This window comes from Macrobrachium nipponense, chromosome 24, assembly GCF_015104395.2.
Source record: "Macrobrachium nipponense isolate FS-2020 chromosome 24, ASM1510439v2, whole genome shotgun sequence".
NCBI lineage: Eukaryota > Metazoa > Arthropoda > Malacostraca > Decapoda > Palaemonidae > Macrobrachium > Macrobrachium nipponense.
In genome coordinates, this window is record NC_061091.1 from 548,979 (window position 1) to 621,067 (window position 72,089).

The 72,089-nt window shown below is 41.4% G+C and overlaps 1 protein-coding gene across 2 annotated transcripts; it reads right to left on the reverse strand.

Annotated features, from left to right (window-relative positions):
* Positions 1 to 24,078: 24,078 nt before the first annotated feature.
* LOC135204642 (eukaryotic translation initiation factor 2 subunit 2-like) lies at positions 24,079 to 49,898 on the reverse strand. 2 transcript variants are annotated; one of them, XM_064234793.1, is made up of 9 exons: positions 49,743 to 49,898; positions 43,627 to 43,786; positions 43,067 to 43,339; positions 29,634 to 29,663; positions 28,543 to 28,682; positions 27,890 to 28,019; positions 25,630 to 25,693; positions 25,353 to 25,491; positions 24,079 to 24,443 (listed from the first exon to the last, which is right to left on the reverse strand). In XM_064234793.1, the coding sequence occupies exons 1-9, from the start codon at positions 49,758 to 49,760 to the stop codon at positions 24,393 to 24,395; spliced, it is 1,005 nt and encodes a 334-aa protein (XP_064090863.1). In that variant the 5' UTR covers positions 49,761 to 49,898; the 3' UTR covers positions 24,079 to 24,392. The 2 variants fall into 2 exon arrangements, with proteins under 2 accessions (XP_064090863.1, XP_064090870.1); XM_064234800.1 differs by lacking the exon at positions 29,634 to 29,663.
* Between the last annotated feature and the right edge of the window lie 22,191 nt (positions 49,899 to 72,089).

Sequence of the window (72,089 nt, forward strand, 5' to 3'; positions counted from 1 at the left end):
GTATGTTCTACTTTATCATCATGGAATTTATTATCAAATGTGTTGATAGTTTGGTAGTGGTAGAAACACGTTATTGTAAAATCCAAAGACAAATTTTCTATTATCACTGTTGTTAAAAAAAAAAAAAAGGATAAATTTGCCCATATGTGCAAGGTTTGAGCTGAAAGACAGACACTGCAGGCATGAAAGCTGCCTTGATAGTGCTAGTTTCAGTCGTATGAGTATAGTATTCACTTTATATACCAGATATCAAAAGAATCTTTAGGTTGTGCTGTTGTAGGTGTTTAGTCTATTTTTTCAGAATTACCTGTTTGGGAATATATTTTATAAAGGCCCGGAAAAGTCATTCATACTTTAGTGAGAGGTCTTTATTTTGAGGAGAAACATTTCCAACGTATTTAGATGTTGCATCAATTTGGATTGTATCACTAATACCACAGAGAAATTTGAGAATAGTACAGTTGATCCCCGGTATTCATGGCGGATGTGTACCACAACCCTCCCCTGCGGATAGGTAAAATCCATGAATACTTAAAACGCCTCTGAAAACGTTTTGAACTGCCAATGTTGATAGTTTAGACAAAAAAGAAAACCTTTAAAAATAATTATACCCAAGTATTTTGATAGTTTTATCACAAAAAGTGCATTTAGGCATGAAAATATGAAAATATAATAATTACTAAATATTTCTCAGTGAAAAATACCACGAATAGGCGAGTTTCCCACAAGTAATGTGTATACATGCAGTCCCTGGTTATCTGCACTCGGTTAATGGCGACCCGGTTTTATGGGGCTTGTCCAGTGCCATAAAATCATCAATTTATGGCATCATAACATGCTGAGTTTCGGTTATCAGCGCCATAAGGTGGCGATAATAGTTATGGAGCCATAATATACCTAGTAGAGGCGCCATTAACTGAAACTCCGCGCCATAAGCGTCATATATCGCCAAGCTTCGTTAATGGCAGTTTTCGCTTATCAGCACCTTGCCAAAAATAAAACCCCTGCTGATAACCTGGGACTGCCTGTATGTGTTCCATAGAGAAATCCGCGAATAGGTGGGGGTCGACTGTAACTGAAGTTAGATGTACAGGCAGTCCCCAGATTACGACGGGGGTTCCGTTCTTGTGACGCGTCGTAAGCTGGAACAACGTGAAAAACCCTAAGAAAACCTAAGAAAACCTTACTTTTAATGCTTTCAAAACTATGTAAACTGCATTCTTATTGCATTTTTCATTAAAAAGAAACCCTTCGAATATTGATTATTTTGCAATTTTGGTGTCATATTTCTTCTGCCACGTGAGAGTTATAGGCATCGTAACCCTGGAAATAATTTTTTATGAATATAATTGAAAAGCGCCTTAACCTTGGAGCGTCGTAAGCCGAACCCATTGTAACCCGGGGACTGCCTGTAGTTGGAAGGAGAGAATGTAAAACCATGTAAAACCAGTGATAGAGGAAAGAGTAGATATTTTTCTGTTTTATATAGTGTGGATTTCCTCTGCTAAAAATTTTACAAGAAATAATGAACGAAAAAAAATAACAAAGAGTCTCTGCTTGATGATGTTAAACACTTACTTTCTCTGTGAAAAAAGTATTTCAGTGTTTTACTAATTTCTGGGTAAATTACAGGTTAGTAAATATTCAAGTGCAAAAACAGTGTTGAAATATGGTTATTTCATTTTATAAAGGGCTAACTTTTATGTGGACAAAAGCAAATGGTTTTTTGTATTTTTCTTAACCTTAGTTATTTCAGGTTATGTTAGATTACATTTTGATGAAGTACATTCAACTGATAGTGTATACGTAAAGTATTCTTACTTGTAAAGTCTCCAAGTGCATGATTAACAGACCTGTGCCATTGCTGTTGTCAAAGTGTGTAGCAGTAAAATGTCCAGATGTATTAAATTATCAAATACCATACTAATTGCTAGGAACTTTGGGGACAGTTGTTAAAATAATTGAAAATGTATTTTGCAGATATGTATATCCTTTTGGGCTGTTAAAAACAGGAATACTAAAAATAAATAAATAATAAGTTGACTTCGTAAAGCAGGAATACTAAAAAAAAAAATAATAATAATTGACTACGTAAAGACTATTTTAAGATTTGGAACCAGGTTATCCAGTGATGCAACATTTTATTGTGGTGTGTGATAGTACATCATCTAATGCATAGTCCGAGCATGTCAGACTGTTCAACAGCATCCCACATCTGAACCTCTTCCTTTTAAGGGGCAGAATTATACACAAAACTGTTGTATGACCTCCACCCTTCTAAAGCTGGTCAGTGCCTGGTTTTATTGTTGACTTTTATTCTTTCTTTTCTTCGCATCCTTCGTACCAGTTCAAGAGAGCAACAAGCTGTTTCCTCTCAAATGGTTGGGAAATAGGATGCTTGATAGAAGAGGGCTAGTGGTTGGATTTTATTAAAGAGTGGAAGATTTGAATTTGGTACACCAAATATTGGAAGAGTCTAGAGTTAGTTTCTCGAGTTTCCAAATGATTTTGTCTTATAGCCAGTTTATGAATTGCAGTGTGCTTGACTGAAACTTCAGCGATATTCTATAAATATGAGCTCTCTGCATGGGTTGAACTAGCTATTTAATTAGCTTGTCTGTCTACAAGAGGTGTCAGATGACAGTTTTTCTTGAGATTCAATGAGTTAAGATTTACAAGTGCTTTATTAAGCTTTTTTATGGCATGAGGGTAAGCATTAAATGCAACAGTACATTCCTCTAAATAGATTTCTGTGGCATGAGATTTAAAACTCTTTGTTTTAAAATGCCACTGGGAATGCTATAGTTCACTGACGTCCATCTGTATGGTGGTGTTTTCAGGCACATCACTACACTCAAAATATTGACCACAACTAGGGCATACGTAATTATCTGTCAGGACTTTGGATTAACTACGTAATCATAAATATAAATAGGTTCCTTAATTTTTGACAATCAGACAACAAAGAATTCCACAGATGACTTGCTGCACTGATCATTATATGTAAAAGATTCTGGTCAAAATCATAGAGTAATAAATAAAGAAGCGATTGATGCAAAATGGTCTCATCACACCCAAATTTTATGTAACAGAAGCCCAGATATTCATAATGTAAACCATTCTTGAATACAGTTTATACACTGAATTGATCATCTTGTGCATTACAGTGTCATTCAATAAAAATTGCTTTCCTTATTGTATTTAATTTATTGAATAACCAGAATGCATTTTGTAGTATAGAAATATGGTCAAAATGTATTTTGTTGTGATAGTTATTTAACATATTATACTTCTGTTTTAAGAGTAAAAGGCCGAGAGAGGGCAACCGCGACTCTCACCCAGCCGGTTAAGAAAAAGACTGAACGTGGGTGCGCGGTCTTTGACCAGTTTTCACCCGATATACGCATGTGTTGCCAGATCTCGCAAGATTCCTTGCTTTTTCATCTCCGATTTTTAACCGGCTCCAGCTAGGCACTATAAAATGATCCTAGCGTTAAGACCTCAGGTTTGTAGCTATGAAAAATACAAATTGTCTTAGAAAATTTGTCATTTTGTCCATACAACAAACATTTTGCACATTCCTTAACACCCAGGTGTTGTTGATAGTGCTAATTATATGTGTAGAGCTGATGCCTTTGTATAATAAGGCGCCCTGTGAGGTTATTTAGACCTGCGATAATTTACACTAAGGTCGGTTTGTTATGACCCTCCATCCTCATTGAAGTGTCTTGGATTTCGATGATAATTTCTAAGTCAGTATCTTCTTTGGGTATGAAGGTGGAGATGTTTCAAACTCATGATGATAATTTCTAAGTTCATTCAGTATCTTCTTTCTGATGCGAGGTTTTTAGTTGAAACACAAGAGTACAAAAATATCTGTATTCTCGAAGTCTACATGTTGAAGATCAGATAAAAATGTACAGGTCTGCCAATGATGATGGCTAATTGAAGTCTGACTACAATCTGGTTTACAAATCATAAAGTGAGCAGACAGTAGCTCGGAACATACACACAGATGACATAGATTACAAGTCATGTAGGCTGTCTAGGTTACAGGTCACTGTGGTTGTCTCAAGCAGGAGGCTTTGACAACTGTTTACAAAACAATAAGTTTAATGACCACAGATGACGGCAAACCAGACACTGACTGATACAACACGTCATCTTAGCCTACTTTATCTTATCTGGTCTGATCACATTCCTGCAAGCAAACTGGTTGACCTCATGGGTCACTGGTTTTAATTAATCATAGTTTAGTTTTTATATATGGAATAACATTCCATATTTTTATATTATGTAACACTTACATAAATGCTCGGTCGGCTACAAAACCAAACACTAAACATTACTCAAGCTTGACTTTCATTTGACATATAGGAGTGTGATACAGACACTATGGTGAATATATAGTTAACTCTAAATTACCAACAAGTGGTTAAGGCATGATATTTAATTAGTTATATATATAGAAAATACTTATAAAAAAAAAATTCATGGTGTACACAAATACAGATTCATGTAATAAGATATGACATTTGCATATGATAAAATTCGTAAATAATGATGATCAAGTGATATACGTATAATGGTAGTTTTACACTTCAACTCATGAAGATACATATGCTACTGAAAATACTAATGTACTCCTAATAATTGCATAACATAAAAATTTACATGATGAAAATCATATTTTAACTGATAAAAATCATATATGAAGTAATAAAAATCATAACTGATATACTAACTGACATACTAACTGATATTGTAACTTGATATATTAACTGATATAATAACTGATATATTAACTGATATACTAACTGATATATTAATTGCTATATTAACTGATATACTAACTGATGATATATTAATTGCTATATTAACTGATATACTAACTGCAGTTATTGGTAAGATACAAGGTAACAGATTGATTATAGGCTACCTGATTTATTTATACATATATATATTGATTCATATATTTATGATCAATATGTTACCCATTTACCGATACCTATTACCAGCAAAGGATATTTAACAGTTAGGTATGCATGAAACCCGAAGCGTTAAGGCAAATTGATACACACTCAATCTCTCTCTCTCTCTCTCTCTCTCTCTCTCCAAGCGATCACCAGCACAGCCTCCCCCCCCTCTCTCTCTCTCTCTCGACTCGCAACCTCTCTCCATTCTAACAGGTCATCAAATGAGAGTCAGAGATATAAAAAATATAAAATTTATTTAACAATGGAGAGATAATAATTCAAGTCTCACAGACTAACTAACTCAGTTAAACCCCCAGTATGTAAATGTCTTAATCAGTAATTAGTCTCACCAATCTCTCTCCACCCGGGACCCTCGGCCCCCTTGCCAGGTCACTTAGTTCCCTTGCTAGAATCGTCTGTTACAAAGATAGGAGAACACACAATTGAGTATACGCATTTGTAAAGACAAAATCAATAGCTTAAATGAAATATGACATTTTACAAGCAATCAACAAGCCACCCCTTTGGCTAAAGTAAGGTAACACTTACCCATCTCCAGCCTGGAAAACCACACTATGTTCACAGAAACTCTGGCACGCGCCATCGTGGCTCTGCCTTTCTCGCACAGACATCTCTGAAAGTCTCCCCATAGACTTGGCTAAAGATGCCATTAAGAACAGAAGAGGCGCACACGTACATATGAACTCGCACACAACTGGTAACAACCAGTTTCTAAAGGCACTTGAACAAGACCCATGAACTGACGAACGTTGACCTGCTTAAACAAACATCTTCATATCACGCCATCTCAGAAATGATTTATCAGCTTTCTCAGGTCGTTGCTTTGGACTGTTCTGCGCAAAGTCACAGCACATCACATTGGCATATTAAATATATTATTAATTATAACCCCTTTCATCTCACAGAGCTCGGCCACCCAAAATTGCTAGCTCCTGCCTAGCAACTGGTAAAAAAAAAAAAACAAAAAAAAAAGCTCATACATATAAGAAAACATTGGCCGGCTCAAAAAAAAAAATAGTAATAACTGCACGTCTCTGGCATTATAAAGTAAAGTCTTATCAGGCTTCATCTCAAATAACACTGTGAATTTTCTCTCATTTTGGATTCTTGAATATCCCTCTTTGTCTGCAACTGCCTGCACAGACTGTAGAAAGGCAAATGGCCTCCCTCCCTGTAGAAGACTTCTAACGGCTTCTGTAGATCAAAGAAAACGCTTTAGAACTCTGTAGACTCGTAAAAACACTCGTAATCACCCTGGATAAATGACAGCAACATCTCTGCACGGCTGGTGGATGTCTTGCTAGCGTCGGGGAACGACGATTATGGTGTGTTTAAGTATGTCAGTCAAGTCATCGGTCAATCAAAAAGAATTAACCCCAGACATACTACTTCTATCAAATTATGACCCCCCAAAAAAAAGTCAGAAATACTAACTGAACGTCTCCCAATTAACTCCATTCAATATGACTACCAAATCACAAGTCATTATGACAACTCGCATAGGAAAAAAAAAATATCAAGTTCTCCAACTCAATTCTCCAAACTCACACATCAGCGCACACAATCCAGAACTCACAGTAACTCCACGGACTTCTGCACTCACATTTCAAACTCGAATGTTCCCACAAGCAAAAAAAAGAAAAAAGGTAATGAGCCCAAGAAAAAAAAATCACATAACAAGCCCAGGCCAAAAATAAAAAATGTTCTCTCAAGCAACTCACAAAATCAGTAAAAAAAATCTCCAATGTTTAACAGTAAAAACCCCTTTACTGCTCATATAATTAATTACAATGAGACTTAATGTCAAACACCCTTTTACGTAAATCACAACCCCGATAAATTACATCACCCGTCCAAAAAGAAATGCCATTTAAAGCTCAATCCCAATTACATCTCTCGTAGGAAAAGGAAGAAAAACAAAAAAAAGTAATCATAAGTAAACTTCCCCATCACAAAACACATAATATATGCATAATATACATAACCCCACTTCTTCCCCATAAATGCCACATGTATAGTTACGGAATTTTTGACATCGCAACTTCCATGCGACTGGACAGTGTACTTTCATGAAATGTTAAGGTCAACATTTCCAGACATTGCAAAACTCAGAGCAATCACCACTAGAGGAAAGGAATCAATACACAGGACTCATCACAGCGCTTGTCAGCAGAAAAATCCTCCTGCGGACGTGTGCTCAAACAGCAGCACACATGTCTAGTCAGACTCGCAAGTTTGGAAACTCATGATTCTCAAAAAAATGTTCTATACTGACACAAAGTAAGCACATTTCACTAAATTAACTCCAGAATATGACTAATATGTTCAAAGATTGTCTCGAAGACGTAACTCTCACATGACACTGCCCAATTATATAACAAATTATCACCTATCCGGGATAAAAAAACTACATTATATGCCTCCAAAAATAACACACTTGTGAACATAAAAAATGCACAACATCTCCATAGGACCACAATGCAGTAATGCCACTCGCCTCCAAATAGTCACGAAACCAAAAAGAAAGAACCACAGAACTCTTCTCTTGGCTCGAAAAAAACTCCCAGAAAAAAAGTCATAACCACAAAAAAGGTCATCTGCCAAAGATTAATGCCACCTCCATATATTTCACCATATTAACAATAAAACCACTCTGGTGATAAAAATATGTCCTCCATTTGATTAATAACCACCACACCGTATTCCCTCTTATTTCTCCAATAACCACATGTTAATAAAAAAAAAAAACCACTCCAGGAATAAGAAAATATTCACCTCTGTTTTGGCAAATAAAAAATACCTCTATTTCACCAATAACTCCATGAGGAATAAAACAAGTCTCCAAGAAATATATCTCCAAGCAGGATAATCAAAAAATGAAATCCCATCTCCAAAAAAAATGTGCACTCAAAGCATCTAGCTGACCCACTCACAAATATTGCCCATATATCTCCTAAAAAATGTGTCTCCATTTGCAACAAAGATGGCTGCAAAGTAATTGAACTAAACATAGCTCTCACCACCATAGGCAAATATCAAATGGACAAAGTATACATTTCCAATATATTATATCTCAAATTATATCTCGAAAATAATATACCTCCAATCCTCCAGAGAATAACTCAATGTTATAGTCAAAAACTATAAACTCTCTCCTTAGCATAACTGCTGAAAAAGCCAAAAACTCGGCAAATAAAATTGTCTAGGAAATTCTAGAAAAAATCACCAATGTGCCACAACTCATTATAACAGAACTCCAAATTCAGTGTCTAAGCCAAGACTTCTCCATATGCACTATGACACATACCACTAGAAACTTAGCCAAGTTTCCTATCTCTGGCAAAGTTGTCACAAATACAACAAAGGTATTGTGCAAGAAACTCACAATTTCTGGAACATAAATATCCAGAGAAAAAAAATGTAGTGCCATTGCGTATGCATTTGAAAAAATGCAAAAATTCTCCCATATATCTCTCTGCAGCATCAAACAGTTGAAAACACAGACACGTTCCCGAACAATGACTCTAAGTCACGAACTGAGATATTAAAAAAAATATTCACACCTGGAGAGAAAAAATAAATTCAAATTCACCCATGATAAAAAAACTTGTGTCAGCGATGGCTAACTTCCAAAAAAGGAGAAAAGAAAAATCAACGGCACTTTTAACTATCCCCATGACTCACGTATATGTCAAGCAATTATATCTGCTGAACTCATAAAAAAAAAAAAAAATGTGTTGTTAGTTCCTCCCAAATAAAAAAAAAAACACCACCACCCTTGACAGCATTACAGCACCCACGTATTAGTATATATAAAAAAATCAGTATCAGAAGTATCATTATCAGTAGTATCACCAAAATTGCTATCATCAAAATTACTAGTATTAGTATAAAAAACATCACCAATGTTAATGCTTGTCCATTCACCAAAAGATCCAGCACAATTCACCAAGATTCAGCCAGATTCATCAAGATTCAGCCAGATTCATCACTCATGAACTACTGAAATATTCTCTAGAGTCATAAAAATTCAACAAATAATTAACCACAAAACTTCTCCCATAATTCATTGTAATAATTCTCCATAATATAATTATCTGTAATAATTATAAAATAATCTCCCATGAAATATCTCAAATCTCTTGTAAAATATGTCTCAAGTAATGATAATTCTACTTGAGTACTTCTCCCGTAAAATATCTCAAGTAATAATAACAATTATTAATAATAATAGTAATTCTCCACAGTAATAATTCTCTTGCAAATATCCCAAGTAAGGGTGCAATTCCCCTGTAAAAAAAATATTCATTGTAAAATATCTCCCATACAAAATATCTCCCATGTCACCAGTAAAAGCATTAATATTGCCATTTCCACGGTATTCATCACCATTCATCACCACTTCAAAGTAATCTCTCCAACACAATAAAAAAAAAAATAATCTCTGTTTCTCAATTATATTTGTGCCTTCCAAAGCATAAGGAAAACTTACACACGTCCAATGCATTTCATTTCCTTTTCTCTTCATTCAAGAGAAAGAAAATCTCTTTTCTAAAAAAAAAAAAAAAACAAAAAAAAAAAAAACCCTACGGGCATCTCACATCATAACCTCATCATTCTCAGCTGATGTCCTGTGGCATTCATTGTCAAGGGCAAATTCGTCCCTCAACACCCCGACACAAAGAGAGAGAGAGAGAAAAAAAAGGAGTTCACCCCCCACTGAGAAAAAAAAAAAGTTTCACCCTCCACTGAGCGATAGAACACCCTCCCGGTCAAGCGATACCCACTGAGGCAGACCAGTAGTACCCTCCCCTTGCAATGCCTCTCTGCGTCGGTTAGAAGAAATGTGCTGAGCCCGTAAAAATGACTGGGCGCTCTCTGTCTCCAAGCAAAAAATGCAATCCAAGCACAGATTCGCATGTATGAAAACATTTTATACACACTTATATGTTAAACAAAGACGAACGCGTCTCTTCTAAACACGCACCAATAAAGAAAACACGTCACTTTCTGCTACTATGGGGGAAAAAAATGTGGTATCCCAAACCAATCCCATAACACTGAATGATTCCAAAAAACCCTCCCAAAGACTAAAAAAAGGTTCTTTAACACTCACCACTTCATAATGAGAAAAAAAAAACTCGGAATTTGTGCAAGACACGCTAATAACACACGCACAGGAATGCACTCACAAACGTCTCAGTTCCAACTGAACTTCCCAGCTCTCTCGAGTCTCGAGGCATCTCGGATCTCGCCCTGGGCAAATTGCTGAGCCAGTTCAATTTCTCTCCCATCACTGCCACAGTCAACAGACGGATATTTTCTCATTATCTCTCACTTAGCAACTGAAATTCAACAATTTAACAACTTTCCACAATCCCACAAAAGGCTTTGTCATTCCAAAACCACCGCTAAGTATTATGTCTGTGACATGATCATAACCCCTGTCTAACTGGTCACCGGTCTCTTCATTAGCGTACCTAGGCTTACAAAATATATAAATAGACCCTTAAACCCGCTGCCACCACAATCTGTTACCCATCTGCCGATACCTATTACCAGCAAAGGATATTTAACAGTTAGGTATGCATGAAACCCGAAGCGTTAAGGCAAATTGATACACACTCAATCTCTCTCTACTCTCTCTCTCTCTCTCTCTCTCTCTCTCTCTCTCTCTCCAAGCAATCACCGGCACAGCCTCCCCTCTCTCTCTCTCTCTCGACTCGCAACCTCTCTCTCTCTCCACCTCTCTCCATTCTAACAGGTCATCAAATGAGAGTCAGAGATATAAAAAATATAATATTTATTTAACAATGGAAAGATAATAATTCAAGTCTCAAAGACTAACTAACTCAGTTAAACCCCCAGTATGTAAATGTCTTAATCAGTAATTAGTCACACCAATCTCTCCACCCGGGACCCTCGGCCCCCTTGCCAGGACACTTAGTTCCCTTGCTTGAATCGTCTGTTACAAAGATAGAACACACAATTGAGTATACGCATTTGTAAAGACAAAGTCAATAGCTTAAATGAAATATGACATTTTACAAGCAATCAACAAGCCACCCCTTTGGCTAAAGTAAGGTAACACTTGCCCATCTCCAGCTTGGAAAATCACACTATATTCACAGAAACTCTTTGGCACGCGCCATCGTGGCTCTGCCTTTCTCACACAGACCTCTCTGAAAGTCTCCCCATAGACTTGGCTAAAGATGCCATTAAGAACAAAGAGGTGCACACGTACATATGAACTCACACAGAACTGGTAACAACCAGTTTCTAAAGGCACTTGAACAAGACCCCATGAACTGACGAACGTTGACCCGCTTAAACAAACATCTTCATATCACGCCATCTCAGAAATGATTTATCAGCTTTCTCAGGTCGTTGCTTCGGACTGTTCTGCGCAAAGTCACAGCACATCACATTGGCATATTAAATATATTATTAATTATAACCCCTTTCATCTCACAAATATATGTGCACTTAATACAAATGATTAACATGAATGACTAATCTAAGAGATTAATCTAGGTGCACTCTAAATAGATTCCTAGTATGTACACACACAGATATATATTGATTCATTGATTAACTTTCTATATTCTTCAAATAAGCATGCTTAGATATATAATGATTGTGATACTGTTATTTACTGATACTTTAGCTATGATACTTATATAGATATTGATCCTTTACTGATACTTTATATATGGAATACATAGACAAGGATATACCCACTGCACATTTAACTAGCGTTTCGAACAACTTTTCGCCCATTACACAGTTTCAGACAATCACCTAGAGCCAAATGAAATGGCCAATTCCAAATGGTTAAAAACAAGGGGAAATTGCCTGGGCAGGGTCCGATGTTCTATTTGGGCCCATACTTGTTCTCTGCATCCTATGCCATACAAATACCTTCACGATGAATAAAATCATCCTCAGCACGAGTCCTATGCTGGCAAACGTAGAGTTGAATACCCTCCTTGGTCGTAATTGTCGGAAGTATGTCCCTTTGTAGTCAATTCCGACAGCCGCTGGACCATTCCGCATTAAAAACGAAATTAACACTGGGATACGGGTGATGGTCCAGGAAGTCCACGAAATAAGCTTGTCCGCTTATGATGGTGCTTATTCCCTTCACATTGTAGGTGGTCGTTACTCCACTGCAGTCGTCCGCAGCGACGAACGGGTTTTGAAGATGTAGACGATCTGTCCGGGCATGCAATGTGAAACTCTCGTACTGCAAGGTGTAACCAGGTTCCGTTAATCAGCCTGTAAGTGAAATTATACTTGTCACAAGGGCAACGTAAATTCTGACAACGTCTAAATATGGGAGGGAGAAAGCTGTTAAGGACTAGACTTAACCCACGTGAATTCGCTGATATATTATGGAATTCAAAAGAGTCAGCTGTACAAACTTCTTTATCCATGGCATTATAACAATGAGTGAACCTATCCAGGTCTCTGACGACCATAAAAATATCCATATTAACAGATATCAATACGAACCCCAAAGAAAATTCTATATTACTGGTAGTATTACTGGTAGTAAGTTACTAGACAAAGAAGTGGGAAACGGAGCTATTTGTAAGATTGCCTGGCAACATAAGAATCAAAGAGAATATTAATCATGATTCTGTAATTCGCTTTGCTAACTGAAATTAAGCTGTGATAAAATCCGATCCTATGTGCCCCTAACAAAAGGTTCATATTCAATTTTCTCGCGCCCATCCTCTGAGGTTAATTTTTAAAACTTTAATAGGCAGGAGATGCAACGAAAGAACCCACTATGTAACTAATTTCTATATAAACTTTGGGTTTTTCAAGAAATGTGACATTTTCCCATGAATGTGATCTAGTACTTGAATTGTAATATGCTAGTGTTGCAAGTAAATATTTCATATCCATGACCTGATACTTCTAAAATGCCCTTTTACCAATGCCATAAGCTGATTTATTGACTCTAATTGTCTATGAAGTTCAGAAAAAATAATTCATTTTGATGTTATAGAAATTCTATTTGCTTATTTTGTTAATTGATTTTAAAACGATTGCGATTCTTTAACTAAGCTTGCATTGATCACCGTGGATAAGAACACTTGTACCTAACGACCCGCGTTGCCCATGAGAAGTTCACGAGCAAAGCATTCCACTTCAGCTGGCTTGTTTTGCAAGCACAAGACAACACACAACTACAGATGAAGCCTGTGCAAGCGGATTATCGGGGTTAAAAGGAACAGTGATGCATGTGCGATTTATACGATGATTCAGCAAAATGCGCTAGGCACCTCATCGCCTGGCAGGAGACTGCGCGCAAGCCAGCTTTAAGAGTTACGTTACTCGCTTATATACATACGACTTTAGTACTTTCAAATGATGGCCATGTATGAATTGGATATTTTTTTGTTTTAATACTCCATCCACGCGAGAAGAATGTCTGAAAAAACGGTACCAAAATTGAACAATATAATATTAGTTTCATGTTGGAAACCTGCAAGATTGTAAAATATATGTACGTAATTACTTATGTTAAATTAGATATTACTTATTCAAAACTAATGAAAAAGGTTTCCATACAAATTTTATATATATTTATTTACCCTGTAAGATTCATATAGGATTTTCACTTCTAGACTTCCTGACTAATTTTTTTTTTCTTCATTGACTACGAATATAAACCATTGGAACAGACAGTATGCCAGTAGGTTTTGATATATGTTTGAACTTTTAGCCTATTTGTTGTTAATATCCCTAGAATACTGAATGGGCTACTAAACTTAGGTGTTAAGTTAGAGTTCAAACCTTTACGCATATATATTTGGATATTTTATAAACACCTACTGCATATGGTTACGTTTTGTTTATTGATTTTATCATGATTCCTTTTCATTATAATTGTAACCCTTCCAAATTCTTACGGAGTATATTATATATCGACTCATACCTGTATCCATACTTCTTTATATTTGATAAATTAATGGTTGGCCTGAATATGTGGAAAAGTGTTCTAGTGGGCCTACCGTATAAGGCTACTTGCGGTATCATTTCTATAGGTACATGATATGAATGATCAAGGTATTTAAAACTGCGAGAACTGCTATAATCCAGTCCGGATCCAATATCCCGAGTGTAACTTGTAGGACATTGACACTTTCTTATTTATCCGTTCTACCCAACCGATTGACTCTGGGTGATAAAATATGATATTGATTTTCTTAATGCAAAGGAATTCCCACAACGAGTTAAGGAAATTATTATTGATTTACACCACCCGAGTCAGAGATTATCATGTGTTGAATTCCGTGTTTACTGATGTAGCACTCATAAATATTCCTAGCGCACTCAATTGCGGTGTTTGTCTTTTAGTGCTATTAATTCTATATAACGTGTCAAGGCAACTATTAACACTGAGAGGTGTTTATTTCCTCTGTCAGACTCGTAAAACTCTGTTAATAAATCTACGTGTACTCTTTCAAAGGATTGATTTGGCACGGAATAGGCCCCTAAACTGACAGGTGTCTTAGTGTGTCCCTTGTTTTCATGACATGTGACAATTAGTTATGTGCTTTTTATATCCGTAAGCATTGTAGGCCAGTAAAATCGTGATTTGGCTCTCTGTGACATAATAGAGAACCCTGGATGACCATGTAATGGATTGGAATGCAACCAGTTTAGGAAGATTGGTATGAAAGAGATTATTACTACTACCTGGTCATTAGTCACCTGCTGTGTTCCTCAGGTTTTCCTCGTCACGGACCTACATATAATATTACCTTTGATTACATAATTCTGCTACACATACTTTAAATATACTTTTGCTTTAGGATTTCCGTTCGAAGTGTTTATTGTTTTGCTTAGCTGCCGACCCTTGCTTTGTTCAGTTTGTAACAGTTCAGCGCTCCAACCCAGGTCTTCAATGTTCATGATCTCTTGGGTTAATGAATTTTCTTGTTTAGATACGGTTTTAACAATAGGCACAGATGTTTCTATATCTTTTAGTCCAACTAATGGTTCCTTACAGGATGGTGCGGGATTGCGGGATAATGCGTCAGCTATGATATTTGCTTTTTCCCAGGTAGATATCTTAATTTGGCTCCAAAGACCTGAATGATCATATGCCACTGAGTTCCTTTGGGACTGTGATTAAAGCCTTGAAAAACTCGGTAAGGGACTTATGGTCAGTAAGGACTTTAATAGGATAGCCATAGATTATGAACTTAAAATGTACTAGTGAGTTAACGATACTTAGCCCTTCCTTGCCTATTACTGCATATTTATTTTCAGAGGGCTTTAGTTTACGTGAATGAAAAGCTATAGGAAAGAACTGTTTATCATATTGCTGAAGTAGTACCCCTCTTACCCTTGGTCTGAGGCGACTGTTACAATAAAAAAAAAATCCTTATTTAAATCAGGGAATTTTAAGATAGGTGTGCTGCATAATTCCAATTTTAAGATATCGAACGCCTGTTGATGCTTTTCAGACCATAGTAAATCTACACCCTTTTTCATAAGATCTGTTAAAAGAGCTGCTGTGATTAACGAGTTACATATTTACTTACGATAGTAATACCCACTACAGCGCAAAAGTGCTGTATCCCCCTTTGCGTGAATAGGTACCAGGAAGTTACGAATAGCCGACACCTTAGCATGGACCACTTTAAGACTAGACACATAAAACCTAAATAAACATGTTCGGTTTTTAAAACTCACATTAGATATTTTACACTGAGATTATTTGTCTTAGTCTCTGTACCACTAGCTCTAGTTTATGCGAATGTACTTCTAAGGTATTAAAATAGATTACAAGACCAACCATATAGGCATGTAGGGTATCCCCTAAAAAGTTTCAAACACTATATTAATCATTCTGGTGAATGTAATTGGGGCGCAATGTAAGCCGGAGGCATACGTAAAAATTGATAATGTCCCCTTAGTGTGCTGAAGGTGGTGTATGAGGTACACTCACTTAGCTAATGGTATCTGGTGAAAGCCTTTACGTAAGTCCAAGCTGGTGAAAAATTTATTCTGACCTAATAAAGATAAGATATCGTCGGTACATGACACTGGAAAACGATCGGGAATCGTTTCCTCGTTTAAGTGACAGAAATCTATGCAGATACGCCAAGTCCAATCTTTTTTAGGCATGATGTTTAAGGGAAGAATTATATGGGCTATTTGATTTCCTAATGATTCCTATTACTAACATTTTTTCAACTTCGTCATTTATCTCTATTTTTGAAATTTCATTGGGAGTCTATACGAAGGTACGTACTATATAGCTTTATGTTTGTTCTTCGACCGTATTTTGTGTTCAATGACATCCGTTTTCCCCCAGAGATCACTTGCTAGTGGAGAAACATCATGATATTCAGATAAAAGATAAAAAAATTTCTGCTGAATCACCTCTGCTGGAATGACTTTACTGACTTTACTTTAGATAGAGTTTAAGAGGGATTCATCTACTACTGGTTGGGCGAGATTAAATTTAGCAACAGTAAAAAATGCGATATTTATAACTTCCATATCCACAATATGTATATAGGTTTTGTGGATTACTAGATTGGTATTCGGATGGTTACAGACTTCAATATTAACTTGTTGCTGTGAGTCAACAGTGTATAGTGCTTTGTTCGTAGAAATCCATTATATTTCAGAGGGTTGGGAAGGGATTAAAATTTTCAGATCCCAGCAAAGTGTTTTTACATGCACTAAGACATTCGAGGGTCCATGCGTCTCGAGATTTTGTGTGCAAACTGCGACTGTGGGTGTGGGAGAATTCTGTTGGGTCGTTTGAACAATGTCACGATTTATGAGACAAGTGATTGGTTCCTCTATATAAGTTATTATTTGATTAACTGTCTCTTTTTGTCCAAAACGGATTTTAATGTGTTAGAAGGTTTATAGAATTTTCCTTTGATAAACATGCCTTATTTGGCAGGAGGTAAGATATTGTTTTGTATACCCATAGATGGATATCCTACAATTACACTAGATACAGATCAATGGTTTTTATAACTATAAAAGTATCTGTAAGCGTGCGCTAATCCGCCCTGTACTGAATCTGTGTTACGCTACGACAATTAACTCTTTATTGCCAATTACTGAAAGCCATACTCCGGACTTCTCAATAGGGAAGTTTGAACAACAACGGTGAGTCCATAAATACAGGATATTACGTGGACTAAAGGAATAAAAACAATGTAAATGGCTGATATTCTAATTTTACGGCACGTACAGTCGGGCGTAATCCACCACTACTTATAATGACTTATTACATTAAAACTACTGGAACCTGCTCTGATTACTTGATACGGTCGTGTGAATCATAGGAAAATTCCTTTTTAATTCAAACGGGTTGGCATGAATGATCCGACATCACTCTCCCCCCTCCACTAAAGTTGCTTATGTGGAATGTGCTTTGCTTTTAACACTCGGCAGATTTTGACTGACCCTGACCGTTTGACTAGATGGCACAGTAACCAAGTTTCCTGAAGCATGTTTTGTTTGTTTCTGATTTTTAGCAGATTTACTGTTTACCTATTTCTTATTATAATGATGAGGATTCTTCTCTTTAATATCATCGGCAACGTATTGTGTGTTTTTAGCATTATGTTGCTCTTGGTTACGTAAAAAGCAACAAACATAAGAATGGCTTGAACTATTATGAATTGAGCAATTACTATTAAAACAAGTTATCTCTACTGCGTTATTATTAACTATATGTACTTGCTGTGGTTTACTTTCATTCTTTGCTAAAATTTGAAATAGTGAGGGATCCAGGTCAACGCATATAGACAAGTGTTTCTTAATTTTAAGCATATAACTCAAAATACTTAAGGCTAAAACTGCCATCGGGACCTTGCAAAGGAGCCATTATTGTCCTGACCTGAATAGTGTTACCTTTAATTTAACCAGATTTGTACAGGTGTTCCACTTGTTTTTGTGTTTTCTTATCACTACGGTGCCTAACGACCCTATCCATGCATCTGTATAAATACAGACGTCCACTGCGTAAACGCATATTCAATGTTTAATATGATTTGTTACGTCAGAATTAATAGTCACCCAAAATGATAAGATTAACACAGTAATATGATTATAATATTTCAGGAGAACTTCTGGAAAAATAAAGTAGACAAAACTCAAAGATAAAAACTCGCAGTAGCGAAGTCCCAATGATGTAGATAATTTCTGTAAAAAAGTAAGATTAAGAATGTCTCGTAACTTCAACCACAGGAATAACGAAATTCGACCTGCAAAGGAAACACTCAAAGTTACTCCAAATGAATAAAAAAGGATTGTACTTCGCTTGATTTTGTGGGAAGTCACAGCGTTTCGATAACGACACGGCCTTGGCCCTCCTTCTCTGTTTAGCGGATGACCCTGGTTTTTAGCTTGAGTTTTCCCCGTGCGCGTTATTTGTTTGTTGATGATCAATGCTGCAGATGCGTCCGGTTTGTTTCTTGAAGTGCTGGAAATGCTCAATAAACGATGATGCCTTCTTGAATGATTTTAAATGAGAGACATCTCTTACAGTTAGGACGAAGCTTGCGTTGCCGTAGGAAGCAGACACGTCCGGTTTGTTTCTTGAAGATATGCACTGCTGAAGACGCTCACTAAACGATGATACGGTTTCTTGAATGATTCTTGATGTAAGACATATCTTACGTTGCCATAAGAGACACTAAGTTACTTGAAGAATCTCTTGCTTTCGCCGTCGTTGACTTCTGATATGATACATTATTCATTATTCTTTGGATGATGTGGAATAGTACGAGTCCGGGCTGCCAGCTATGTTGTCTTCCGATGGCGTCGACCCGGTAAAGCTGCCACCAATATGTAGGGCTGATGCCTTTGTATAATAAGGCACCCTGTGAGGTTATTTAGACCTGCGATAATTTACGCTAAGGTCGGTTTGTTATGACTCTCCATCCTCATTGGAGTGTCTTGGATTTCGATGATAATTTCTACAAGTCAGTATCTTCTTTGGGTATGAAGGCGGAGAAGTTTCAAACTCATGATGATAATTTCTAAGTTCATTCAGTATCTTCTTTCTGATGCAAGGTTTCTAGTTGAAACACAGAGTACAAAAATATCTGTATTCTCGAAGTCTACATGTTGAAGATCAGATAAAAATGTACAGGTCTGCCAATGATGATGGCTAATTGAAGTCTGACTACATTCTGGTTTACAAATCATAGAGTGAGCAGACAGTAGCTCGAACATACGAACATACACACAGATGACATAGATTACAAGTCATGTAGGCCGTCTAGGTTATAGGTCACTGTGGTTTTCTCAAGCAGGAAGCTTTGACAACCGTTTACAAAACAATAGGTTTGATGACCACAGATGACGGCAAACCAGACACTGACTGATACAACACGTCATCTTAGCCTACTTTATCTTATCTGGTCTGATCACATTCCTGCAAGCAAACTGGTTGACCTCTTGGGTCACTGGTTTTAATTAATCATAGTTTAGTTTTTATATATGGAATAACATTCCATATTTTTATATTATGTAACACTTACATATGCACAGCATAAAGGGAATAAATATAATTGGTTGACACTAAGTCCCTCTGATTGGAGTTCTCTTATTTTTCCCATTACTACTGAGCCACGATTTTCTGTGAAGTGTTGAGTAATGGTTCAGTTCTTACATAACCCTGATCTCCCGCCCAAGTGTTATGGAGTAATCTGAAGGAACATTTAACTCCCAAGTCTGGTCCGTCCAGATACTTCGCATTATGGATATTATTTCTTAATTGTCTTCATCATAGGGGTTCTATGGTAAGTGAATAACTTCAGTAACAGAGGCCTTTACCAGGTCTTAAAAAGAGCATCGTCAGCGTAATTAAATACTTTACTGAAAATAGCATCATCTTCAGCGTAATTTATTACTAGCCAAATCCTATGTGCTCTTCTTTGGTCTACTGGTGCAGCCTTAGGATCCTGTCTTAAGTCATGCAGCGTCTTGGTAATTGTGCCAACATGTCTACAGATGATATTGCATGCGCAGGTTAGTTTTGTTGTCGGACAAATTGCTAAACCTTGTGTGCAGTGATTGGATGTAAAGTAATTTGGATTTTTATCTGTGATCTGATGCATAACCAAGGTGTTTGTTGTATATGCCAAGATAATTAGTAAAGAAATTATTTTTTCACCAAATTATAGATATGCATCAGTTAAATCTGCAGTAGGTTAATCCATCTCAACCTCCCACTAAATCTGTTCTTATTACATTTTGTTGTGTTCTTAAACTCTCCCTTTTCAGTCTCGAGTTAAATTTATAGCCAAATTTTCATCAATCAATCAAAATCACCGAAGTATTGTTTCAAGGGGTAAAGCATACTACCCATTTTTATGGAAAGTAGTAGCTTACATAAGCCAGCTGTCTTTTTATGCAAGAAATGTTTGTATATTTAATTTTCTGTATCTCGGCTGCTTTATTTACTTAAATTATCTGTACCCAAATGTTTATGTGTCATTCTAATTTTTGATAATGCATTCAGGTATTTTAATTGCATTCTTAATTTTTGATATATCGATATTTATATAAAGAAGTATTTCTGGTGATAGAAGTTCACTCTTGACGTGGTTCGGAAGTCACGTAAAGCCATTGGTCTCGTTGCTGAATAACCACTGGTTCCATGCAACGTAAAATCACCATACAAACATAGAAGGAGCCGTTTACAATTCTCACCAAAATGTAAATAAGTGTGAAGACATCTATAGTAAGTATTATAATATCTGACCATATGCTAGAAATCATGAACTTTCATACAATGTACCCATCAGATTACAGTTAATGATTCTTTGTTTAACAAGTCCAACAATTTACAGTTGGCCATCCTTCGGTCAGCTGCTCTTAGGTGCACTCCAAAAGATCACCCTTCATCCAGCCATGTGTGCGTCTCAGACTGTTGGTGCCTTTTGTGGAATTTTCAAGTCATTCCATAATGCATTCATAGTTTCCCTTGTTGCCTTCTAACTAAAGATGTGAAAGAGAATTGTACATAATTTCTGTAACTATTTCCTTTGTGGGTATTTTTCCTTTACCAACTAGAAGTGCCTTGTTGCTGCTAGCAGCCATTGTAAGTAGTACACCTATTTTCAGAGCTGATGTTTTGTCAATATCATTGTTTCATAGTTTAGCTTATATCCTTTTGTGTAGTCTAATTTTAACATTAAAGGTCCATGCACTTTACTCTTTTTATATGAAGTGGCTTTAATTGTGCAAAGTTCAGTTACCTATTTCACTCTGCAAATGGAACATATTCCAAAGGTTTTTAACCCCCCCCCCCCCCACACCGAGTTTTAATTTTGCATTCTGTAACTTATTTTAGGATTCATTCCTCTGCTTCTGCAGGATAAGTAACACATTTATCTTTGCTATCCGTATGATTAACATAGGCATCCGCATTTTCCTTTAAATTCTGTCAGTTATTATATTTCGATTAATTTGCTTAATTATTTACAATCCATAACACTGGTCTAACAAATGCTGGAGATGAAAAGACCCTTCCTGTGCAAAATTCATTAGCTTTTGAGGGAAAGTCCAGGCTTCACAAGAAATGTAAAGCCCCCTTCCACACGGTCGACCTTTGCCTGAAGTGACGTCAATAGCGGAAAAGTCATGTCGAGCAAAGCAAGACTGTACGGACAGGCCTCAAGTAAAGATAAAGATTGGATACTATTATACATGTTCTTGCAGATCTCACCTGCCACCCATTTTTATATAGATTACAGCTATTAAGATTTTCCCTTGTTGGGGATCACATAAAATACTTCAGATACCTCCTCAAGGACATTTTTGTCTAATTGGTAAAATTTTTGTAAATTTCCTAAGAGACCATTACCTTGAAATCGTTTGATAGTCGGATATTTAATCCTTTATCATATGTATTTGGTACCTCACTAACCAGTACTGCAACCTTTGTATACACTAAGAACAGCATTTTACCAAAGCTCCATATCACATGCTTTTCTGATCTTAAGCTATGAGGTTTGATTCAAGTTAGTGTTACCAGCTATAAATTTTTGTCTCCTAGAGATTGTTCCCCACTTTTATGGGTGTCTTAGACTATTGTGTTCTTATTTGACTTGCAACTGGTATTCAGTACATCTGGAAAGCATTATCACCGAAGCTGTAGTCCGTCATAAAAGTGTTTTCAGTCTTTTTGACTTCTCTTGGGTCGAGTGCATGACAAGATTCATTGCACAATTACCTCGTTTAAGACAGTTCTGCTTATATGTGCATGCCATTGGACATTCCCATTCCTTGCCTGTGGTGTTTTGTAGAGATTCCATTTCGTAATGTGCATGTGCACATGACAATACTCAATGTGTGCAATCAACCACTTACTACACCTTTAATGTGGATGTGCTTGCCTTTGGATGTGACAATACTCATTGTGCTAGCATCCACTTACTACAACTTTCATGTGGATGTGCCTACCTTTAGATATTTGCTGTTAATTATTCATACCTAGCTCTCACCACCTCTGGGAATCTCACTATTACTATAGTCATACTGTAACTATGTTTATGTATGTTTTTTCAGGGAAAAATTACTTTTGTTTCAGTCTGGAACAGGTTAATGCAACCACCATTAATTGTATGGCATAAATTCTCCAAGTTAAAGGGTAGCCTTTTGGAACTTATTTAATCCATTAACTAAGGTAGGGATGTAGTTGTAGCTCCCTGTCAGCCAGAACAAGTTATACAGTTTTTCAGACAGCACATCAGGAAATGGCTTCTCATTTGTGTGGCATGCGTGCTTCCAAGTACATAGACTTTTTTGCTTCGAGGGGTTCGTCTTCCATACAGCATCCACAAGGGTATAGTCGTCTCGAATTTCAAACGAACAGAATTCACAAGTCTCTTGACTTTATTATTAGCCCAGCTGCAAGAATTGGTCACCAGTAAATGACCCTATGGTAGTCTTGAAGGCAAGTTACCGACTTCCTCCTTTACCAATGAACGTTGACTCTTAGCCAACACTGGATGAAGGAATCAGCACAAGTGTTAATATAGTGGATGTCATTAAACTGCATCCAAATTCCACACAGCATTGTGGAGATATAAGCCAGATCCAATGATGGCGATAACTTAATCCTCAGCATATCCTGACTATAGTTATGAAATTTTAGCTGCCCGGATTTAAACACTCCACTTTGCCTTTTGGCCCAGGTTTCCGATTGAGGGGTGGCATGAGGTGGGCATGTATGTAAAGGACATCAGGTTTGTATAGTTAGGCAAAATACAATTTACTTTGAAAAAATTGGTATTTGTTCCTACAAAATACGTATACAAACCCTCGGTCCTTTACATTGGGAAGACTGACAACTTGACTGAGTATAGGAGCTGCATGATCAAGAGTCAGACTTCTGGGCCTTTTCAAAATGAATGAGGAATCGTAACTCATCCAAAAAAGGGCTGGGACGAATATTTAGAGTTGGAAGCATTATTGCAGAGTTCTGGGAAAGGTTTGCATTATTGCTAGTCTCCTTCCTTCCCTTGCTAGAGGAAGTAGCGGGATTGCTTATATGGTTCTGATAAGAAAAATAGAAGTAGAAACGTCTAAACTCATGTGCAAACTTACTGCATCAAACACCAGACCAGCCAGTGGAAGGTGGAGTGGCCAGTGACTCGCATCCTCCTTGCGAGATGCAACTTGTCCTCTTGAAGGAGCCAAGTAAGCAAACAACTTGTGAGCATCCACCACCGGTCCAAGGACCTCTGGGTAGACCCGAAGGAAGGAGGATATAAATGTGGTCGTAATGAGACCGCATCTATCTTCCGGTCCAACATGTTCTTTGGAGTGATGAAGAATACTGAGCCACTGGCACTGCTCGCTCTCTCAGAGAGCGAACAACAGACATACAAGCACCCATTGCTCTTAGAAAAAAGTGCAAGGGGGCAGTCACACCAAGTAGTTAAATGAAAGTTAACTGTGGAATAACAGAATTTCATCTCAACTGGTGACAGTAGAAATACTACAAAAATGTATATGTAAAATCATCTGCAATTCACAAGGTTTATGTGGTAATTACCATTTAAGGAAAAGGTTACGGGAGATTTTTTTTATTAGAATTTTAGTACATTTTCATGAAAAACTGCAACTTTTTGAGGCTACAACAGAAGATGTCATGTATTTTTTTTTAAATAAGAAAACTTCAAAAGCCCTCTCAAAGCTATTGTGAACAGAATTTTTAAAAAAGATTACATAAACAGCATCAAAGGAACCTAGCAGGTGATTTACTCTTGTCAAAGTTATCAAACACTTCCACGATGTCATTTCAACAATATAAACTAAAACCACTTCCACGCACATAAAGATCTAGCAAAAAATTTATTTAATACACTAAAACTATACAAATTCCTAATTCTTGCTTGCTCTGATAGCTTGTCTCTGTTGTTTGTTGGCAACAGCCTGTAAAGAAGAAAAAAAAATCTTTAATATTGTACACTACATAAATTGGATGTGACATGTAAAAAAGTAATTAAATACAAAACAAATTATGCATTTTACTGAACTCACTAGGTAAACTTAAATAATTACAATACTAGATATCAACAGGATTAAAATGTTATTGTCATTAACTAACTGGATGATGAAATGGTAGCAAAACAGCTACCACCTGAGAGAGAGAGAGAGAGAGAGAGAGAGAGAGAGAGAGAGAGAGAGAGAGGAGAGAGAGAGAGAGAGAGAGAGAGAGAGAGAGAGAGAGGAGAGAGAGAGAGATAGAGAGAGAGAGAGAGAGAGAGAGAGAGAGAGAGAGAGAGATTATCTCAAAGACTTGTTAGTCCATCCGAGGATACATTGTGTCCTCACTTATCTCTAAGAGCAGGTTTTTACTGTTCATTCAGTGTCCAATGATTTTGTCTAGATTTCTTTTAAACATGTCCACAATGTTGTTGTTTACAACTTCTGGCGGCAGTTAATTCCAGATATCACATATCTTGTATGTGAAGAAGTTCCCACAGTGGGATGTGTTGTATCTCTTCAGTTATAGTTTCCATCCATTATTTCTTGTCTGGTTTTTGTTTAATGTGAAGAGGTTACTCTCTACTTTTGTTCTGCCTTTCAGTATTTTGAATGTCTATTAGTTGTCCACGCAATCATCGTGTTTCTAAGTTATACATGTTCAGGCTCTCTAGTCGTTTTTGGTAACCTATTTGCCTGATGGATGGAATTAGCTTTGTGGCTCTTGCTTGTACCCCTTCTAGAGAGAGAGACTGGCTCTCTTGGGAAGAAAGAGGATCCTTGCCAATATGAAAAGTAAATGAATAACCAAAGCTGCAAGGGATCGAAAAACATTAAACAAAAAGGATACCATACCTGGAAACCTGACTTGATAGGAGCTACAGAACATCTTGAATTACACTGCTCACACTGAAGAAAATAGAGACGAGCATCCTTTTGTAAAATTGTGTCAGGAGATCGACATGTATGACAAGTGACATATTCTTTAATGTACCTGAAAAGAGAACCAAGATGTTGCCAAATGAAACCATAACTTGTACAAAATATTTCTAACATATACATAATTTCTTATGATGATAATGAATGAACAAATAATATACAGAAGCAATGGTAAAACATAATGAGGACTAACCTTCTTAAAACGTTTTCTATTTGTTTTTGCTGGAACCTGCCTTTGATAATTAACTGATTATTACCTGTAATAGAACAATATCAAAATCAACATGGTTTACGAACTTTCATTCAGGCACTACATTAAACAGAGCTAGAAAATAAATAAGAAAATACCAAAAGATGGGAAACAAAACCTGCTACAAAAAGTACAAATCAAGCATCACCATAAACCAAGTCTCATTCAGGACACTTATAAGACCTGGCCTGGGGAATCTGTAATAATTAACTGATATTACCTAATACATAAAGCTTTGCAAATATTAATATATTTTTTAACACAATCATCACGTCAAGATTCTCAACTCTCATAGAGCTGCTCCTATGGTTTGTTTGTTTGTATGGTGTTTTTATGTTGCATGGAACCAGTGGTTATTCAGCAACGGGACCAACGGCTTTACGTGACCTCCGAACCACATCGGGAGTGAACTTCTACCACGCTGGTCCTATGGGTTTTCAATTTATTACAACCTATTTATTTCCTCAGACGAGTGGGTTACATACTCACCTACTGATTTAGTAGTCAGAGTTCACTTCCCCGCTCTGCCAACGCTGAACCAGGGGAAGTTATGTCTGGTGATTAGAAATTCATTCTTGATATAATGTGGTTCAGATCCCACAATAAGCTGTACATCCCATTGATAAGTAACCAATTGGTTCCTAGCCACGTAAAAATATCTAATCCTTTGGCCCAGCCCTATGAGAGCTGTTAATCAGCTCAGTGGTCTGGTTAAACTAAGATATACTTTATTTCAAAATTATATAGAGAAACTGAAAATGCTGAAGTTAATAAAATTTCATTCAAAGATTTGTTTCTGATACTTGATATACACTGGTAACTGAAAATGGGATAATCATCACTAAAGTTAATGTCTGATTGATTGAAAGTGTTGTTCCAAAACAGGATATGATTTCAACATAGCATTTTTTCTGAAATGAAGAACACTACAAACCAACACTTGATTTAAAGTTTTAATTTCTTACTGTTGGATTCATTACTCCACAATGACTGTCATTTACAGATGATGATGAATTTTAGATAAAACTACAATTCACTCACAGAAGGTATTAGCAACAGCATCTTCATTTCCTTATATGACTGTATGTGTGTAGACCATACATATTTCATACCACTTCATATGATTTGTGGAATAAAACTTTCCATATTTTAACAGAAAATAACGAGGGTTTACAAAGTTTTAATGATCTTTGCATAAAAACATAACACTTTTATCAAATAATTTTTGTACTGACTGTCATAATCTTACTGTAGGTTTCCACTGCTTCATATCTTTTATTTTATAGTTTTGCTTGTATGGTGCTTTTATGTTGCATGGAACCAGTGGTTATTCAGCAACGGGACCAACGACCTTAAGTGACTTCCAAACCACGTCGAGAGCGAACTTCTATCACCAGAAATACACATCTCTCGCACCAATGGAATGCCTGAGGATCGAACTGGCGGCCACTGAGGTGGCATGCAAACACCATACTGACAACGCCACTGGGGCGCTTTTTTATTTTATTATTATTCCATAAATTCTATTAGTAGTCATTACAAAGGAATTCATACATGCCTTAAAACTTTATGGGAACGTTTAGTTTGATCACTTCATATGCTGTGGAGGCTTGACTTCTTTCTCTGTGTCCTCACTACCATTATACACTTACATTAGAAAGAATCCTGTATAATTTGACATTTACGCCCGTTTTATGTAACTTAAGGAAAGTGATCTCCTTGCTGGGCTTGGGATTTTTTGGACACTAAATTTTTTATTGCTTTTATGGTATTTCTTGAATCACTGAAAGCTGCACACTAGTGGAGATGTATTTCTAATAATGTTAAGTAGCATAACTGGAAAATTCTACTTTAATAACAGAAAATGCCATACTAGGCAATAAAAACTGAATTTTGAGATAATCCAGCAACTATCCTTGCTGAGGGAGATATGGACCCAACTGTGGATACTGCATAATGCTCTGACATGTAACTTTTTGACGAGAATGAGTACATGTTCAAAATTCATACAGCACTTAACTTCTCCTGATATGTGCACAAGACTTAAACAATCTTAATGATTGATAAAATATTTTTTTTATACTAAATGCCTATTGAGGAAATGTACCTAAATGCGTATTGAGGAAATGTACCTAAGACTAAATTCTGACACTGTTAATAAACTAATGTACGAAACTCCTGAGCCAAATCCCAGATTTCTTACCATCAATACTTCCAGAAGTACCCAATTCAGCCAAAAGAAACTGAAGTACATGCTTCGGCAATCTGTGAAGAAGACGGCAAATTTCTGAAAAGTTGGCGAAGGCTGTCTTTTTGGAACCAATCCTCACAACCTATAATGAAGAAATATTGATATTAGTAAACTTGGGGTGTTTTTTCAACATGTTTAGTACCCTCATTGTATAAGATACCTGATTAAGGTCGTCAAAATTTTCTAATATGCAACAATACATACTATGCAAACATTGCTATAAATTACTTTTTCTAGTAGACCTCTTATTCGCGGGATGTGTACCAGACCTACCTCCCACAAATAGCTAACATCCGTGAATACTTAAAATGCTTAGAACTGCCTATTTTGACAGTCTGAACATAAAAAAAACCTCTAAAAATGCTTACATATATCTGTTGAATGCTTTTATGACAAAAAAGGCATTTAGTCATGAAAATTATATGAAAATACAGAAATTAGTGAATATTTCTCAGTAAAAAATACCACGAATAATATGTATGTATATGTGTTCCATAGAGAAATCTGCGAATAGGTCAGTCCGCAAACAGCAAGCTGCGAATAATGGAGGTTGATTGTACTATGTATATGAAAATAAGTTTAATTGGTCTTGATAATGCACTCACCTGAGGGGGCTTCATAACAAACTTTTTCTTTTCACCGGTGGCCATTTCAGGGTTCTTTTCACGTAGTTGGTTAAATGCGCGTTCCAGCAGCTCATCATAAGTGTAATCTCTCTCTGTGCCTGTCCAGCCATCGCCTGATTCTGTGGGTTATGAAGACTATACAGTTTGCATATCTTTGAAAAATACAAAGAACATAACTATTGTTAAAATTTTTTTTGAACATGCTAAAGTCTTTGCATCAAAATATTTTTTAAAATACCCCCTGTTATGACACTGCCTAAAATTTAGTCATGTGTGAAAGGCCTCTGATTAGTAACATACTGCATTAAAATAGAAGTTTCCTGCATAGTAATAACTTCAATGTTTTTGCATTAACAATATGACTGACAGTTTTTTTGTAATGTATACACTCTAGTGCATTTGATATTTCAATAAATGTACACATGCAGCAGATTATGAAAGTTCTTTAAATGCAACTTACAGATCCTAATACTTTTGTAGCTGTGATAATGTATGGAGTGGAAACATGGGCTCTAAGAAGACGAGGAAGTAAAGCTTGAGAGAACAGAGATGAAATGCTGAGGTGGATAATGGGAATATTGCTGCTCGAGACATTGGATAATGATGAAATAAGAAGAGCAGGCTTAGTAAAGATTTCAAAGGTGATAAGAGCGTCACGATTGAGGTGGGGCATGTGTTAAGGATGGATGACGTGGAGGGAGTGAAGAGGGCTTGCAACGAGCCTGTTAGAGGAAGAAGATCGAGAGGGAGACAGAGAATTAGATGGCGACATAAAGTGAAGGAAGATGTGGAAAGAAAAGGTTTGGTAGAGGATGATGCCTTTGACAGAAGGCAGTGTAGACGGCGCATCAGGCAACTGACCCTTTAATGTAAGGATAACAGTGGGAAAGAAGCTATTTATGTGGCTGTAACACACAGAATTATTAAAAGGGTACTCACTACCTACTAACTGTATTCAGGAGAACACTAACAAAAACTGCCATATTACATGGACCTCAATAACAGCGTTTTAAATATATCATGGGGGGAAATGAACTTGGAGTAGCAAGAATTCATTATCCAGAACTCACCTCTGATTTCCTCACATACAACAGTCTCCTCTGAGAGCATGAATGAAAGAGGTTCATTACATAAATACCATAAAAAACAAACCAAGGTTTCTCAATAATAAACAATAACTTTCAATTTGCAGTCACCTAAAACTAGAAAAATATTCTACACCAAACAACATGATGCCTTTTGCTTTCAAATCTATGGCTCCTTTCATATCTAAAACTCACTACTCACCTCTCTTGACCATGTCAACATCTTAAAAGGGTTCAGTGATGCAGTGAAAGAATCGGCTCAAAAATAGTAAAAAGACACTCACCCACTTAACCATCTGGGTTATGGCATGACCTGTAAATTCTGTGGGATGGTACCTAATTAAGAAAGACTGCTAAAAACGAGAGGCCTGTCCAAATTTAAATGAAAACCACTTGTCACAGCAAAAAATGAATTTTCACACAAGATGCTCGGACCTTAAAACTTGACTGATAATTTGGGAGTTACGGTGCTGTCACACTGGTGTCTTCGTCATGAATTTTGAAAACGGTACCGATCGAATTCAGCCCATCGCTACCGTCGACTTTATTGTTTGTTTATATCTCGGAGAGCGCGCATTTCCAGTCATCAGATGCAAGAGGGGTTGGGTTCTTGGTACAGTGGACAAGATTGCCAGAACAGTTTTTGGTCGAAGATATGGGGGAGAGACGATGCTTATGGGACTATAAGCATGATAGTTTTATGAAAAAGGGTCTTAAATGAAAAAATTACCAAGAAATCACCATGCAACTCAGGGTATACTTTCCTTTACTTGCTGATCTTTATATATATAAGCATGCTATATCGTGAATATCAGATTGTTATATAGCCTAGGTCTGCTGTCATTATGTTTTTTGTTTGTTTGTTTGCAATAGCAAATAATAAAAGTCTTTAAAATTTTTGCAGTGTTTCTCTAGCTTAATTTATAATAGTCTGACTGTGGTTGTGTAAACGAAGGTTACGAATAGCCTATCAAGGCTAGCCTTAGCTTATTTTTTAAAATGAAACGTTTCACGTCCTTTTAACCAGGACCGAACTCAATGACTTTTTTTAAAATTCTATGCAGCATCATTAAACACATGCAAGCACGACCCACTAATTGCTTTGTGTTATAAAGCATAGTTGTTTTATCATTCCGGGAAGCCACAGCTCAGATAGTTTGTTTACGTTTTGACGATGACAACCACAGTATGAAGAGGAACGTGTGTGACAATCAGAGTATGGAATGACGTCGACTTCTTTGGAAAGTAGACGACAAACTCAGAAAAATTCGACGGAAATTTCGCTAGTGTGACAGCGCCTTTAGACTACCAGTCTTCATTAGTTATCGGGAGGACTAAAGGCGCTGTCACGTTAGCGAAATTTCCATCTACTTTTTCTGAGTTTGTCGTCAACTTTCCAAAGAAGTCGACGTCATTCTGTACTCAGATTGTCACACACGTTCCTCTTCATACTGTGGTTGTCATCGTCAAAACGTAAACAAACTATCTGAGCTGTGGCTTCCCGGAATGATAAAACAACTATGCTTTATAACACAAAGCAATTACTGGGTCGTGCTTGCATGTGTTTAATGATGCGTAGAATTAAAAAAAAGTGTCTTTGGGTTCGGTCCTGGTTAAAAAGATGTGAAAAGTTTTGTTTAAAAAAATAAGCTAGGCCTAGCCTAGATAGGCTATTCATAACCTTTTTACACAACCACAGTCAGACTGTATTATAAATTAAGCTAGAGAAACACTGCAAAATTTTTAAAGATTTTTGTTTATATTAAAAAAAAAAAAAAAAAAAAAAAAAAAAAAAAAAAAAAAAAAAAAAAATTGAGAGCAGACCTAGGCTATATAACAATCTGATATTCACAATATAGCATGCTTATCTGTATAAAGATCAGCAAGTTCAGGAAAGTTTTCCCTGAGTCGCATAGTGATATCTTGGTAGTTTTTTCATTTAAGACCTAAGATGCTTATGGTGGCATAAGCATAATCTCTCCCCCATATCTTCGACCAAGAACTGTTCTGGCAATCTTGTCCCCTGTACCAAAAACTCCATCTTGCACCTATGACTTGAAATGCGCGCTCTCCGAGATATACACAAACAATAAAGTCGACGGTAGCGATGGGTTGAATTCGATCGGTACCGTTTTTAAAATTCGTGACGACGACCCGAAAAAGTCGTCGTCAAAACATGAAAAGTCGACGTCAAAATCAAAAGTCAACGGAAATTTCGCGAGTGTGACAGCGCCTTAAGCTACAGTTACACAATATCCTACTACCAATGAAGCAATCACAAGTAAATCAGTCTTATTCTTTCTGCCCCTCTCTTGCTATGAATTGTTTTACTTTCAGTCCTGAGGGATAATGTAAGATGTTAGGTAAACAAGTATGGATGCTATAATACAGGTGGATATAAAATATAATAATCCAAAGTACCATATCCATCTGATTTTGTACTGCATGTTGGTATCTCTCCAAAAAAATCTTAAAACATTTCATCAAAACCTGTGTATGCAGGGATTACTGAAGACATAATATTATAATCAAAGATAGAGTACATACACATTATTATGAAAATTTATGAAGTACTCACACTGTCTGAAACCCTTTGTAAGCTACTAGAACTTGCTACCATGTATCCCTGGTTGAAACTTTGGATAATATGTAATTCCTTATATTCAATGTTAAAACAATTACAGTATTTCCTTTCTGTCAAAGGATACAGTACTAACATCATCAACACCACACATATGATACTGTTATGGAGAACCAGCAGTTTAGATCTGCAGTCCACCCTGCTATAAAGAATGCCAGACACTGCTATTACACTGCTTCAGACCCCAAAGGAAACATTTTATTAAAAGGAAGGCATTCCATTCAACACTTTTTCTTGTAAACAATGGCACTGGGCATCAACAACACTAAAAACATCAGGACCCAAATACTATATAGTGCGCTATCCTGAATACGTACTATCTCTGTTCTCCAATCAGTGTACTCAATAAATGTTGATGAATTTGACTTGATGTTCTGGTTAAAATACCTTGCCAAAATATTTGTGTAAACTCTCATGCTACAGATTTTGACAGCTTCTATTTTTTTTTTTTTTCAACTATATAACAGTATTCAGTCTTACCAAAGGGCTTTAGTTTCACCTGCATTTGACTGGTGCAGTATTGCTAAAATGACAATTTGTCGAAAATTGCATTTTTCCTAACTATACAAACCTGAGGTCCTTTAACAATAGGAAGTAGCTAGCGGCAGCTGGAACGGTCGTAAGCTTCGAACAAGGGGAGAACGGTAGTTAACTGCTTGTCCGATCGTCGCGCGCCGCGCGACTGGGAGGTAAACAAATCACTTTTGCTTTTGGCCCATGCAAAATACGCAGAGTGAGGGGTGGCATGAGGAGGGACTTTATGTTAAAGGACCTCAGGTTTGTATAGTTAGGAAAAATGCAATTTTCGACAAATTGTCATTTGTTCCGATACGTAATACAAACCCTCGGTCCTTTAACAATAGGAAGACTCACTTCTTGGTGGGTGGAATCTGAGTCTTTTGATGAACAGACTGGTGTTCGTCCATCCCTGGAATGCCTCCCTGGTCGTAAGAGCGAGGGAGGGATCCAAGCCTCTGTCCGATTGATCGGGTGTGCACCGCAGGATCAATGGTCAGACCTCTGGGCCGAGTACTAAGAGAGAGGCAAGCGTATCTCTTCGTACCAGCATTGTAAGAACTTTCTTTTACATGAGCAAATGTAAAGTAATGGGTTTGTCTCATGTTGGCATCCACTTCTCCCCCTTGTTGGAGAAGTGGTGGATATTTACTCCTATCTCTAATTAAAGAGATAGGATGGAGCTCTGTTGAATAGCTTACCTGCATCGGACTCCTTTCCAGCAAGGTAACGACCGTATCCCTCTGCCCACAGGTAGAGGTAGAAAAGATGGTGAAGAGAAGCCAGTCACTCTCTCATTCACTCATTCATTCTCCCAGTCATACCAGGAATCGATGCTGTTCTGCCTGCTCGGGTGCTGGGTAAGCTTACACAACGTGTTGAGCAGCCACCACAGGTCCAAGGAAAAGTATCCAAGGACTTGTGGGCAATATCCCGAAGGTAGAAGGACGTGAAGGTGGTCTGGTTGGCCCAGACACCCGCCTTCAGGACCTGCGCCACGGAGAAGTTCTTACGGAACGCTAAGGAGGGTCCGATACCTCTGACTTCGTGGGCTCTCGGTCGGAGCGTACGGATGTCGTCGCTACCATCAGCTTCGTACGCTCTCCTGATCACCTCACGTAGCCAGAAAGAAAGCGTGTTCGGTTGGGACTTCTTTTCTTGGTGACCCCAGTGCTAACGAAGAGGCGTCGACACTCAGGCCTGAGATGTCGAGTTCTCTTCAGATAGCGCCGTAGCGCCCTCACAGGACAAAGCAGCATCTCATCCGCATCGTTATCTGTAAAGTCCAGCAGGAGGGGATCGTGAAAGACTCGAACCTTTTCGTCAGGGATCGACGGATTCTGAGTCTTAGCTACGAAGTTCGGGACGAAATCGAGCGTCACAGATCCCCAGCCTCTGGTATGTTTCACATCATAAGAAAGGCCATGTAGTTCCCCTACTCTCTTCGCCGATGCCAGGGCCAGCAAGAAGAGGGTCTTGAGGGTCAGATCCCTGTCTGACGACTCCTCGGAGTGGCTTCGAACGGTGTTCGAGTCAGACTCCTAAGGACGAGAGTCACGTCCACCAGCCGGGGGCCTGAGTTCCCTGGGTGGGCAAGACCTTTTCGAAGCTCCTCATTAGCAAGGATATCTCGAACGAATTCGTGATGTCCAGTCCCCTCAGTTTTAGGACGAGAGCCAGAGCGGCTCTATATCCCTTGACTGTGGGTACTGAGAGGAGCTTCTCTCGGCGAAGAAACACGAGGAAATCCGTACCTGCTGAAGAGTGGCTCTGAGAGGAGACAAACCCTGTCTACGACACCAACCACAGAAGACGGCCCACTTCCCCTGGTATACAGCTGCAGAGGACTGTCTGACGTGTCCAGCCATCTCTGTTGCTGCGCTACGAGAAAAGCCTCTCGTTCGCAAGAGATGGTGGATAACAGCCAGCCGTGAAGTTGAAGGGACTGGACTGCGCGGTGGTACCGTTCTACGTGTGGCTGGGCTAGAAGGTTGTGCCAGTTGGGTAGCTCTCTCGTGCGTCTGCAGAAGAGCCAGCAGGTCCGGATACCAAACGGCTTGCGGCCGTTTGGGAGCCACCAGGATCATTCTGAGATTGGGAGTGACCAGCCGCTCGACTGATCACTTTCCGAATCAGACAGAAGGGAGGAAAGGCGTAAGCGAAGAGGTTGTCCCAGGGGTGTTGGAGAGCGTCCTCTGCAGCTGCCCATGGGTCCGGCACGGCCGAGAAGAACACCTGTATCTTCCTGTTGTGCCGGGTGGCGAACAGGTCTACGACCGGTCGCCCCCACAGGTTTGGTTGAAGAGCCTTTCCGCCACCTCTTGGTGTAGAGACCATTCGGTCCCTATCACCTGATCCCGACGGCTGAGCTTGTCTGCTACTACATTCCTCTTGCCTGGAATGTAGCGTGCTGACAGCTCTATCGAGTGAGCCGTGGCCCACTCGTGCACCTGCACCGTCAACTGATGGAGCGGAAGAGACACTAGCCCCCCCTGCTTGTTGACATATGCCACTACTGTGGTGTTGTCGCACATCAACACCACTGAGTGTCCCACCAAGCGGTCCCGAAACTCTTGGAGAGCGTTGAACGCCGCCTTGAGTTCCAGGACATTGATGTGAAGGTGCTTCTCGTGATGGTCCCCACACACCTGCAGTCAGCAACTCCTCCAGGTGTGCGCCCCATCCCTCGGTCGATGCGTCTGAGAACAGAAGCATCTCCGGGGGGGAGTGCGTATGGGCACTCCTCTTAAGAGGTTCTTGTCGTCGAGCCACCAGGCTAGGTCCTGCCTCCCACCTTGTCCGTGATAGCCACGGAAAGTAAGGAGGATCCTTGGCCTGAGACCAACTCTCCCTTAGCCTCCACTGGAGAGACCGCAGGTGAAGACGCCCGTGAGGGACTAACTTCTCGAGTGACGACAGATGGCCGATCACGACTTGCCATTGCTGTGCTGCCTGTTCCTGCCGCGACAGGAACCGGCCGGCTGCCTCCCTGAATTTGCTGATACGCAAGTCTGCGGGAAAGACTTGCCCTGCTACCGTATCTATCAGCATACCAGGTACTTCATCTTCTGCTTGGGTTCGAGATCGGACTTCTCGTAGTTTATCACGATCCCCAGATCGCGACAAACTTTGAGGAGTCGATCTCTGTCCTGTAGCAACTGCGAGCGGGAGCTCGCCAGGACCAGCCAATCGTCGAGATACCTCAGAAGACGTATCCCGTTCGAATGGGCCCAAGCCGACACCAGAGTGAACACTCGCGTGAACACCTGTGGGGCGGTTGAGAGGACGAAACAAAGTGCCCTGAATTGGTACACCGTCCCGTCGAAGATGAAGCGGAAGTACTTTCTGGAGGACTGATGGATGGGTATTTGAAAATACGCGTCCCTTCAGGTCCACCGAAAGCATGAAATCGTTCCCCCTGATCGAGTCGAGCACTTGAGCGTGCCGAACTCCATCGTGAACCGCGCGTCGTGCGAACGAAGCGGTTCAGGGGAGAGAGGTCTATCACCGGGCGCCAGCCCCCCGATGCCTTCTCCACTAGGAAGAGGCGGCTGTAAAAGCCTGGTGACTGGTCCTCCACGATTTCTACAGCTCGTTTCGCCAGCATGGTCTTTGATCTCCTGTCGAAGAGCGTTGTCCTTTGCTGATCCCCGACATAGGTCTGTAGATGGACCGGTTTGGAGATGAGGGGGGGCCGAGACCTCGAAGGGTAGTAGATATCCCTCCCGAAGGACGTCTACTATCCAGTTCTCGGCGCCGTAGCGCTGCCAAGTCGCCCAATGGCTCGCCAGGCACCCCCCCACTTCGGCAGCAGGTGAGGGGAACGCCGTCCCTAGCGTTTCCCTCCTCGTTTCGACTTCTTTCCAGCACCTCCTCGGGGAAAGGAGGGTTGGGAGGAGGGCTGATTTGCGCGCTCCTCTCGCAGAAGTCGAAACAACTGGAGTCTTCACACGGGGTTTGGACGGTGCGACCGTCTTCGCCGCCGTGGAAGCGCTAGCCAAGCTCTTTGGTTTGGCCGCAGTTACTCGAGGTTGCCCAGAAACCTTCGAGACTGCCTGGTGGACTAAGCGGTCACTCTCGTCAGTGCGCCGCCGTTCCACCGCAGCGTCCACCATCTCTCCAGGAAAGAGAGCTGGGGAACTCCTAAGAGGTCCATTTCTTAGCCCGAGTGCCGCCTCACGCCCAGCCCCCTTGGTCACTCGGGTAAGGACTGCGTCCCTACGCCGAAGAACCAAGTTGGCCCACAGGTTAGCAGTCTGATGGGCGAGGTAAGAGATTGCTCTTCCTCCAGACTGGCACAGTCTCCTGAAGGAAGCGTCGTCTTCGAGAGCAGAACTCCCGGAGCCGGCCGCCACCTTGGATATTGTGAGGGACCACAAATCCAACCAGGAAACTGCCTGGAATGCTGCCATAGCGGTAGATTCCAGGGCAAGTGCCTCCTGCTGCGAGAACCATAGGTTCTCCGACAGGAGCTGCTGCAGGGTACACACCTGGAGTCAGCCTCGCTAACTCCGGGTTAACCTGTTTCGGCAGTATCGGGTCTTCTGATGGCACGTAGAAACGCCTCTGCCGCTGTAGAGGAGGAGGAAGCAGCTTAGAGGACTGTCCGGATTTTTAGCGAGTCCTCCCGTCCTGAGACGAGATACTCCACCTGATCCAGGACTGAGTCCGCAAGCTCTGATCGTGGCAACCCCATCATCATTTTGGGCTCCCTCTTGGGACCCCAAAATGACTCGAGCCGGGACGTGGGCTCTGATGGTGGTAGCGGCGATCCTTCCGCGAGGCCATTATGCAGACGCATCAGCTTAATGACTTCCGCGAAGTTCCTCTGTATCTCGGGCGTCACAGCGTCCTGTGGAGTAGGACCGTCCAGTCCCTCCAACAAGAGCATATCCCTCGATACTCTCCTCCTTCAGAAGGAGGAACAGCGACAGACCCCTGACGGTCGCCTCCAACTACTTGCGCGTACGTCCTGGTCGGTCCTATGACCGTGCCTGAGCCGTACGGCGTCATAGCTGGGTCACGAGCGGCGCACCTCTCGTGATCGCTCCTTGGTACCTCGCTCCTCCCGGTATAGCCCGAGGAGGTTGAAGGTACAGGAGAGGCAGACCTGACGCTCCCCCCGCGCTCGCTGGCAGGACCAGCGTGCGTAGAGGGCTGCTGCCGATCGTCAACCCGCGGTGACGGTCTAGCAGCAGGCCTAGCGTCGCCGCTCGCCTGGGGCGATTGGCTCGGCTGAGAACGTCGAGACCGCTCTCTAGCGTCAGGCGGAGCTGCCGCTGGTCACCGTCTCCGCCCGGTCCCATCGGGAGCGGCGGACGGGTGACCTGCTAGGCTCCCTTTCGCGTCGAGACCGGCCAGCGTCCTCTCGGCGCGTCAAACCGCTGGTACTAGCCGTGGCTGGTACCGGCGGCGGCCGTGGGACTCCTTCCTCGCCTCAACCCGTGGCCGGTCAGTGACCGTCACGTCAGCCCGAGCAGCCGGCTGGTCGCTGCGAGAGCGTCCAGTGGCCTGGCGAGAGTCGTGTGCACGACTCTCGCCAGTCTTCTGCTCCGTGCCGCTGTCTTGACGGCGAGCGAGCTCGGTCGTCGAAACTTTGGCTGGACGGTCCTCTTTAGAAGAGCGTCCACTCGGTGCTTCTCGCGAACGAGAAGCAGCCGAGACGGAACCTGGCTTAGCGGCAGAACCACTAGTACCAGGTGAGGACGCACCAGCCGAGCTGATGCACCTCTGGTCCCCGTCGACTTCTTCTTTGCAGAAGAAGCGACGGGCCCCGCACCCAAGAACAGGAGGACCAGCAGAAGAGCTCCCCACAGCTCGCCTGAGCGAGCCGGGCCCTTAGAAGATCCCGAAGGAGTCTTCTTAGGGGGGGAGGAGGCAACCTTCTTCTTCTTCGGCTGTTTGGCCTTAGAAGTCGAAGGGGAAGGAGAGGCAGCAGACGACGAAGAAGACGATGAAGACGATGACGACACCTTCTTCCTCTTCCTCTTCTTCTTCGCCAGGCTCCGCAGGACAGACGTCAGGTCTTCCATCCAGGAGGGAGCCGGGGCAGTTGCCGAAGCAACAGGGCCCGACTGCACCTGTCCGGAAGGACCTGAAACTGTTACAGCAACACCAGCAGCGGGAACGGCAGGAACAGGTCCGGGAACAGCAGGAACAGCAGGAACATCTGAAATTGAATGTGTACCTGAAATGGAAAGAGTCGCTGGAGCGGCCACAGGTACGGCAGGCACGGCAGGTACTAAGGGAGAGCCAGGCGTCCTGTCGACAGTCACCGACATCCGTGGCACTGGCGGCAGGTCCAGGGGGGTACTCTTGGGGCAGCGGAAGTCCGGGGTCGGCAAAGGAAAAAATCCAGGTGGTGGTGGCATCGTCCTCTTTGGAACGGCGGCAATTGGTTTTTGTACTGCCACCGTGGGTGTCACCGACATTATGAGGCGTATATACAAGATGTGGTGGCATCTCATACGCAGGGGTAGTTAATGTGGTCGTCGTGGTGGTCACCGCACCATGAGTGACCACGGCCGACCCCGCCAACCGCTGTATCAACCCCTGGACCTCGTGGGGGTCCACCTCCACAAAGGACCTGAACCCCCCACATTTACGTCCCTCCAGCCCGGGACACACTCTACGGGCGACTGGAGGGCGCGGTGAAATTTCAATTTCCTCTGATTCACTCATTGTAATCAATTGAAATAGAGAAAAAAGTACTTACTATCACTCCTGATACACAGAAATAGAAACCAAATACTCAAGAATTGAAGCAAACGACAAGCGGGCAGAGCGATGGCGAACACGTCCTACCCACACACGGCCGAAAGCAAAAGTGATTTGTTTACCTCCCAGTCGCGCGGCGCGCGACGATCGGACAAGCAGTTAACTACGTTCTCCCCTTGTTCGAAGCTTACGACCGTTCCAGCTGCCGCTAGCTACTTCCTATTTGTTAAAGGACCGAGGGTTTGTATTACGTATCGGAACAAATGGACATTAGTGTAGTTTTATAAACAATGTGGAACTTCAGAGAATAATTAGGTTTGAGATGCATACAATTTGTGGAGGAGCTATAATACAGGCGGCCCTCGGTTAGCGGCAGGGGTTCCGTTCCTGGCCACCGACGCCAAGCGATTTTTCGACGCTGAGCGATTTTAAAGCCTACGGCCGCCGCACACCTTCTTTCGAAACTCTAGACCAGTCAAAGGCGCCGTAATCCCACAACGGCGCAATAAGTAAAATTATATTTATGCAGTATAGTACTATAGAATTTACTGTACAGTACATGTGGGTGTCTAGAGTATGTAAAGATATAATAAAGTTTATACAGTGTACAGGTAGCTGTAGTGTTCAGGTTACGATCATTAGTCTTACGATAGTCCGATTTTATGAGGGATCCACAATGACCTAACTTTATCCATCTTCTAGTTACATAAGTTCAATAACAGCAAAAGAGAATGATGAAAGTAATGGTTTTTAACGTTATACTCGTGTGAACGTGTACAGCCATGAACAACCGAACGAGAAACGACTTTTTTTTTTTTTTTTTTTCTAAGTACAACCGAACTGGATAACATCTGTTTGGCTTGTATTTCGATCATCGTACTACAGTGCAACATTACCGTATTTGTTATAAATGGCGTTATGTATAGAATAGAACTGAGATATCTTAATGTAATAACTTTATTCGCTATAGATCAGAGATCAATATAGATTAAAGAGCAATCGGGAAATATACCGTTAAATTTAAACCTAGTTATAACTGAAGCTGAGAAAACTGTTCAAGCTGCTAATGACTATTATCGTACATCGGCAACAAGGATAAAACTGCAGTAAACGTCTGCCATCACACACAACTGTAGATAAAATTGGGATAAAATCATTTTAATCAAAACTACTGTGCTTGAAAGAACACATTTTACTGTTGGTTTCACGCCGATATAAGATAAATAACGTAAAGTTCGTATTATGATTATATAAAGGATTATTGCGAATGGAATCACGTAATTTTTTATGCAATAAACATGCCGCCAATGGTAGTTCACATTCACAACGAGACATATTCAATAAATATTTCCACCTAAAAACACGCTGTATAAGGAAAAATAACTGTCTCATATAAGTCAAGTATATAGATATTCGTTTATGCTAACTAGAAGCGAGAGCATTCGCTCAGAATTGCGTTATGGTGAAACAAACTCGTATTCATCAGCTGATTTCAAACAACAACATTGGCCGCTCCGCGAAATACGGGCTTAAGTTTGCCGTAGTATTTTAAAATACAATAATATGAGAATACATACAATAGTCTTGGATACAGTGAAATAATGTATAACTTTTTAAAGGATTTATGGAAAAGATGCATAATTAATAAAATAACACAATGCATTTTTCGGAACTGGCGGACAAGAACGAACATGAAAAACCATCCCCTGAAACATGGAGCGTAGTTACAAAGGCTGCCTTAATTTGTATCTTATTTCTGTACAAAAATGAAAATACCTTTTCGTAATATATTTTCATACACATTTTAAACATAAAAGCATAAACATTTGAAAAATCGACACATCGATCGCTAAATTTGCACTCTTTTAACTCGAAATTTTCGGAAGAGCGGCAGACGGCGGCATACAAGAACGAACTTGAAAAAAACATCGTAGTCGATAACTTGAAGGGGAGTTTCAAAAGCTGCCTTTTTATCATATTTCTGCACAGAAATAAAAATACCCTATTCGTAATACATTTTCATACACATTTTAAACATAAAAGCATAAACATTTATAAAATCGACACATCGATCGCTAATTTGCACTTTTTTTAAATCGATATTCTAGGAAGAGCGGCAGGCGGCGACTTACAAGAAAGAACATGAAAAAACATCGTATTTGATAACGTGAAGGGCAGTTTCAAAAGCTGCCTTTGTATCATATTTCTGTACAGAAATAAAAATGCCTTTCACGTAATACATTTTCATACACATTTTAAACAAAAGCATGAACATTTATAAATCGACACATCCATAGCTAAATTTGCACTTATGTAACTCGATATTTTCGGCATAGAACAGCGTCAGAGGCAGACGGCGGCATACAAGAACGAACTTGAAAAAAACATCGTAGTCGATACTGGAGTTTCAAAAGCTGCCTTTTTATCATATTTCTGCACAGAAATAAAAATAACCTATTCGTAATACATTTTCATACACATTTTAAACATAAAAGCATAAACATTTATAAAATCGACACATCGATCGCTAATTTGCACTTTTTTTTAAATCGATATTCTCGGAAGAGCGGCAGGCGGCGGCTTACAAGAAAGAACATGAAAAAACATTGTATTTGATAACGTGAAGGGCAGTTTGTATATTTCTGTACAGAAATAAAAATGCCTTTCACGTAATACATTTTCATACACATTTTAAACAAAAGCATGAACATTTATAAATCGACACATCCATAGCTAAATTTGCACTTATGTAACTCGATATTTTCGGCATAGAACAGCGTCAGAGGCATATATTTTACCTAAGACTTACGTAATAACTCTCCATAAAATTTGTTAATATAATTTACATAACCTTTATGGTCTGAACGGCATTTCTACAATTGTATGAACTCGTTAGACAACGGCGCTAGCGGCGCTGTTAACTGAAATTTGTGCCGTAAAGATACCTTTAAAAGCCTTATTTTTTTAATGAATATTTTGACGACCGCCGTAAAACCGATTCGCCGTTGAGTGATTGCGCCGTTAACCGCGGGCCGCCTGTATTATTAAAGTTCCAAAAAGCAGCTACATCAAATATGGAACTTTGTTTTCAGATAAAAAAAAAAAAAAAAAAAAAAAAAAAAAAAAAAAAAAAAAACAAAAAAAAAAAAAAAAAAAAAAAAAAAAAAAATTGACAACAAAAGCTGAAAACCTAAGTAGTAAAGCACTGAAAACTATGTAATGGCTTGCCCTCCAGACTCTTAGGTCTCTGATTATACCTTCTCTCCTCCACCATCTATTTGTGTACAGGCTGACACTAGCAGTGAAATTGAAGGTGAGCTATCAAAGGTCTTTAGCCTTTGCTTGGTACTGTCAAAGTCCTCATATGAATGTTATCTATACTTAATAAATGACTTTACATTACTCTATTCTACAACTGCTTGACATTGTATTTATCTACTAATTCTTTCAAACTCTATCACCAGGTTGACATTACTCTTCTTCAATTGTTATCTTTTTATTATTTAGCTTTCTCTAAATGTATAGAAGGACTGGCAAAACTTACCCAAGTCACCATCTTTATCATCAATGGCATCTTCCTCTGCAATAAGGGTGTCGAGCTTCTTTTTCTTTGTCCTCTTCTTTTTTGCTTTACTGAAGTCCATGTCAACATCAAAGTCCTCCACCTCCGCTACCACAGTGGTAGCAGGGTCAATGTTTTCTTCGTCTCCACCGGTGTAAGTCTCTTTACCATCGGGCAGTGCATCATTTAATTCCTCTAAGTTGAAAGGTTTTGACTTCTTTTTCTTGGGTTTTTTCTTGCCAAACAGTTCAATCTCTAAAAAAAAAAAAAGTAAATTTTAATGGGGGTTTTTATTTCTACATGCATCTGAGAATGCAGCCTTCATTAAAAAAGAACAGATTTGAACTGCCTTTTAATAAATAGTAACAGATATGTAAAGACAATGTCAATAATGAAACATACAGTGGGAATGATAAGAATAAAAATGTCTAAACTTTATGAAGCAAATAATGGAAAGCAACCAGAAAAAATAAGTGAACAGCTGAATTTATATTGGTTCATAAAGCATCACTGCACTTTCATATACCATTTAATATACTTACCATCCATCTCTGGTGTGGTTTCTTTTGGTTCCGGAGCCTCAACATTTTCTGGTGTGGGAGAAGGTTCAACAATTGGGGTTCCGCCACTATCAGCAAGAGCTGCGTCCAAGTTAAAGCCGGTCTTCTTCTTTTTCTTTTTCTTGAGGTTGGGATCAAAGATCTGGAAAACAGGAAGGAATATAGACACTGATTTTATGAAATCGTGCCATTAACTCAAATTACTGCATCATTATACGGTCACAAAACAAAACGGTAAATATTTGTTCTGCATCTTCATAAAAAAAAATTAAGAACAAAGAGCCACTAAAAACACAAACAACAGAGACACATTTCCAAAAACCATGATTTCCTTGGCATCATGGAGTATATAACACTTCACACATCATACATCACAAGAATGATGAGTTAGAATAAACTAAATTATCACATTTTCTTTAGATGTCTCACCTACCAGTCGTTATTACAAACAAAGTTGTCAAGTGACACTGCCAGGTATCACTACAGCTTATAAACAGTATGCACTATGCCACAATACTGAGTAGCACAACATTAGGCAATATAAAGATTGCACAATGTTTGGTAATGTACAACACTGACCATGTAAAACTGTTGTATTGCATCACCCACAAATTAGTGCATCAACTGAGCACAATACCAATAAAAAAAGAAATTATGACAAAAATAACATGGATGCTTGTACTATTATGTTTTACAATACCATATCATATATATAATACAAAACCCGTATGATGCAATTCTGCCATAGCCTATGTTTCAGTTTTGTAACATTTACCAGAATGGCATCAGCCATAACTTTTTCTCTCTCCCTCTCTCCAATACAGACCATAAGACTTCTTTTTTAAAAATCACTTTTGCTTCCCTTTTATAATTCTCATTTAACATACCTATAGTTTAGAGTAACATTGTTGTAAGACTTTCACCTGTTATGTTTCAAAGTTCTTATACGACTTTACAGTACATACATATAACTATTGTGCACTTATTGTAACTTATGACATAATGGGCCCCTAAAATCCAGCCACTCATGCCTTTCTTGTGGTTTGCCTTCGACAAAATCCCATTTCCAACCTCATAACTATAGTATAATCAGTCCCCGGGTTACGACGGGTTCGGCTTACGACGTTCCGAGGTTTAGGCGCTTTTCAATTATATTCATCAGAAATTACTTCCAGGGTTACGACGCCTACAAAGCTGATCTGGCACAAGAAATATGACACCAAAAAATGCAAAATAACCAATATTTGACATTTTTTTTTAATGCAAAATGCAATAAGAATGCAGTTTACATAGTTTTGAATGCACCCAAAGCATTAAAAGTAGGTTTACTTAGGATTTTTGATGATGTTCCGGCTTACAATGATTTTCGGGTTACAACGCGTCTCAAGAACGGAACCCCCGTCGTAACCCGGGGACTGCCTGTACTTATTCAAGTAGTTGCGAGTCTACCGACTCTTGTTGCTCACAGGAGCCAAGCTGACACTATCAGGCACAAGCCTACACTCTAAGGTGTTTGTGATATCATTTATAGCTCAATCCTGCCATCTTACTTTTATATATTCTTCTTAAGGCTTTATTTGCAAGTCAACAAATATAAATTCACTATCATACTATGATTCATGTCTATACAATATAGATAGTACTAAATATGGTATTTCTACAGAAGCAGTCCGCATGGACTGCAAGGAACGTAACCGCGGATATGACATCCACTAGGGATTGGCGCGTCCAATGTATTTCGCCGTGCTTAGTACTGGCCCCTGGGGGGTTAATTACAGTCATCCGAATAATATTTCTTAAAATTCTTGTTCAGTAGGTAAAACTGCATAGAAAAACTGCAACTGCAATAGTCTAGGCCGCCGCGGATAAGTACCCTAGATCTACCCTAAATTTATGTACAATCTTACTTTTGTATGCAATTTCATTCTACTTCACTTCCAAAACTGTTTCACTATACAGTACGTATGTATATGTGTCACATAGGTTTACCCTTGGAAACACACTTACTGCTTCAGTGGATGATGCTACTCTAACAGCCAGTAAGTGAAAGTTTTCCTGATAGTTTTTTAAGTGAATCTGACAACTTTGATGTTCATTTATGATGCAAATGCTTGATAATCCATTACAGATTCACACGCCTATCAAAGCGAAGAGATTCTAAAGAGATGTCATACCTTTAGGAAGCCTAGTGAAGATAGATTACGAAAGTTAAAATCATGTATATCCCTGATTGGTAGATCTACAGTACTATTCCGCGGCGGCCTAGACTATGGCAATTGCGGTTTTCTATGCAGTTTTGCCTCCTGAACAAGAATTTTAAGTAATATTTATTCGGACAACTGTAATTTACCCCAGGGGGCCAGTACTAAACACGGCAAAATACACTGGACGCCCCGCCCCAATCCCTAGTGGATGTCGTATCCACGGTTACGTTCCTTGCAGTCCGTGCGGAACTATTCTGTAGAATTACCCCCTGATTTTTACTCATTTATAGGGTAATAGTTCAGAAGCACTCTGCACTGGATATTAAAATAAATAATCCCCTACATGGAAAGAGCATGCGAAAAGCAATATAAAAAGTATAGTCATTATATGAGAGATTGAACAGGGTGGAATTAAATGAGCTTGATAAGTTTTTACCTCAAATTTTTCCTAAGTCGGGAGAGGTGTTTCCTCTACGGTAATGTTTACTTTTAATGAGCCCTCTAACTTACTTTCTTACGCAAACAAAAGCAGTTCCAGTTACTGAGAGGTGTGACATCGTTATGACGTTATGGGTTTCATAACCAATTACGAACGACTTTAGTCGAAAACTAAGTTTCACTAGCATTTCAGCGGAGTAATAAAGTTACCTGTCCAGTGTCCACTGGTATCCTTGTTTGACTGAATACTCGAATAATGAAGCAAAAACCGGCATTTTGTCTTCCTGTAGCTATGGCAGAGGCAGTGGCTGGCCCTTCTGGCATTAATTTTAACAGACCTTCGATTTCCTACCGATTGTTTGCAGTGCAATGTGGGTTACAGTGAATTTTATCATTATTTGTCTAGTGGTGGTAAAAAAGTTGTGATTGAATATGCTCAAAGACATAATTTAATTCTAAAGCAAAAAAACTGTGAGTGTTGTGGAGCTATTTGTCGGATCGACAACAACAGGAACGCCTTTAGGTGTGATCACTCTGTAGTGACAAAAGGACGTCGGCGTTAGTGATGTAATTTATTTTAGTGTTTCCTTGTCTAAAGGAACGTGGTTTGAAAAATCCCATCTCTGTTTTGAAGTTAATCTAAAGTTTCCCGGGCCGCGCGACACCCAAATCCATCCGCCATGGTAAGTAGCCTTAATGTAAACCCTGTGGCTAGCGCGCAACATTACCTCTTGCCAGAGCATGCCGTGCTTGCCAAGAATCTTGAAATATGCGAATAAGGCGCGAAGTGCCGTTCCGCCACAGCCTTACTGACAGCACACATAAATCGATCGTCGCGGATATGTAGTGGCTCCCTACTTTTTGTTGTTGTTTTGTTATCGCCGCCATAATGGTTTTGGTGTTCTTCCGCCGATTTCGGTCGGCGGTCGAGTGGGCCCACGAATCTGTAGGTGCTCCCAAAATTATTGCTGCAAAGCACTCCTTTCTGGTATTTCCCCACCCAAAAACCCCGATTCCCAACTGGGGGCCCCCAAGCTTGTTGGGTGGAAAAGGGGGTTAAAATAACATTTCCTCAAGAAAACAAGATGAGATTCACTGAAAAAACACCATTAAATGAAGGCTTGTTAATTGTCTTTTAGAAACTGGTGATGCGGCTTGCTTCAGAAGAATTACCATTTATAGTCATTTTCATAACCCCAAACCCTTTCTCCCACACTCGCAACCACTATTATTATAGATACTACATGCTGAAGGGGGGGGGGGGGGGGGGGTTGGGGGGGGGGGGGGGGGGGGGGGGGGGGGGGGGGTTACAGTGGGTTAACAAGGCTTTTCCAGTGAAAGTGAATAACAAATGTGTCAGATCCTCATGAAATTCATATTTCGCAGTTTTAGAATAAAGGTAACAGTGTAAATTCCATCACCAAGGGCCTTATTAGCCTAGGCTAGGCCTCTTGCCTAGATTCTCGACAAATAGTAGGCCTAGGCCACATACCCAAAAGACAAACGTGGACCAAGTGTGCTCCCAAAAATAACTAAAGGGTAAAAGTTCATTTCTGGCCTGAACTCCAATTCCTACATGAGGGCTAGTACTAATTTTCACCATGTTTAATAGTAACCCCTGGGGGTTAATTACAGTCGACACCCAAAAAATAATGGTAAACTCTTATTAAGTAACCCAAATAAGGTAGGAGCCAGTGAAGATTTGCACACTGCGGATTTTCAAAGGAAAAAAATATCCGCAGACCATGGATTTTCAAGGTGAAAAGTTTGTTAATGTGTGCTGTCAGTAAGAACGTGGCGGAACTGTGCTTTGCACTTCGTCGGCATATATTTAAATATTCTTGGCAAGCTCATTTGTTCTGGCAAAAGGTATTGTTTCGCTGCGCGCGCTAGCCTCAGGGTTAAGATCAATTGGGTACTGAGATAGGAGCTGTAATGGCGTACACAGATATGCAAACGGTAGATCTAGGGTACTTATCCGCGGCGGCCTAGACTATGGCAGCTGCGGTTTTCCTGTGCAGTTTTACTTACTGAACAAGAAATTTAACTAATATTTATTTGGACGGCTGTAATTAACACCCAGGGGCCAGTACTAAACACGGCGAAATACATTGGACGCCCTAGGGTAAAAAACCGCATGGTATAGGGGTGGATCATGTACGATCAATGTGTACAACCCCAAAAAAAGTACATTATAATGCGTCCTGACATCGGAGATGGGCATCAAACGCGACAACTTGTTGGTGAGAAACGGAGCAAAAGACCTCTACTCCGGTGTCAGGACGCGTTATAATGTACTTTTCTTGGGGTTGTACACATTGATCGTACATGGTCCACCCCTGTACCATGCGGTTTTTTACCCTAATCCCTAGTGGATGTTGTATCAAGAGGTTACGTTCCTTGCAGTCCGTGTGGTATGCTTCTGTAGAAATACCATGCAAACTATCCCAAACATGGGCCAAGTGTACCCCCAAAATTAACTTATAAAGGATTAAAAGTTTGTTTCTGGTCTGAACTCCAATTCCCACGAGGGCTATTACTACCTAATACCAGGTAGCCCCTGGGGGTTAATTACAGTCGGCCCCCATGAAAATAATGATAAATTCTTAATATACACGTACTATAGGAAGTTGTAATTTACAAAGAAATACCCGACGTGGAGTTATTACTTAGTACATCTACCATTTTCTATTTGTGATAGCCTAAATATTAGCTATAGTAGTACCTAGTTTGCAAGAATGACTATTTTGGTATACCTAGTACTACTAATTTTTTTCTCACTATTTATGAAGATTAACGGTATTTCTTACGAGCCAATTAAAGTATCAGGAAAGATTGACTTAATTTTGATAGTTTATTGTGCAGAGGGCAAGTTTGCCTATGGTCAGGCAATCCACTACTACACATGCCATTTAGGCTACGAAGGTTTATTCTTTCTTGCGTTAAATACGCTGTACCTAGGTACTACTAAATTCTCACACAAGTAGTGCGTCTGTATGAAAACTGGCGGGATAAAGCTCGTATTAACTCTTAAAATAATCAATGAGACAAATAGGGTCTAGTAGTATCCATAATGACATACCTAAATAAAAAAAATATTACGTACCGAAGGAGCTGCCAAGAAGTGACAGTTGGCCTACCTAGTATACCCTTAGAAAGCTAGCCATAATACGACACAATTAACCCAATTTACTTATTCAATACTATTTATAAATTACAACTCGTACATAGAGAAACCGTCGATACTTTATTAAGTAAGAACTGGATGAAAAGCAAATGGAAAAGTAGGTAAAAAAAAGTGGGAAAATATAATTCCCCGAGTCACCGGGGCAGGTTTATACGAGAGGTGTCAACGAGGACATGCCATCTGGATTCCCCCCCAATTGGCACCTGGGCCAAGGAACCACTCCATAAACGACTCAATCGAACCCGGGACGTTCATCTCCACGAACTTACGAATTCTTCCTCGGCCATCGCGGCGTTCAGTCGATATTCTAAACGGAAGAAATCTCCAGACGGATTTCGTCAGCCACCACCATAAACAATAGACGAAGGGGCTGCTGCTGCTGCGACCTCTCCGACCATCTTCTTGTTGTTTATCTTGCTGAAGGTAAAAGTTGTCGTACGTAGGATTCTGCGCTTAAGTTATATTAAAGTACACTGTAATTAATAGCGGCTATGAATATAAAATACATTGTAATTTATATAATCGCTTAAAATAAAATGATCATCATATACTTTGATAAAATACTGATCACATTCCGGAATCTCTATTGCATGCTATTATCGTACATCTACCATGCAGCCAACTTGTACGAGTGAGAGAGATTAGGTAGACATTTATGAGGTATTGGGTATACATATGAAAAATCTATTTAAAATGCATTATTAGCATGATAACTTAAGAGATTTCTATGATAAATTACAATTAAGCCATTACAGAATCGTATTAGATTACCATGAATGGATCATATTCCAAGAGCTTAGCGCTTTACTGTGATAAGTGGACCCCTCATAATGTTACCTATTTTCTGTAAGATCCAATGAAGAAATAAACATAAGAGCATCGAACCAGTCTTGGTGCACAAACTTCTTAAAACACTTACCCACATGGCCGTCAATATTTAAACATTGTTCAAATATCTTAACACAAACAAATATACACACATTATATATATATATATATATATATATATATATATATATATATATATATATATATATATATGTTTATAAATGGCCATTGTGGTTATTGCAATTAAATACGGATCTGGGAAATTAAAAGACTATTTTTCCCCTGGGGTAGATATATATATATATATATATATATATAGATATATATATATATATACCCCCAGGGGAAAATAGTCTTTTAATTTCCCAGTCCGTATTTAATTGCAATAACCACAATGCCCAATTATAAACTTCTAATTTTCTTAGAGTTTTATGCTGGTATTGTTTATAATTAAGCTGGAGGTACGCTATTACGGGATCTTGCTCATAGGACAGCCGGCTGTCACTAAAGAGCTTTCAAAAAGCGTAAAGGAATCGAGAAGTTATGGGGGCATTGTGCTTAATATATATATATATATATATATATATATATATATATATATATAAAATTATCTTTCTTTATTTATATATGGATATCTCCCGACGACGAGACAAAATGTTATACGACGATGATTTTTATAAATATCGATATTTTCGTGGCAAAAAAAGCTCTATAGAAATTTTCATATAATCTGCTGCGAGAAAGAATCATAATCTTCGTGTTTCCTCTTGAAGCGCTCAGAGACAGCACATAGGCAAGGAAGGCGAGGAGAGTATGGTCAAAATGGACTGGATGACGAAGCAGGTCGACCAAAAGAGATTCCAGCGGGAAAGGTGCATCAGTAGACTGCCGGATAACATCGGCCTACAAGATGTAGCAGACTACAGCTGTTTACGGAGCAGTAGTGTCGGGATTTTCTCCGACTTTTATTAATTTTGTTCTGATTCGTGCCCTGATGTTATGGGCCGATGACAAGGCCTTGAGGAGGCGCACTCTCTAAAACTATCTGGGTGGGATTCAATAAAATGTAGTCAACAAAATACAGTTTTATTACAAAAAATAAACATTTTAACACATTAACAATGCACTGAACATGAATGAAAAAGCATCACGGGCGGCTAAGCCAATGTGCATTAAGAACCAACACTGAAATTGACGTTACTAGCAAAATTCTACTGCACACGCTGTTTCTTACTACTCTCATTAATTCAATTCAAGGAACCTGAAAGCTCTCATGGCTTTGTTACGTGGTAGCCCGCCCCTTAGGGTCTTTGATATCATGTGCTTGAAAAGCACCAAGTCCACGACTGGACGAAAAACCACAATAAATCGAGACCCATTTACTCTAAATCACAAATAAATGACATTCTTACACTTGCAGCTTTTGTTTGCTGCGCAAATCAAGTCCCTCATCACAGGGATGACACATCTATACATGGATAAAGATAACTTACAGTTACGACGGAATTCGACCTGGCATGGCGATGGCTAGGAGCCGGAGAATCGAGAGACACTAAAACATCATGGTACTTACAATGTTCAGGACTAGGGCAGGAATGAGGCGTCGCTTCGCCCTACTTCAAAGGAAACTTATGCTTTCCCTCGTAAACTACAGAATCCTTGTAATTCAGGCGGGAATCATCGCTTATTTAGGCATTGGAGATCAATGAATCTACTTTACTTGTGAATGGGAAGAATGACAGTTAAGTTATCATCTGGGATCAATGAATTGACTCAAAGTTCTGGCTGAAGGCCGTAATTCTGCAAATTCTTGAATGGCTACGGAGTCCTAGGCTCCAAATCTCTACATAGACAATTTAGCTCATACTAGGGAATAGCAAATCATATTTATTAATGAAAATTCATTCCGGTGGTCTCAGGTTCGATTCCCGGCTCGGCGAACGCGGAATCAGAGAAATTTATTTCTGGTGATAGAAGTTCATTTCTCGATATAGTGTGGTTCGGATCCCACAATAAGCTGTAGGTCCCGTTGCTAGGTGACCAATTGGTTCCTAGCCACGTAAAAATATCTAATCCTTCGGGCCAGCCCTAGGAGAGCTGTTAATCAGCTCAGTGGTCTGGTAAAACTAAGATATACTTAACTTAATGAAAATTCATAGTGTCTTCATTACTATAAGACACGCTCATTCACTCCCAGACATTTAAGAATTACGTCTTAACTCTGTCGCGTATTGGACAGCTTTCTGCTCAATGAATTGCCCGCGAGATCCCTCACTCTTGGCCCAATTTAACGCAACACTTGTGAAGTTAAATGGCGGGGATTTCGAATGATCAGTTCGAAATTCCCGACATACTCCACACCCGAAGTATGGGGTGTTGAAATGTTGGACAATTCAGGAAAGACTGAGCTGGGGGGGGGGGGGGGGGGGGGGGGGGGGGGAGAGTACCACTCCTACACTACTCAGTCAGGCTCGCTGCATAGCGCTCCACAGCGACTCTAAAGGCCCCCATACACTACCGAGCATCGAATCGCGCTTCGAGTCACCTCAAGCTTGGCTCGAACTCGAAGGAGGCCACACATTAAAGAGCCTTGTTTCAGTTAAGCGCTTTTTCCGCACAGTGAAGATATCATCCTCAGACCTAGACACAGACGATTTTTTAAGCATTGCTGTTGCTCTCAAAGAGAAAAAACGTAAACATGATTCACGATCAGCATTAGGGTCACATTCTTTCAGTTTTTCTACTAATTTGTCTTGAGCAATTTGTTTTGCGTGTTTGTTATAGTAATCTGCCGATTTAATTTTCCACAAACACAGGAAAGACTGGTATAGGTCTATAAAGTCACTTAACACTTCTCTTGAATTGGCGCTATCCATCTTCAATTTCACTCAACATACAAAAATAATGAAGCCTTCCTCGTGTACCCAACAAATTATCACTTGGCTCGAAGCTCCGCCCACAAAATATCAGGAATGTCTTGATAGCGTCGAGCCAGCTGCGAGTGGCTCGTTGCACGATGCGCAAGCCCCCATACACTATGAAAACTCGACGCGTTGGACGAAGCGCGATTCGATGCTCGATAGTGTATGGGGGCCTTAACAGAGTACACAAAAAACATGACATGGCAAAAAAAAATTCATCAATATTACACCCGGGGTAATCAATGTCACTCATATACAAATAAAATATCAATGGCAGATATATATATATATATATATATATATATTAATATATATATATATATAGATATATATATATATATATAATATATATAGATGATATATAAATGTACCCATACACATAAGGTAGACATGAATCAGCATAGAAACTCAATAGGCAATGGGCCTGCAATAAGATCAAAAGCATAAATGGAAAATCACAATCAAGGAAACATGAATATACACTCTCATATGGCAATCTGCCTTTACTCAATCAATGGCATGAAAAAGGAATCAGTTATGTATGTACAACTTTGTATGCAACAAGCATAGACTTTAGGCACTTGCCTCAAAATGCAATACAACATGCTAGAGAAACTTCTATATTAGGCTCTTCACCTTCAACTCACGCTTCTATAAAGCAATATGTTCAACTCAAGCATTTCTCAAATTCAAATAGGAACACTCATAAGGCACTCTGCCTTCAACATTCTTCATGCAACACGCATTATGCTTGTTGCACACATTCTAGAGTTATTATTGAAGGCGTGCTTCAACAACTCCAGAATGCGCGCAACAAGCATAATCAGATCGACAGGCCATTCGCCTTTAATGAAACATAGACTATAACTGATTCAGTATGTACTCTTTCACGGGACACATGCCCTCATAACTCTTTCACTTCTCTATAAGAAGTACTCATTACTCAAATACATTTTGGTAATTTACCTTGAGGGTGGGGGCTATCTCCGCACAACGCTCGACTTGTTTGCACAAGAGGGGGGCTCCCACTACCTTACGCTAACCTGACGCACTTCCATCCTCTGAGGATTCAACTCACCTACACTTACTTGGGTCCACCCTCCCTGCCTACCAGAATAAGGGACCTTCCCATTTTCTTTCACTGTTTCTAGCTATAACTTAGATATAGTCGCTTTCCATTAAGCGCTTCATTAACTCGCGCTGCTTAGCAGCAGCCTTTCTCAAAGGGCGTGCGGAACGTCTTTGTCCGCCTAACTGAACGTCAACGTCACTACCACTCGATACCTCAGTATCATTCACTTTAGCACTCTCACTTACCGCATTGGTATCGCTCGAATCGTTACCAATATCGTCAGTGTCTTCTATGTCACTCAAGACCTTTGTGGCTGGTTGTTAAGATGTTGCAGCCAGTGCCATCCCTTGGTCGTCCCCAGACGTCACAACATTTCCTGGAACACCTACTGCTGGGCTGTACGCTCCCTCGTCTCGGACCTCTTCATTGCCGTCGTCGTCACGCACCATCTCCTCCGTCGCACCATCAACATCGTCACGCCGTTCGTCTCCAACGCCATCATCGTCATCTGAGGGGGCAAGTTCCAGGGGGACCAAGTGGCTGACAGCACGCAGGGACTCAACATCTTCGAACAATACCTTGGCCGAACGCACGACACCGTCGTCGTCCGGGTACGTCTCCACGACGCGTCCAAGGGGCCACGTTGCCCGCTTTTGATTTTCTTGCTTTACTAACACGATGTTCTCGGGGTGCAGCTTGGTGGGTTCCCCAAACTGACAATCGTGTCGGGCTCTTAGGGCACTTAGGTACTCCTTCCTCCACCTCTAACGGAAGGCTTTCAAAGTGTCTGTTAGCTTTGGATATCGATCCCGTAGCCTCTGGGAGGTGAAGGTAGCATTAAGGTCTTCATCTGGCAAAACAGGTGCCATTAAGTTAATTAAGTGACCTCGCACTAAATGAGAGGGGGTGAGGACCTTGTCCTCGCACTTGTCACCGCTATACATCAACGGCCTATTATTAACTACCGCCTCCGCCTCTTTCACTAAAGTTAATACGTGGGCCTCCGGCAGATACTTTCTCCCGAGGGCAATCTGAAGGGCATGCTTCGTAACACCAATCAGACGTTCAAAAAAACCGCCTTCCCACAGTGCACGGGGGGGTTTGAAATCGCCATTCTACGCCAGTCCTCCTCAGGAACTGCTGGACTTCATCCTCTTTATAAAGTCCCTGAAGGAGGTTGCTGGCCGTCTTGAACGTTTGGTGGTTATCAGAAGTGATTAAGGTCGGGGCTCCATGCGTAGCACTGAATCTTCGAAGAGCTAGAACAAATTCCTCCGCTTCCAAGGAGGGGCAGAAATCTAAATACACGGCCCTGGTGGCCATGCATGTCACGATGAGGATATAGCCTGGTCGCGTTTCTGTTTGTATGGCCGCGGTGTGGTCCACGCCGACTGCAGCAAATGGTTTCTGCAAGGTGATCCTTTCCTTCGGTAGGGGGGTTGGTGGTGGTTGTCTCATCAGCGGTTGGAAGGCTAGCACGCACTCTGGACACTTCCGTACAACTTGCTTAGCAATAGACCTCAGGCCCGGCATCCAGCATTTCTGTCGAAAAATCGCCATTAGCGTATTGACATTACAATGGAGGTGCAAACAATGCAAATACTTTAAGTATGCTCTGACTAAGTGTCCCTTAGCAGGCAAAAGAATCAAATGTTTCATCTCTTCAATTTGGGACACTCGTCCCCTAGTGCAAATCAATTTATCTACTATAATTAAATTTAATTGACTCACAAAATTCAATATCTCACGAGGGGGTCTGACCTCACCCTCCAAATATGCATACACAGTAGGTAAATAGAATCTTTGCTCTAATAAGACAAGAGCTCGAAAAGGATCCCTTTTCACTTTTGCAAACTTTAACACTAATCTGGTTACTCTAATCAAAATTCGGAACTCAACCTCCCTGAGTAGTAGTTCCCATATCCCTCCTGGGGGAATAGACCTTGTTTCTTCCCTCAGTTCCTGCACCGCCGCTACCACGGTTCTGATATTCGTTAGATCTGCCTCTTTGAAAGGAACAGGCTCTCCTGGGATTCCCAAGAACTCTGGACCCTGGCGCCAAAGAGGGTTCTGCTGCAATTGCTGGATTGTTGCGCCCCTAGACAAGACATCAGCAGGATTCTGTTTGCTGGGCACATACTTCACACTGAAATCACAAATCTGGCGGAGAAAAACAACTTCCGCCACACGGTTAGATATAAAGATATTTTTGTTGTCCTTGGCATCCGGGGATGCCACCCAGGCTAATGCAACATTGCTATCTGACCAGATACTAATCTCTTGTGGCTCTATTAGCCCTTTAATCGTTTTCGCTAGCCTACAACCTAGCAGCAAAGCTAAAAGTTCTAATTTAGGGATGGTGATTTTGAGCATCCCTTTCGGAATGATTCTCATTTTGCTGGTGAGTAATATTACGTTACTTTCTTTATCTCTGACATATGCTACAGCACCGTATGCCCTACTACTGGCATCGGTGAATATATGGAGTTCGGATCTTCTGACTCCTGCCGCTCTAGGAAATGTTAAATCACTGACTGATTTCAACTCTGCTAACAGTTCTCGCGCTTCTTTAGCCTTTTCCTTACATAACACGTCATTCCATCCAATATCTTGTTCCCAAAGTTGTTGGAGAAACAGCTTTCCCCTAACAAATAAAGGACTGACTAGACCTAGCGGATCGTAAATTGACACTAGCAAAGATAGTACCCTTTGTTTCGTAGGTACCCATCCCTCCCCCAATTCACGAATCCTCTCACTCTCTTTCACACACAGACAGTCGACGTCTCGAGCCCATCTCAGCCCGAGCACGCTCACATTCACAGGTTCTTTCCACTCTCTCTCGCTATTGAAGGCTATACTGTTTGTTGCCCACCCTTCTAACGGCATTCTGGCCCTATCCAAAATTGCATGGACAGATTCTTGTTCTTTTTTCATCTCATCCAGACTTTCAAAAGTACTAACATAGTTATCAACGTAAAATGACTTGCTTAATTCAGGTCTTCCTTCTAAACTAAAATGATGACTCAATACTTGTTGTAACAAAAAGGGACTAGCTGTGATGCCGAACACCTTGACTCTGAAAGTGAAGGTCAGCGCTCGACCTGCTACCTCTCGCCACAGGAATCTTGTATATTTGGCATCACGGGGATCTAATAGTACTCTATGAAATGCTTTGCTTATGTCTGCAAGCATGGCGTATTTATTCATTCGAAACTTTAGAAGCAAATTATAGGCCAACTCTACTAAATTAGGCCCAGGTAACAGGCATTCTTTAAGGATTTATTATTCTTAGCTTTGGATGAGGCATTGAATACGATTCTAAGGGGGGTCGTGCGGCTATCTTTTTTAATGCCGAAATGCGGCATGTAGTATCCTTCTATTTTTGGATCTTTTACTTCATATATAAATCCTGCCTCCAGGTATTTGTCGATCACTCCCTGATATTGATTATAGTATTCCTTGTCTTTCTGAAATTTGGTTTGCAGCGAATCCAGCTGTACTACAGCATTTCTAAAGTTTGTTTCTGGCCTACCTTCTGAACGGAACGGCAAACTAACCTGATATCCCTCAGGCTTCTTCGTTACACTCTGTGAAACCTTTCGCATGGCTTCCGCTTCGCGGACAGTGTACTGCTCGGATGGGGCGATGCCTACGGTATCCAAACGCCACCATTCATCAACATCAAATGCAATTGGTTCGCTCGTGACCCTACATACCCTGAGCGTTCTCACATGATCTATCTTGTGACCTTCTAATAGCCACTGTGGCACTCTCCCATATGGCGACATGCCATTATGGGTCAGAAAAAGACTTATCCCGTCGATCTTTTCTACTCCAATAATGAAATAATTAAAATAGTCTGCACCCACAAGAATGTGCACGCTTCGTAACTTATCGCTCTTACTGTCAGGATCTGCTAACGTGACTCCCTTCCCTACTAGGTGTTGTCTTACTCTTACATAACCTGCGTTATGAATCAGGACGTCTACGTTCTCGTGAACAACTAGTTTCATTCGAACAATTCTATTACCCATCTCTACCCGGCAACTCACAACGTCATACTGGCCACTGATTTCTGCTGAACCAAAGGGAGCAATGTTCAACGCCACTTTGCCTACCACTGGCAGGCCTAACTGCTTTGCAGTTATAGTGGAGATAAAGCTTCGTTGACTCCCAATGTCCAAAAACAAGCGAACCCGTTTACACCCCTGCTTGTGATGGATCTCGGCCATGGCCGTTGACAAAATCGTACAGGGAAGATCTACACTAGACGTTTGGGCTACTTTGGCGCTCTTACACGGTTTTGATTCTACTTTCTCTTTGGGCGGATGGCGGTGTCTATCGTGCTGCCTGGGCGTCGCATTTACTACAGGGCGGGAGGTTGTAGCTTGACTGTTACTTACTAAACTGGGATTATTTCGGGACGAAGTGGAGGGAACTGAATGTGCTTTTCTGAAGCTGCTATTATCACAAATGGAAGTATTATGATTATTTCCACAACTTTTACATGAATTGGGGTTAGGGCATCTATCACTACGGTGACCTGACTGAAGCCAATTAAAACACAGGCCCTTCCTTAGTAGAATGCGGCGTCTGGCAGCCACGTCACTTACTCGGCGGCATCCGTGAGGCGGGTGCCGTTCATTGCAAAAGGGACAAGAATTATTCTGCATGGGTTTCGTTTTGGGTCTAACGTTGACATAATTTTTCTTATCAGATTCTAATTTCTTGCCTCGCTGTAACGCGTCATCTTCCAACATGCAAATTATGAAGTCTATAGCTTCAAAAAATTCTTCTAAACTATAGTTGCATTTTCTGAGGTGTTCGACCACCTTTCGATAGAGCTTACCTTCTGACAACTTCTGATTGATAAGGCTCATGACCATGGCCTATATCATTAGTACTGAGCCTCTTTATTTGCTCAATGATCCCTGTTAACTCAAACCTGAACTTCTTCAGCTCTACGGGGTTCAACGAGGGTACGAATATGTTGGCAAGTTTTCGATGCAAGATCACGAGCGTTTGGTGTACATTACCATATTGCTTATCCAAGAGATCTAACGCTACCTGGTAATTCGCGGCGGTTACACTTAGGGATTTAACGATCCTAAGCGGATCCCTGCCCAGAGTCCCTGACAAGTAAGTAAATTTGGACATGTCGTCCAAATCTGCCCTTCGATCCACGTGGATCGTGAACAATTCTCTGTAAGAAGCATATTCCTGCACTTCCCCTTCAAAAGTGGGGAGAGGCAGCGGTTTCAATTTGGGGAGGGAAACATTCCCTGTCTGAGTGACTTTCAGTTTATCGATTCGATTCAACAAAAGGGTAGAAGCTCGCACAGCTTCTGCTAAGGCTTGCCTGATTCTGGCATCTAAGCTAGATTCTAACTTTACGACTTGACGTTTGTACAGCTCTCGAAACTGACCTTGTCTCAACTGCGTGACCAAATTTTGGTACACGCTCTCAGAATACGTTTCTACTAACGCACGCTGTGATTCGGCCAGTAAGTCCGCTGTGAGACTCAGCGAGGCCTCAATGTGGACAATCATAGCCACTGCCATTTTGGATTATTTACTCTACTTCTTAGGGGGGGTTATGCAAACTGAGGATTTTTCTCACGTTAGGAAGACAGGGTACAAACACTAGTGGCACGTGTGGCTAATTGCACATCGGAACAAGCTGAGCCTAGTTGTTTTGTCTGTCTCTCTCTCTCCTGATCAATCTCATCAAATGATTGAGGAACGCATTACGGATTTCTGAATCAAAATGGACTCCGTCCCTTTGTTTGCCTTCGCGGTAGGCACTAGAGTTCATAGGCAAGTGTCGGACTCTGTACCGACTTCTTTTGTAGCAGTATTTGGAGATTCTCGCATTAAAGTTCTTTACTTTATTGACATATTCAACGGAATTGATAGCAAAACGATTATCAGGGAGATACTCTCTGATCTCTGAGTCGCAGATAGCAATGATTTCACAAATTTTCCTCAAGTGTTCGATAAGAGTACGTAAATTATCCCAAACGGTTTTGGGGTGATCGATTGCCAGGTCGTTTCCTCCTATATATAACACGACCAACTCATACCGTCTATGCCAGAATGATAGACTATCTAAAAATTGACTGACCAGACCTCCTGGCCTTCTATATATCTCAATCTGGTTATCTGAACACTGTGGCAGATTCGGTGGGAGCTGACTGTGTCCTATCAGGGCTACCCTATAGACCATACTTTATTGAAATTTCCCTTCAAGCTCTAGAGAGCACTTGTCATCTGGTTCGAAGGACCAAATGTCGGGATTTTCTCCGACTTTTATTATTTTTGTTCTGATTCGTGCCCTGATGTTATGGGCCGATGACAAGGCCTTGGGGAGGCGCACTCTCTAAAACTATCTGGGTGGGATTCAATAAAATTTAGTCAACAAAATACAGTTTTATTACAAAAAATAAACATTTTAACACATTAACAATACACTGAACTTGAATGAAAGAGCATCACGGGTGGCTAAGCCAATGTGCATTAAGAACCAACACTGAAATTGACGTTACTAGCAAAATTCTACTGCACACGCAGTTTCTTACTACTCTCATTAATTCAATTCAAGGAATCTGAAAGCTCTCATGGCTTTGTTACGTGGTAGCCCTTAGGGTCTTTGATATCATGTGCTTGAAAAGCACTAAGTCCACGACTGGATGAAAAACCACAATAAATCGAGACCCATTTACTCTAAATCACAAATAAATGACATTCTTACACTTGCAGCTTTCGTTTGCTGCGCAAATCAAGTCCCTCATCACAGGGATGACACATCTATACATGGATAAAGATAACTTACAGTTACGACGGAATTCGACCTGGCATGGCGATGGCTGGGAGCCGAAGAATCGAGAGACACACTAAAACATCACGGTACTTACGACGTTCAGGACTAGGGCAGGAATGAGGCGTCGCTTCACCCTACTTCAAAGGAAACTTATGCTTTCCCGCGTAAACTACAGAATCCTTGTAATACAGGTGGGAATCATCGCTTATTTAGGCAATACGGAGATCAATGAATCTACTTTACTTGTGAATGGGAAGAATGACAGTTAAGTTATCATCTGAGATCAATGAATTGACTCAAAGTTCTGGGTGAAGGCCGTAATCTGCAAATTCTTGAATGGCTACGGAGTCCTAGGCTCCAAATCTCTACATAGACAATTTAGCTCGTACTAGGGAATAGCAAATCATATTCCTGCCAGGCTGGGGAAGCGGGCCTGGAGAGGGCACAAGAACTTCAAGGAAGAGGCCCAAAAGCCCTCAAGGCTTGCCAGTCTCTTGAGGGCAACCTTGAAGGGAAGGGTCCAATCCAGAGGCTGCTTCCTCAGAGGAAGGCAGGTTTCCTGCCAGGCTGGGGAAGTGGGCCTGTAAAGAATCCAAGAACTTCAAGGAAGAGCACCCAAAAGTCCTCAAGGCTTGCCAGTCTCTTGAGGGCAACCTTGAAGGGAAGGGTCTAATGCAGAGGCTGCTTCCTCGGAGGAAGGCAGGTTTCCTGCCAGGCTGGGGAAGCGGGCCTGGAGAGGGCCCAAGAACTTCAAGGAAGAGGCCCAAAAGTCCTCGAGGCTGGCCAGTATCTTGAGGGCAACCTTGAAGGGAAGGGTCCAATCCAAGGGCTCCTTCCTCGGAGGAAGGCAGGTTTCCTGCTAGGCTGGGGAAGCGGACCTGGAGAGGACACAAGAACTTCAAGGAAGAGGCCCAAAAGTCCTCAAGGCTTGCCAGTCTCTTGAGGGCAACCTTGAAGGGAAGGGTCCAATCCAGAGGCTGCTTCCTTGGAGGAAGACAGGTTTCCTGCTAGGCTGGGGAAGCGGACCTGGAGAGGACACAAGAACTTCAAGGAAGAGGCCCAAAAGTCCTCAAGGCTTGCCAGTCTCTTGAGGGCAACCTTGAAGGGAAGGGTCCAATCCAGAGGCTGCTTCCTCAGAGGAAGACAGGTTTCCTGCTAGGCTGGGGAAGCGGACCTGGAGAGGACACAAGAACTTCAAGGAAGAGGCCCAAAAGTCCTCAAGGCTTGCCAGTCTCTTAAGGGCAACCTTGAAGGGAAGGGTCCAATCCAGAGGCTGCGTCCTCGGAGGAAGGCAGGTTTTCTGCCAGGCTGGGAAAGCGGGCCTGGAGAGGGCACAAGAACTTCAAGGAAGAGGCCCAAAAGTCCTCAAGGCTTGCCAGTCTCTTAAGGGCAACCTTGAAGGGAAGGGTCCAATCCAGAGGCTGCTTCCTTGGAGGAAGACAGGTTTACTGCTAGGCTGGGGAAGCGGACCTGGATAGGACACAAGAACTTCAAGGAAGAGGCCCAAAAGTCCTCAAGGCTTGCCAATCTCTTGAGGGCAACTTGAAGGGCCTGGGGAGGGGGGTTCCAATCCAGAGGCTTGCTTCCTCAGAGGAAGACAGCAAGGTTTTCCTGCTAAGGCTGGGGAACGCAGGAACTGGAGTGGGGAGGACACAAGAACTTCAAAGAAAAGAGGCCCAAAAGTTCCTCAAGGCTTGCCAGTCTCTTGAGGGCAACTGAAGGAAGGGTCCAATCCAGAGGCTGCTTCCTCGGAGGAAGGCAGGTTTCATGCCAGGGGGGAAGCGGGCTGGAGAGGGCACAAGAACTTCAAAGGAAGAGGCCCAAAAGTCCCTCAAAAGGCTTGCCCGTATCTTGAGGGCACCTTGAAGGGAAGGTGGTCTAATCCAGAGGCTGGTTCCCGGAGAGGCAGGTTTCCCTGCAAGGTGGGGAAGGCGGCCCTGGAGAGGGGCAGAAAATTTCAAAGAAGAGGCCCAAAAGCCTCAAGGTTGCCAGTTCTTGGGGAATGAAGGTTGAAAGGGTCCAATCCAGAGGCTGCTTCCCCGGAGGAAGGCAGGTTTCCTGCCAGGCTGGGGAGGCGGGCCTGGAGAGGGCACAAGAACTTCAAAGAAGAGGCCCAAAAGTCCTCAAGGCTTGCCAGTCTCTTGAAGGCAACCTTGAAGGGAAAGGTCTAATCCAGAGGCTGCTTCCCCGGAGGAAGGCAGGTTTCCTGAAAGGCTGGGGAAGCAGGCCTGGAGAGGGCACAAGAACTTCAAGGAAGAGGCCCAAAAGTCCTCAAGGCTTGCCAGTCTCTTGAGGGCAACCTTAAAGGGAAGGGTTCAATCCAGAGGCTGCTTACTCGGAGGAAGGCAGGTTTCATGCCAGGCTGGGGAAGCGGGCCTGGAGATGGCACAAGAACTTCAAGGAAGATGCCCAAAAGACCTCAAGGCTTGCCAATCTCTTGAGGGCAACCTTGAAGGGAAGGGTGTAATCCAGAGGCTGCTTCCTCAGAGGAAGGCAGGTTTCCTGCCAGGCTGGGAAAGCGGGCCTAGAGAGGGCCCAAGAACTTCAAGAAAGATGCCCAAAAGACCTCAAGGCTTGCCAGTCTCTTGAGGGTAACCTTGAAGGGAAGGGTCCAATCCAGAGGCTGCTTCCTCAGAGGAAGGGAGGTTTCCTGCCAGGCTGGGGAAGCGGGCCTGGAGAGGGCACAAGAACTTCAAGGAAGAGGCCCAAAAGTCCTCAAGGCTTCCCAGTATCTTGGGGCAACCTTGAAGGGAAGGGTCCAATCCAGAGGCTGCTTCCTCGGAGGAAGGCAGGTTTCCTGCCAGGCTGGGGAAGCGGGCCTAGAGAGGGCCCAAGAACTTCAAGAAAGATGCCCAAAAGTCCTCAAGGCTTGCCAGTCTCTTGAGGGTAACCTTGAAGTGAAGGGTCCAATCCAGAGGCTGCTTCCTCGGAGGAAGGGAGGTTTCCTGCTAGGCTGGGGAAGCGGGCCTAGAGAGGGCCCAAGAACTTCAAGAAAGATGCCCAAAAGTCCTCAAGGCTTGCCAGTCTCTTGAGGGCAACCTTGAAGGGAAGGGTCCAATGCAGAGGCTGTTTCCTCAGAGGAAGGCAGGTTTCCTGCCAGGCTGGGGAAGCGGGCCTGGAGAGGGCACAAGAACTTCAAGGAAGAGTCACAAAAGTTCTCAAGGCTTGCCAGTCTCTTGAGGGCAACCTTGAAGGGAAGGGTCCAATCAAGAGGCTGCTTCCTCGGAGGAAGGCAGGTTTCCTGCCAGGCTGGTGAAGCGGGCCTGGAGAGGGCACAAGAACTTCAAGGAAGAGTCACAAAAGTCCTCAAGGCTTGCCAGTCTCTTGAGGGCAACCTTGAAGGGAAGGGTCTAATCCAGAGGCTGTTTCCTCAGAGGAAGGCAGGTTTCCTGCCAGGCTGGGGAAGCGGGCCTGGAGAGGGCACAAGAACTTCGAATAAGAGGCCCAAAAGTCCTCAAGGCTTGCCAGTCTGTTGAGGGCAACCTTGAAGGGAAGGGTCCAATGCAGAGGCTGCTTCCTCGGAGGAAGGCAGGTTTCCTGCCAGGCTGGGGAAGTGGGCCTAGAGAGGGCACAAGAACTTCAAGGAAGAGGCCCATAAGTCCTCAAGGCTTCCCAGTCTCTTGAGGGCAACCTTGAAGGGAAGGGTTCAATCCAGAGGCTGCTTCCTCGGAGGAAGGCAGGTTTCTAGCCAGGCTGGGGAAGTGGGCCTGAAGAGGGCACAAGAACTTCAAGAATGAGGCCCAAAAGCCCTCAAGGGTTGTAAGTCTCTTGAGGGCAACCTTGAAGGGAAAGGTCCAATACAGAGGCTGCTTCCTCGGAGGTAGGAAGGTTTCCTGCCAGGCTGGGGAAGTGGGGCTGGAGAGAGCACAATAGCTTCAAGGATGAGGCCCAAAAGCCCTCAAGGGTTGTAAGTCTCTTGAGGGCAACCTTGAAGGGAAAGGTCCAATATAGAGGCTGCTTCCTCGGAGGTAGGAAGGTTTCCTGCCAGGCTGGGGTAGTGGGCCTGCAGAGAACACAATAACTTCAAGGATGAGGCCCAAAAGCCCTCAAGGGTTGTAAGTCTCTTGAGGGCAACCTTGAAGGGAAATGTCCAATCCAAAGGTTGCTTCCCCGAAGGAAGGCAGATTTCCTGTCAGGCTGGGGAAGTGGGCCTGAAGAGGGCACAAGAACTTCAAGGAAGAGGCCCAAAAAGTCCTCAAGGCTTGCCAAGCTCTTGAGGGCAACCTTGAAGGGAAGGGTCCAATCCAGAGGCTGCTTCCTCGGAGGAAGGCAGGTTTCCTGCCAGGCCTGGGGATGCCGGGCCCTAGGAGAAGGGCAGAAGAACTTCGAAATAAGGGCCCAAAAGACCTCAAGAGCTTGCCAGTCGTCTGAAGGGCAACCTGAAGGAAGGTCCAATCAAGAGGCTGCTTCCCGGAGAAGGCAACGTTTCCTGCCAGGCTGGGGATGTGGGCCTGGAGAAGGCACAAGAACTTCGAGGAAGAGGCCCAAAAGACCTCAAGGGCCTTGCAGTCTCTTGAAGGCACCTTGAAAGAGGGTCCAATCAAGAGGCCTGCTTCCCCGGAGAAGGCAGGTTTCCTGCCCCAGCTGGGAGCGGGCCTGGAGAGGCAGAAGAACTTCGATAAGAGGCCAAAAGTCTTCAAAGGCTTGCCAGTCTCTTGAGGGCAACCTTGAAGGAAGGGTCCAAATCAAGAAGGCTGCTTCCCGGAGGAAGGCTTAGCGTATTCCTGCCAGGCTGGGGATGTGGCCTGGTAGAGGGCACGACTTCGAGGAAGAGGCCCAAAAGACCCTCAAGGCTGCCAGTCTCTGAAAGGGCAACCTTGAAAGGGCACCGGTCCAATCCAGAGGCTTCTTCCAAAAAGGGAGGCAGTTTTCCTGCCAGGCTGGGGATTTTGGCCTGGATAGGGCACAAGAACTTCGAGGAAGAGGCCATAAGACCTCAAGGCTTGCCAGTCTCTTCAGGGCCGACCTTGAAGGGAAGGTCTATCCAGAGGCTTGGCTTCCCCGGAGAGGCAGGTTTCCTGCGCAGGCTGGGTATGTGGGGCCTGGAGAGTGCACAAGAGATCTTCGAGGAAGAGGCGCCAAAAGCCTCAAGGCTTGGCCATTCGCTTGAGGGCACCCTTGAAGGAGGTCTAATCCATAGGGTATCGTCCTCAAGGAAGGCAGTGTTTCCTGCCAGGCAAGGGGATGCAGGCCTGTGAGGGCGACAAGAACTTCAAGAAGAGGCCAAAAGTCCTCAAGGCTTACCAGTCTCATGAGAGCAACCTTGAAGGGAAGGGTCCAATCCAGAGGCTGCTTCCCTGGAGGAAGGCAGGTTTCCTGCCAGGGTGGGGAAGCGGGCCTAGAGAGGGCCCAAAAACTTCAAGAAAGATGCCCAAAAATCCTCAAGGCTTGCCAGTCTCTTGAGGGCAACCTTGAAGGGAAGGGTCCAATCCAGAGGCTGCTTCCCCGGAGGAAGGCAGGTTTCCTGCCAGGCTGGGGATGCAGGCCTGGAGATGGCACAAGAACTTCAAGGAAGAGGCCCATAAGTCCTCAAGGCTTGCCAGTCTCTTGAGGGCAACGTTGAAGGGAAGGGTCCAATCCAGAGGCTGCTTCCTCAGAGGAAGGCAGGTTTCCTGCCAGGGTGGGGAAGCGGGCCTAGAGAGGGCCCAAAAACTTCAAGAAAGATGCCCAAAAATCCTCAAGGCTTGCCAGTCTCTTGAGGGCAACCTTGAAGGGAAGGGTCCAATCCAGAGGCTGCTTCCCCGGAGGAAGGCAAGTTTCCTGCCAGGCTGCGGAAGCGGGCCTGGAAAGGGCACAAGAACTTTAAGGAAGAGGCCCAAAAGTCCTCAAGGCTTGCCAGTTTCTTGAGAACAACCTTGAAGGGAAGGGTCCAATCAAGAGGCTGCTTCCTCGGAGGAAGGCAGGATTCCTGCCAGGCTGGGGAAGCGGGCCTGGAGAGGGCACAAGAACTTCAAGGATGAGGCCCACAAGTCCTCAAGGCTTGCCAGTCTCTTGAGGGCAACCTTGAAGGGAAGGGTCTAATCCAAAGGCTGCTTCCCCGGAGGAAGGCAGGTTTCCTGCCAGGGTGGGGAAGCGGGCTTAGAGAGGGCCCAAAAACTTTAAGAAAGATGCCAAAAGTCCTCAAGGCTTGCCAGCCTCTTGAGGGCAACGAATGGAAGGGTCCAATACAGAGGCTGCTTCCCTGGAGGAAAGCAGGTTTCCTGCCAGGCTGGGGAAGCAGGCCTGGAGAGGGCACAAGAACTTCAAGGAAGAGGCCCAAAAGTCCTCAAGGCTTGCCAGTCTCTTGTGGGCAACATTGAAGGGAAGGGTCCAATACAGAGGTTGCTTCCTCGGAGGAAGGCAGGTTTCCTGCCAGGCTGGGGAAGCGGGCCTGGAGAGGGCACAAGAACTTCAAGGAAGAGGCTCAAAAGTCCTCAAGGCTTTCAAGTCTCTTGAGGGCAACTTTGGAGGGAAGGGTCCTATCCAGAGGCTGTTTCCTCGGAGGAAGGCAGGTTTCCTGCCAGGCTGGGGAAGCGGGCCTGGAGAGAGCACAAGAACTTCAAGGAAGAGGCTCAAAAGTCCTCAAGGCTTGCAAGTCTCTTGAGGGCAACCTTAGAGGGAAGGGTCCTATCCAGAGGCTGTTTCCTCGGAGGAAGGCAGGTTTCCTGCCAGGCTGGGGAAGCGGGCCTGGAGAGGGCCAAAGAACTTCAAGGAAGATGCCCAAAAGCCTTCAAGGCTTGCCAGTCTCTTGAGGGCAACCTTGAAGGGAAAGGTCCAATCCAGAGGATGCTTCCTCAAAGGAAGGCAGGTTTTCTGCCAGGCTGGGGAAGCGGGCCTGGAGAGGGCACAAGAACTTCAAGGAAGAGGCCCAAAAGTCCTCAAGGCTTGCCAGTCTCTTGAGGGCAACATTGAAGGGAAGGGTCCAATACAGAGTCTGCTTCCTCGGAGGAAGGCAGGTTTCTAGCCAGGCTGGGGAAGTGGGCCTGAAGAGGATCCAAGAACTTCAAGGATGAGGCCCAAAAGCCTTTAAGGCTTGTAAGTCTCTTGAGGGCAACCTTGAAGGGAAGGGTCAAGTCCAGAGGCTGCTTCCCCGGAGGAAGGTAGGTTTCCTGCCTGGCTGTGGAAGTCGGCCTGGAGAGGATCCAAGAACTTCAAGGATGAGGCCCAAAAGCCCTTAAGGCTTGTAAGGCTCTTGAGGGCAACCTTGAAGGGAAGGGTACAATCCAGAAGCTGCTTCCTCAGAGGAAGGCAGGTTTCCTGCCAGGCTGGGGAAGCGGGCCTGGAGAAGGCACAAGAATTTCAAGGATGAGGCCTAAAAGTTCTCAAGGCTTGCCAGTCTGTTGAGGGCAACCTTGAAGGGAAGGCTCTAATCCACAGGCTGCTTCCTTGGAGGAAGGCAGGTTTCCTGCCAGCCTGGGGAAGCAGGCCTTACCTTACCTTACAGACCTTAAACATCCTTGTTTCGGGGTTTGCCCCAGGTCCCTCAGTGTGAGGCACCTCTAATGTCTACCAGAGAGTTGCTAGACATCTTCCGGTATATTTTGCATCTTCCAATCGTTGGCTGGTCTGGGATGCAGTTTAGATATTTGTCGAGCTTATTCTTAAACACATCTACGCTCACTCCTGATATATTCCTCAGATGAGCTGGCAACGCATTGAATAGACGCTGCATTATCGATGCTGGTGCGTAGTGGATTAATGTCCTGTGTGCTTTCCTTATTTTTTCCTGGTATATTTTTTGGGCACTATTAATCTACCTCTGCTTGCTCTTTCTGATATTTTTAGTTCCATGATATTTTTGCTCTGCTATTCCTTCTATCTGTTTCCATGCTGAATATCATGTAGCGTTCTCTTCTCCTTTCCAGACTATATAATTTTAAGAATTGTAGTCTTTCCCAGTAGTCTAGGTCCTTAACTTCTTCTATTCTAGCTGTAAAGGACCTTTGTACACTCTCTATTTGTGCAATATCCTTTTGATAGTGTGGGTACCATATCATATTGCAATATTCAAGTGGACTACGAACATACATGTTTTTTATAAAGCAAATAAATCCATGTGTTTTCTTTTCTTGTTTTTTGAAAGTGCCGTAACAACACCTTCCCATTTTTTGCTTTACATTTTGCCACATAGTTGCTATTTGATCATTGCATAAAATGTTCCTATTCATCATCACACCAAGGTCTTTAACTGCTTCCTTATTTGTGATGGTCTCATTATTAGGTCCCTTATATGCATATAGCTTTCTTTCTCTGTCTCCATAATTATTGATTCAAATTTATCAGAGTTAAATACCATCCTATTTTACCTCTGCCCAATCATATACTTTGTTAAGGTCTCTTTGTAGAGCGTTTCCTATCTTCATCACAAGTAATTTCTCTACTTTATTCTTGTGTCATCTGCGAAACTACTCACTACCGAATCCTTAACATTATTGTCTATGTCTCAATCAATAATAACAAACAGTATTGCAGCTAACACCGTACCTTGCGGCACACCGGATATTACCTGGGCTTCATCCGATTTCTCGTCGGTTTGCAATAACTATCTGTTTTCTGTTGTGTAAAAATTCTTTTAACCATCTTCCTACTTTATCCACGATATTGTGTTTTCTAATTTTCTTCGCTAATATATTATGGTCTACTTTATCAAAAGCTTTTGCAAAGTCTAAATAAACCACATCTGTTTCATTTCCGCTTTCATATTTTTGAATATGTTTTCACGGTGGACTAACAGTTGGGTTTGTGTACTTTTTTCCGGGTACGAAACCATGTTGTCCTTTATTAAACAAATTATTTTTTATTAAATGTTTCATAATATTTTTCTTCATTACCCTTTCATACACTTTCATTATAGTGTTATGTTAGACTCACAGGCCTATAATTACTTGCCTCTAGTCTTGATCCACTTTTGAAAGTAGGGGTAATATACGCTAATTTGTGCTCATCATATATCTTGCCTGTATCTACACTTTGTCTTAATAATATTGCAAGTGGCTTTGCGATAGAATGAACTACTTTCTTTAACAAAATAGCAGGAATTCCATTAGGCCCTGCAGCAGCTCCATTTTTAATTTCATTAATAGCCTGCACAATATCAGCTTCATTAATATCTATGTCAGCTAAATATTCACTATTTTCATCCCTTACTTCTATATCATTATCTCATTATCTATTCTAGGGGTGAATTCTCTCTTATATCGTTGTTCTGCCAGTTATGTTGCAAATTTCCTTTTTTTTCATTCGTTAATCTCCCTTCAATTCTCAGAGGGCCTATTTCTATTCTTCTTTTATTCATCTTCTTCGCATATGCAAGTTATAATAGTTTGGGGTTTGCTTGATATTTAATAGGGTTTTTTGTTTCTTCCAAGTCCCGTTTTTCATTTTCTTTTGATTGTATAATCTTTTTTTTCTGCATTTTTCTATCTTACTTTTTAGTTCTATAACTTTCCATGCATTTTTTTCTTTTGCAAGACCTTTTTTTCCACTTTCTGATTTTCTGGAACAAGATTCTTCTGTCTCTTGGTATGCATGATGATGTTTTTACTTTTCTTCTTCGGTATATATTTTTCCACTATTATCTCCAATATTTTTTATAATATCTCCGTATTTACCCACTTATGTCATCACTTACGAAAATGTTATCCCAATCTTTGTTTAATTCTTCATTAATTTCTGACCATTTTATATTTTTACTGTAGAAGTTGTATTTTCCATATCCTTCCCACTTTTTCATTTCTTGCTTATCTCTATTTTCACTTGCTTTGGAATGAACTGTTAATTCTATGACATTATGGTCTGAAATACTCGCATTATAAACTATTATTTCTTTAACATAATTCATCTCGTTCACAAAATACTAGGTCTAAAGTATTTTCCTTTCTTGTTGGCAGGTGATTTATTTGTTGAATGTTTGTATTCTAGTAGCATATCTAATAGCTTTTCAAATTGCCTCTTATCTTCTGCACTACTATTACTCTCTTTTTTATATGTATAAGTACAACCACAATCTCCTATTCGTTCTTTCCATTCTACGAAAGGAAAGTTGAAGTCACCAGATAGGAGATAGTCCAGTCCTTGTGATTTCTACATATATCATCCAATTTTTCAATTATTAAGTCAAACTCTTTAGTATTAGGAGGTCTATATATTACTATGTTCATCAATTTTTCAGATTCAAATTCTACCGCTATTAGTTCACATTCTGAGTTACTATATTTCTCATATATTTTTTTTTTCCTTGTTTTTGTCTTTCCCATATATTTTGCGGTTCCCCCTTGATTCCTATTTTTTCTATCTGATCTATAAGTTGGAACCCTTTTATTTGATCATCATTCCCAGTCTCTTGGGAATACCAGGTTTCACTTATATTCATTATATCTATTTTCTTTTCATTTTGGTGTTAGTTCTTTAATAAGTACTCTATTTTCTTTTTGAGTTTACTCGTAACTAAACCCGCGCATTATCACTATGATGGTTTGCGTGTTTTCTCCTTCATTTAATACTGATAGTAATAAGGATTTTCCATGTCTCTTTCCTGTTCTGGTATGTTGTTCTTTTTTCATTTCAGAAATTCTGACATTAAAAAATCCAACTTTTCCATAATATTTGATCTTCCTTCATCATAATTATTCATTTGTGTCTGAATCTGCAATTTTCTCCGTTTCTGCAATATCCTCTTGCATAATAAAATACAGTATTATCTCTTGAGTAGAATTTCGGAGCTGATGCTTTGAAATTCTTTGCTGACACCTCTGCATATCATCTTGGTGGTTTGCTTTTCTCTTTTACCTGATATTCTTGATTTCTCTCTTTATTTGTTTCTTTCTTATTTTGGATTTTATTACTTGGTTGGTTATTTATTTGATTATGATTCATGGCTACAGGGTGCATATATTTGCATTTTTTGTCGAACTTACATCCTTTTCCTTCTTTTAGGTTTTTACATATTTTTGGATGCAGATCTCTGCAATCATCCCCATATCCATCTAAGTATGCA

Coding starts and splice junctions, on each gene's coding strand:
- LOC135204642 (XM_064234793.1), bottom strand. Junction 28,020..28,542: donor TTGTTATGAAGCCCCCTCAG/GTGAGTGCATTA, acceptor TCTTCATTATAG/GTTGTGAGGATTGGTTCCAA. Junction 25,492..25,629: donor ATAGAAAACGTTTTAAGAAG/GTTAGTCCTCAT, acceptor TTCTCTTTTCAG/GTACATTAAAGAATATGTCA.